The sequence below is a fragment of the Aplidium turbinatum genome, chromosome 8 (assembly GCF_918807975.1).
Source record: "Aplidium turbinatum chromosome 8, kaAplTurb1.1, whole genome shotgun sequence".
NCBI lineage: Eukaryota > Metazoa > Chordata > Ascidiacea > Aplousobranchia > Polyclinidae > Aplidium > Aplidium turbinatum.
The window spans coordinates 3,717,673-3,789,761 of record NC_137479.1 but is presented as its reverse complement, the minus strand read 5'-3'; the positions used below and the strand labels follow the sequence as shown (position 1 = coordinate 3,789,761).

At 38.0% G+C, this 72,089-nt stretch overlaps 3 protein-coding genes and 1 long non-coding RNA gene across 4 annotated transcripts; 3 read left to right on the top strand and 1 right to left on the bottom strand.

Moving 5' to 3' along the window:
• The first annotated feature begins 12,712 nt into the window (after window positions 1–12,712).
• Window positions 12,713–14,929, top strand: LOC145775181 (uncharacterized). The gene has a single exon (XM_082586416.1). It carries the CDS (start codon window positions 12,997–12,999, stop codon window positions 13,750–13,752), a length of 756 nt encoding a protein of 251 aa, XP_082442542.1. The 5' UTR covers window positions 12,713–12,996; the 3' UTR covers window positions 13,753–14,929.
• A 3-nt stretch (window positions 14,930–14,932) lies between these two features.
• LOC145775179 (cyclin-dependent kinase 7-like) lies at window positions 14,933–25,865 on the top strand. Its single transcript, XM_082586415.1, has 7 exons — window positions 14,933–15,158; window positions 15,327–15,506; window positions 15,670–15,788; window positions 16,163–16,349; window positions 16,614–16,763; window positions 20,049–20,199; window positions 24,483–25,865. The coding sequence occupies exons 1-7, from the start codon at window positions 14,940–14,942 to the stop codon at window positions 24,509–24,511; spliced, it is 1,035 nt and encodes a 344-aa protein (XP_082442541.1). The 5' UTR covers window positions 14,933–14,939; the 3' UTR covers window positions 24,512–25,865.
• A 7,184-nt stretch (window positions 25,866–33,049) lies between these two features.
• On the bottom strand, window positions 33,050–63,130 carry LOC145775300 (protein strawberry notch homolog 1-like). Its single transcript, XM_082586566.1, has 29 exons — window positions 62,943–63,130; window positions 62,503–62,752; window positions 56,467–57,203; window positions 55,834–55,867; window positions 54,904–54,962; window positions 53,002–53,104; window positions 52,280–52,489; window positions 52,030–52,114; window positions 50,707–50,797; window positions 49,768–49,929; window positions 49,419–49,531; window positions 47,775–47,889; window positions 46,856–47,023; window positions 46,150–46,284; window positions 45,714–45,859; window positions 44,578–44,728; window positions 43,864–44,053; window positions 43,518–43,673; window positions 43,043–43,203; window positions 42,299–42,409; window positions 41,980–42,136; window positions 40,574–40,686; window positions 40,007–40,178; window positions 39,823–39,897; window positions 38,883–39,029; window positions 38,338–38,519; window positions 37,986–38,212; window positions 37,554–37,744; window positions 33,050–36,940 (listed from the first exon to the last, which is right to left on the bottom strand). The coding sequence occupies exons 1-29, from the start codon at window positions 63,117–63,119 to the stop codon at window positions 36,714–36,716; spliced, it is 4,845 nt and encodes a 1,614-aa protein (XP_082442692.1). The 5' UTR covers window positions 63,120–63,130; the 3' UTR covers window positions 33,050–36,713.
• Window positions 63,131–68,844: 5,714 nt separating this feature from the next.
• LOC145776306 (uncharacterized) lies at window positions 68,845–70,415 on the top strand. Its single transcript, XR_014290200.1, has 3 exons — window positions 68,845–68,982; window positions 69,628–69,749; window positions 70,194–70,415. It is a non-coding gene; the product is annotated as an uncharacterized LOC145776306 (long non-coding RNA).
• The last annotated feature ends 1,674 nt before the right edge of the window (window positions 70,416–72,089 follow it).

Below are 72,089 nucleotides of genomic sequence, written 5' to 3'. Positions count from 1 at the left end.
TAATTTTTCATGTGCATGTTTTCAGAGCTAAACTTTCAGAATTTAAATTTGTTGAAACTATTTTTTTATTTCCAGTTTGCAAGTTATGGAACATATCAGTTTGTAGTTTGTTAAATATTTTAGTTGTTGGTTTTTGCAATGAAAACTTTGTGATTTGTTAAAATTATTGTTCAGTATGTAAACGAAAATTTAAGTTGTGATTTAAAATAATATTTCGTGTGTATGGTATTAGAATATTTTTTTTAGTTTTCAATTTGTCAAAACTACTTTTTTAGTTTGTACTGTAAAACAAAACTTAACTATTCTTTTTATTTAAAATAATTTTTCGTGTGTATTTTCTTTGAGCAAAACTTTCATCATGTTTCCTTATTTCACATTTATTAACTTTACAAAATTAAATGTGAATAATTATATATAATGTAAACTTGATATTTGATTTAACTTATAAATTAATTAAGATAATAATAACTCAAATTGATAGTTTTCTTGTACATAGTTTTGTTTGAAGCAAAAAAAAATATGATAATGTTTAGTTTACAATAACTTATTACTAGTTATTGCGAATTAATGTGAGTTACTCTTAGATTGATATTTTGTTTTCTTATTTCTAAAAAATAATACATCGGCTTATCTATTTTTATATGTTACACAATTCAGTTTGTAAAGTTTTTAGAGTAAAAAAAAATCAAGATAAAGTATTCCAGCAACCATATCGGGGTGCTTGAACGCATAAGATGTGGCTACTCAAAGCGCACTTATAATTTGCAAACTCTTCAAACACTTTCGATGTGTCACATTAAACTTTTAAATGGCAACACCATGTACTTAAGGTTTCACCTCCATTCTGTTCTGAAGTTTTTATTATTGAGCTGTTGGTTCTCTGATCGATCCCATGCTTCCATTTGTAAGAAGTATTAGTTGTCTTGTTAATACTGGGGTCACAAGTTTTTTTTTTCACATTTTCAACCCTCCTGTTAGTTTTGTTAAAAACAAGCATGGTTTACTTTGTAAATGCTAAAACTTTTATGCTGGTAGTTTTATCAAGCATATTAGGATATATTACAATTCATCTGGAAAGATAATGATTACCTAAAACTTGCTGTTTTAAAGTAACAACAAAATATTCTATCTGACTCTTCCTTGTTTCTTCTCCATCTAAATTTGTTGTCTTATTATAAATCTCATGTACAAAATCGTGCCCAATGGACATCTATCAATGTCATCATACTTCTTCCACTAGATTTGTTCTATTGGCATATATTATCGTACTTGTGATTGATGTTACACTAACGACAATTTATCAATCACCAAGCCAAGGTAGTCAACAAAACAACATGTTTAAAAAAACATATTATAACTAGGTAATCCTACAAAATTATACCTATTTATGTTATTAACACATATATATAAAATATATTATAAATATTTAAATAGAATATAGTATTATATATTATATCTATTTATATGAACTTTAAGAATATATACTATAAATATTATAGTTTTTGTAAACATGTTGTTTTGTTGTTGTTGTTGTTAAAAAAACATATTATAACTAGGTAATCCTACAAAATTATACCTATTTATGTTATTAACACATATATGTTGTTGTTGTTAAAAAAACATATTATAACTAGGTAATCCTACAAAATTATACCTATTTATGTTATTAACACATATATATAAAATATATTATAAATATTTAAATAGAATATAGTATTATATATTATATCTATTTATATGAACTTTAAGAATATATACTATAAATATTATAGTTTTTGTAAACATGTTGTTTTGTTGTTGTTGTTGTTAAAAAAACATATTATAACTAGGTAATCCTACAAAATTATACCTATTTATGTTATTAACACATATATGTTGTTGTTGTTAAAAAAACATATTATAACTAGGTAATCCTACAAAATTATACCTATTTATGTTATTAACACATATATATAAAATATATTATAAATATTTAAATAGAATATAGTATTATATATTATATCTATTTATATGAACTTTAAGAATATATACTATAAATATTATAGTTTTTGTAAACATGTTGTTTTGTTGACTACCTTGGCTTGGTGATTGATAAATTGTCGTTAGTGTAACATCAATCACAAGTACGATAATATATGCCAATAGAACAAATCTAGTGGAAGAAGTATGATGACATTGATAGATGTCCATTGGGCACGATTTTGTACATGAGATTTATAATAAGACAACAAATTTAGATGGAGAAGAAACAAGGAAGAGTCAGATAGAATATTTTGTTGTTACTTTAAAACAGCAAGTTTTAGGTAATCATTATCTTTCCAGATGAATTGTAATATATCCTAATATGCTTGATAAAACTACCAGCATAAAAGTTTTAGCATTTACAAAGTAAACCATGCTTGTTTTTAACAAAACTAACAGGAGGGTTGAAAATGTGAAAAAAAAAACTTGTGACCCCAGTATTAACAAGACAACTAATACTTCTTACAAATGGAAGCATGGGATCGATCAGAGAACCAACAGCTCAATAATAAAAACTTCAGAACAGAATGGAGGTGAAACCTTAAGTACATGGTGTTGCCATTTAAAAGTTTAATGTGACACATCGAAAGTGTTTGAAGAGTTTGCAAATTATAAGTGCGCTTTGAGTAACCACATCTTATGCGTTCAAGCACCCCGATATGGTTGCTGGAATACTTTATCTTGATTTTTTTTTACTCTAAAAACTTTACAAACTGAATTGTGTAACATATAAAAATAGATAAGCCGATGTATTATTTTTTAGAAATAAGAAAACAAAATATCAATCTAAGAGTAACTCACATTAATTCGCAATAACTAGTAATAAGTTATTGTAAACTAAACATTATCATATTTTTTTTTGCTTCAAACAAAACTATGTACAAGAAAACTATCAATTTGAGTTATTATTATCTTAATTAATTTATAAGTTAAATCAAATATCAAGTTTACATTATATATAATTATTCACATTTAATTTTGTAAAGTTAATAAATGTGAAATAAGGAAACATGATGAAAGTTTTGCTCAAAGAAAATACACACGAAAAATTATTTTAAATAAAAAGAATAGTTAAGTTTTGTTTTACAGTACAAACTAAAAAAGTAGTTTTGACAAATTGAAAACTAAAAAAAATATTCTAATACCATACACACGAAATATTATTTTAAATCACAACTTAAATTTTCGTTTACATACTGAACAATAATTTTAACAAATCACAAAGTTTTCATTGCAAAAACCAACAACTAAAATATTTAACAAACTACAAACTGATATGTTCCATAACTTGCAAACTGGAAATAAAAAAATAGTTTCAACAAATTTAAATTCTGAAAGTTTAGCTCTGAAAACATGCACATGAAAAATTATTTCAAGTCACAAACTTAAATTTTCTTTTACGAACTAAAAATATTTTCAGCAAATTACAATTTTATTTTTACAAGCTTAAGAAACTACAACAAAATATCGCAAGTTTCTGTTGCATAATTTCTAACGTTAAAATCTGTGTTTGGAGATTTGTTTGTGTGTTTTTATCATCAGGTGTCATTACGTGTTGCAAAATTTGTGCTCGCATTCTGCTAGAATTTGTATTTTTTCATGCTTGTCTTAAGTTTAGGTAACAATAGTGATGTAGTTTTGCGTTAGGTTTGTTGATTTTTTTTTCTAATTATCAGAATGTAGAAACAAAATTTACACATATCATCAAACTAAAAAAGGATTGGCGTATTTTTATGCGAAACGTATCGTCTGTTCTGATGATGTCACTACTTTGCCATTATCAATATAATTTGTGTATGTGTCTATGTGCTTTACGACTTATTTTTGTTGTGTTTTTTATTGGAAATCTTGTTGTTTAATAAAACTTATGTGCTGACTGACAAAAGAAACAAGACAGCACAGTTTCAATCATATTTTATTGACAAATGGTGCAAAACAATCACAGAACCGAATCTAATTTAATACGTTTTTGAGGTCGAAAAGCGCTGGGTGTTTGATCCTTTAGGACTTTTAAATATTTGAGGATTTCTTGTAATTGGTGTTGATCTTCTGGAGTTGGCAAGGGACACACTTCATGATAAACCTTCACATTCACTTTCCCATCGATAATATACGAGAGATAGGCAGCTGGCGCGTAAACTTTCCCATTGGTAAAATTCAAATCAATTTGTTGAGGTAGGAGCTCCTCTTTCACACGCTGGATATGCTGACTATGAGAACAATAATTAAATCTTCTTCTTTGCTCCAGTATAAAATTGGTAAGATATTTTTCGTGGAGGGAAAAGCAAAAAACGGTTGTTTCACAATTAGCTTTTTCGCGACTTTGCAAAGTTGTTCAGGATGAAACGCTTTTCTTCCGACGCAAACAGATAATGAAGCTCGTCTTAAGTGAAGATTAAATTCAATTTCATGCTTCACATTGAAAGTACTGGCGATGTCAACAACTTTTGCTGAAGCACGTTTAAGTTTTGATTCATTAGCTAAGCCTTGTTCAGCCTCATACAATGGTTTATATTCATACGGTTGTGGCGCATAGATTGGTGAGATTTGTTTCTCCATGTTTTCCAAACTATCACATAAAAAAAACATTCATTCCACCCTTTTTATACTTTATATATATGTTATGAGCATTTTTTAATTATTTCATAATAAGGTGCCTTTTCATCAATATCCTATCGTGTGAATTATGAAGCGAACCCGGTTACACAATTATGTCGCTTCACTTAATTCGGCCTTTGTACTTTGCGATTTACCTTTCTCACATAAAATCAAATGTGCTTCACCACTTAGGATTAATACATTTACAAGTCCATTCATATTCATAAATATATAAAATCATAAGCGTGCTTTAAGTTGCTGGAAATACCTCATCTTGATTTTCTATGCTAAAACGTTACAAACTGAATTGTGTAACATATAAAAATTAAACAAATAAATAAATAAGCAGATGTATTATCCTTGAAAGAAATAAAAGAACTATTTCAACAAACTGCAAACTGAAAGTTTTTACTCTAAAATTATTTTAAGAAATTGAAAATGTTAGTTCTGTTACTTGCAAAAATGAAAATAAATAATTTTAATAAATCACAAAGCTTTCCTTGTAAAAACCAACAACTAAAAAATTTTTTTTAACAAACTATAAACTTTTAAGTTGTATGATTGACAAATCAAAACAAAAATTAACTGACTACCTGCAAACTTTTAAGTTCCATAACTTACAAACTGAAAATAAAAAAAAAAGTTTCAACAAATTGTAATCTGAAAGTTTATCTCTGAAAACATACACATGAAAAATTATTTTAAGCCACAAACTTAAATTTTCTTTTACAAACTTAAAAAATATTTTCAACAAATTACAATTTTATTTTTACAAGCTTAAGAAAATACAACAAAATATCACAAGTTTCTTTTGCATAATTTGTAACGTTAAAATTTGTGTTCGAAGATTTGTTTGTGTGTTTTTATCATCAGGTGTCATTACGTGTTGCAAAATTTGTGCTCGCATTCTGTTAGAGCTTTGTATTTTTTCATGCTTGTCTTAAGTTTAGGTAACAATTTGTGATGTTGATTTTTTTTCTAGTCGTCAGATTGCAGAAGTATATGTTGCAACAATTTGTTCTATAGCTGTTCATTTGGGCGTTCTTATTGCATAAAAGGAATGTTGATTGTTTAGTTGGAATTAGCATCATCTAAAATAAAAATTTATTCCTACAAAAAAAAACAATAACAAATTTAGAGTAACGTTGTTTTGAAAAAGCTATTATTCTTATAAGCTTTAAGTGACATCATACCAACAACTTTAATTTCCAGGTTAGCTAGATTTTTTAAACGTTACTATATAAAGGTTTAGCTGAAACCACTGTTTTAGCGAAACGTAGACCTAAAGAAATAAAGGTTTAACGAAACCAACATAAAGCGAAACGAAGATTAACCGAAATGGAGATGCAAAAATGCATTATTTATTAGGCTTTTGGACCAGTCATAGATTATAATACATATAACTAACTAATAAGCGACTAAGCACCCCTTTGACTAATTACTTTACATTAAACTAAAAGCAAACCACTGAATAAAAGAATTAAAGTATAACGAAATTAACTAACCCATACAAGCCAAAAAATAGTGAAACCTCATTGATTTACCAAAATAACACATTCAGCATGAACAAAACCCAGCATTTGGAAAGCTCTGGAATCAAACCAATAGACCTATCCATCAGAATCAACAGTGAAAACTCTATTCCTGCAAGCAAACAACTTTACGAAAAAACATGGCTACAACCAAACCGATAAAAAGTTAACAAAACTTTTATGAAATCATCTTAATTAAATCCTACATATTAACCGATCTATAATTTTTAGGTCCATACGCATACAGACAGTTTGCTAACTTCAACGCGATCGGCCCGCACTACGTGTTGTACGGGAAGAAGAACAAATATGCGTTGATATATCATCAACATCAACCGGTCATGCCACTGCTGGCAGATGGCCTCCACATATGTTTCCACACCATTCTGTCTTTTGCTGTTCTCATCCAGGTGATGCCAATCTTTTCTTCTATGGCATCTCGCCATCTTCTTTTTGGTCTCCCTCTAGTTCTTCTTGCATATCTTCGTGTCCATTCTGTGGTTGCCACTTTAGGTTTGTTGTTGTTTCTATAACATCTTTAATACAAGTTTTGTTTGTGATGACTTCATTTCTAATCTTGTCTTTCCTATTTATGTTTAATATTATTCTTTCCATGTTCCTTTGCGCCGCGGCCAGATTTCTTGTTTGTTGTTTTGTGAATGACTATGTTTCTGCTCCGTCTGTTAATGTTGGCAATATAACTGTGTTCATGATTTTGTTATATTTTGCGTTGGTATTTCAAATCGTGATGTTCTATATGCCTAGAACCAAAAGATCTACAATTTAAATCAACAACACTACATTAGTTATTTTGTGAGATTGCTATTTTTATGTTGGTTGAGCAAGAAACATTATACAAATAACGTTAATAAACCTTTATGATCTTCAAGTATATGCTTTAGGTGTGTTTAGGCATTGTATTGTAATAACAATTATGGCAGTACTTCGAAGCGAAGATAAAAAATAGTTAAAATCACATCATTTACAAGCTCTTAATGTAATGTATGTAGTGTAATTGTAATGAAAGAAATTAAAGCAAGGTAATTATGAAAGCCTACGAAATTAAAACGATTTCGCAATTAATACATTCAATGCGCAGCATCATGAAACAAAAGCAATGACACAAAACAATCCTGTAACGTTAAATAACCGCAAACATACTGTAGGTTGTTTCCCTGGTAAAGCGTTTAAAAAAATGATGTAATGAAGGTTTGCAAAAAAAATGGTTACAATCAGGTTTAGCAATGTAATTCTGTGTAGGTTATGTAAGTGAATCTTATGTAGCCTATGCATTATTTTAGGCTCGTGTTAAGACATTTTTGTTTTATAATTTAGAAAATTAGTGAGGAGCTAACCGTCACCATTTAGCGTCACTACATTTGATATAGCGTCACCACTTAGCGTTACCACTTTTTGATGCTTGGATGACGTATGTCTGTTGATTGCATCTTATGTTTTTGCTAGGAAAGATTCATTTTTCAATTCATTATTTCATAATGCCTTTTTATCAGTATCCTAGCGTGAGAATTATGAAGCTGGTTACACAATTATATCGCTTCACATAATTCGGACTTTGTACTTTGCGATTTACCTTTCTCACATAAAATCAAATGTGCGTCACTACTTTGGGTTATTGCATTTACAAGACCATTCATATTCATAACTATATAAATGTGGTATAAAATCAAATGTGGTATAAAATCAAATGTGGTATAAAATCAAATGTGCTTGTGGCAGGTTAACACCGAGGGTTAACACATTTACAAGTCGAAACTAACATTTACTTACTACTCTGGTGCCAGAGTTCCTGTGCGTAATGTTAAGATTGGAAATGTTAAAGCAGCCTTTAACCGCGTTACTGCTGCTCGTGTTTTGAATCCAATGACTGGCAAATCGAAGTTGGTGTATTGTCAGCATGATCCTGGTTCGCAGTTGACGTTTGTTTCGAGTGATTTGGTGTGTGAACTTGATCTTAAACCGTACGATAAAGCGTCGTTTAAAATGGATACCCTGGCTGGTCAGAAAGCTACTTGTGCTGACCTTGTCAAACTCAACATCCAGTCGTTAGAGACAGATGAACTGTTTTGTGATATAACCTCGGTGGTTAACCCAGCTTGGGCTGATGATGTTAAAACTTTACCGCATAAACAAGATTTAAATGGTTTCCGTCATTTTCATGACGTGAATATGTTTCATTTGAATGATTGTAGGCTAGTACTGTAGATGTACTGATTGGCAACGACAACGCTTATTTGATGTGTGCAAAAAAAGAGCGTGTTGGTGAAAATCGTAGTGAACCACATGCTTTGCTCACTCCTCTCGGCTGGTTGGCTTGTGGTGGTAAGTCACCCTTAGATGAAAGCGTTGCTAAAGTGTGCAGAGTGCAGACGTCTTCAGAGTCGGATGTCATCTCTGGCTTTCAGCGTAAAATTGAGTCTCGTGATATGGAAATAGCAGACCTGAATAAAGTCATTCAGGATTTGACGTTGCAAAATGAAACCTGTGAATTGTCTCGCAATGATAATTTGGCTAGAGAACTTGTCGAACCGAATATTGAGTTGAAAGATGGTCAATTTGAGATACCTGTTCCGTTGAAGGAAGATATTGATCTACCTAACAATTTTGTGTTGGCGTCAGATAGAGCTGCTGCTTTAAGAAAGAAAGCTTTAAAACAACCTGAACTTCGTGATTTCCTTACTGACACCATGAAGGATCTTAAATCAAATGGCTATATTGAGCGTACTGGTGAAGCAGGAAATGTCAAGGGATTTGAATGGTATTTACCATACTTTGTTACGTCACAATTAAAAAAGCAAACTTGGGAAGTGGAGTGCTAACAGGGAGGCAATGGTTAAACAATTTAAAATTGCATTTTTTCACATTTTGGACTCTTCAAGTCGTAAGCCCAATTTTATTGAACTGCTTACGTACACAGGCAGTGCCGTTCGGATCGTGAACGAACGCCCTTTGGTACCTTTGAGTGACGACCCTAGGGATTTTACTGTCATCACCCCTGCCTCACTTTTGACCCCATACTTAGACCCATACTGTGCTGTTGGGCAACCACATGATCGTGACCAACTAAGAAGGGATTATCGGTTCAATTTGTCACTTTCTCATCAGTTTTGGAGTAAATGGATCGATTTTTACTTGCCAGGTCTTCAGGGCCGGAAAAAATCGCTAAAAATGGCCGAGAATTTGGAGCCTGGTCAACTGGTAGTGGTAGGTTCTCTCCAGGACATTGGTAAACGTGGGAAGTATCAACTTGGGAGGGTGCATGAGGTAGTTCCACAAATTAGGAAAGGGAAGCCTGTGGTTCGTAGAGCTAAAGTTGCCGTCTGCAACTATGATGAGAGTACGGGGAAAGTGAAAGTAGACTGTGTGTTGAGGGATATTTCGTGCCTCGCCCCCGTAAAGAACACCTAAGTGTTAGGGTTTGAGCCTGGTTTTGTCTGCGGTGGCCGACACTTGTCTGAGCCCAGAACAGTCGGTTATTATCGCAACCATTGTATATAGCGTCATTTTTGCGTGTACCTACTACCTATGGTACCAATTTCATGTATCGTCGTGTTTATTCTTATTGCTGTTCATTCTTTGCATGCCCTTTGTATTTGCGTATTAACTTAAACGTAAGTGATTCAAACAATTTGTGTATCATGTGTTTTTATTCATTGGCTCACAATTGTCGTCAATTCTTTTTTAGTTATGCCATGTCAGACTGTCATAACTAGGGGCCGCTATGTTCCAGACGGTTGTTCGCCTGGTCAAACGTCATGTAGAAACCGTTCAGGTCTACTGAATATTACGTCATGGAAATTCCTAAAACATGAGCCAAAATTTCACCATCGTCCGTAAGACTCGTGTCAAACCTGTTTAAACCTGTTTCAGTTGAAACTTGTTTGGACATGAAATGCTGCGTCGCGCTACTGCTGGCGTGCCTTTGAGTTATCACAAATTTTTCTGATTCATTCTCGAAGTTGTTAGTTGGAAGTCGGTCGCACATTTAACTGGTTTATTTGGTGCTTGCTAGCTGGACAAATTCTCCGTCTTTTATCCAAGTAATCTATATCGTAGTGACAGTTTTTAGAGGTGCAAGGCGTTGCATTTCGATTTCGATAGCCGCGGGCTAATTTTACAGGAATACACTTTAAGAATAGACGTTTCAAGAAGTGTTTCTTTCTCGGTCGATACATACAGACGAACGGATTCGGGAATCTTATGTTACAATTTTCCCACGAAGAGATTATGGTTTACCGCTGTGACCAAAGGTATCACTATTCTAAGCGTGCTGTGATGGTTTAGCATAGCCTAAACCTTTTAGTGAGGTCCACTGCACCAACATCGCTCTTTTTAGGGGCACAGAGCTCTTGAAATAAAGTATCTTCAACCTCCGTGATGACATTCATTAATTTTTCGCTTTCTCTCTCTGATCCCTCGTGCTCGATACTGATCCCTCGTGCTCTTTGTTTCAAAGTTTTAAAAATCCACATTTTCAACTGCTTAAAATTTTTATTTTTTGTTCTGAAAACACCAGGAATGGCATTTTAGAGCATATAAAAGTGCAAAATTTTCTGGGGGGGCATGCCCCCAGACCCCCCTAGGAGGCTCGCGCCTTCGGCGCTCGTCCGTTCCTGCCACTTTATGACGTCATATTTAACATCACCATTTACAGCACCCCCACGGCCAAAAGTCACGAGCCGCCACTGGTGCATAGCCTTTTACTTCGCAACAGCTTTTGAGCCCTTCAAGCTAAAATGTATAATTACGGGCCTGCATTAGGCTATACTGCTCGATTTATGGACCTCAAAATGAAAATGCCAATCTCACAGCGCTTGAACACAGTCCAATGGCTGCAATGCCTCGATGAAATAACGTGACTGCTACCACCTCATATGCAAAAAGCCCACAGCGCCATACGAGTTCTAAAATATGCCGTCAACTTAAATTATCACGTGCTCGTTCAAGCCATCTCTGGTTAGTGGTTATAGCCCACTGGGAGTTATGTTAATTTTGACGTCACATAGGCTACAGCTATCAAAGAAACTTTGTCACATGATTGGTTGTTTGAATCTCAATCCTCGAACTGAAAAGGCCTCAAACTTAATCTGAGCCGTTTCGCCTACTCACGAAAGCTTTGAACCATTGACGCAGGCCCGAACTAGATTGTCAGAGTGAAGTTTCCGATCGTTGTTGTTTGTAAACTAGTTCATCCACCAGGAGGTGTCGACTGCCGATAATCGAAGAACTTGAAATGCGTTGCTCGATCAGTAAAAACCTCTTATTGGTGCTATCATTTTTACGTTTGTTAATCAGGACACTTCATTTTTACGTTTGTTAATTCAACCGAACACCGGTGGAGCAAGAGGATCGGGTTTTTAAATGAATGCTTGAATGTGCGCTAGGGTGGGTCAAAAAAAACTTTTTCTTCCAAAACATGGCGGCAACCCCTTCAAATTATGAGGTTGGTCCTAGAAACTCCCAAAAAAAAAATTTGAGCAGGTTTGTTCAAGTAGGCTATTCGCCAAGCAATGGCCCTTTGAAATTTTCAATATAGGCCATATTGGAAAACGTATGGTAAAAAAAAATTTTTTTGGGGGGGTTTTAAGTGATTTTTTTATCTCTATGCCATTGCTAACATCTAAAATAATCATTTCTGACTGAAATCCCCACATATCTGGTTTCGATCGATGTTTAAAAGATACAAGAAAAGTTTAATTTGATCAAGAATAGTAGCAATATTATGCTTATTTTTGTAAGGGCAATCTTAGTTGAAAGCCTGAACACCGCGTCAAGGTGTCGCCCATCATCCAGGTTTCTCTTATTTGCTATTAGATCAGGCAAACGAAACTGAACTAAACTCCCAATCTGATTTAGCTATCTGACTCCATTAACTATTTCCACACAATTGTTATTCGAATTATAATTTTTAGTTATCAGAAGGTGTTCATATAATATTGTAGGTTTATAACACAAATTGAATTTAAACATTACAGAGGTAGTGAAACTACAGGACAGTGAAACATTATCACGAATTATTACATTTTAACTAAACAATCAATTTAATGTTTTCTGAACTGAGCTCAGCTTGAGCTGGTCTGATTGAGCTTTCGCCAAATGCGAACAAATCATTTTATTATCAGTTCCCTTTTTCTTATTTACTTTGGGAGCAGATTGCATGGAAAATTACGGAAACATTAGGAAATAAGTTTAGGTTAAAGCATGGTTAAAGGAGTTCACTTTAGTAAAAGAAAGGGAAACTTGTATGACGAAATAATGGATCGCTACAACTTGACAAGGGCTTGCATCGATCTTGAAATTTTATTGTGCATAAAGTTAGATGCTCAATCAACTGAGAGGACGTGGCAGACGAGCTGTTGGAGGGAATGGGAATAGTACAGCTAGCAGATTTTAGCGGTTGTATAGTCGTTTACGTCAACAGTCAACACTTGGCCATACCATTTTCCAGTTCGTGTGGAAATGAACGACAGGGTTTGTTTATGGCGTGAAGTTCATTTAGTTTTAATTTGGCAACTCTTCTTTTGTAATGTGAGTAACTTGCCAGAGCGTGACCGAACCGAATTGGCATAATTTACAAAACAAATGTACAATTTCTCTTGATTTTACAAGTTCTTTTAGCTCGTTCTGAGCAGTTTTACAATTTCGATAAGTTTTTCAGAGACCTTGGACTCATTTTTATTGGCTCATGAAATGAAATATTGGAGAAAATCTGGTGAAGTGATAGACTCAAAAGTGGTGTCAATAACTTTAGACTGGAAATATTTACGTTTGCGTATACCTACTCAAAGTCCACCTTAACATATAGTCCATCCAATCATTACAACTAATGGATAGTAGGTTTCATTTATCTGGAGAAGATGATGATTTTAAGCATCGTAGTTGTGACATATTTGAACAACTTGATAGCATCAAAGATAGTTTGAATCAGAATACATCCCCAGTTCAACCAACCGCGAAGAAAAGAAGCTTTAAACTTTCTTCAAGATCCACAGATGAAAGCTCAAATAGTAAACAGTCTCAACAGAGTGCTAAACCTGGTTATGTGAGTGAGCCACAAAAGTGGAAAAGGTATAACCTGGAAGAAACAAATGTGATTAGTGATCGTCAAAACACACAAGCTGCTTTTGCTTTTCTTCATGATATTGCAAAACGAGCAAAAGTAAATAAAGAGATTGATTCAATCAATCTGTCAGAGGAAGCAATTAAAATTGAAGATAATTCTTGTGAGCCCATGGAGATTAAACATCAATCACCGTTAAGTAATACCTGTGCTAAAGTTAGCTTTAAAAAACCTTCCGTTCATGCCACACATAAGCATGACAATAAGATATCAAAGATCCAATCTTCAAGTTCAAAATCTTGTTCCGATGAGAAATCTTCTTGTGATAAAGTGGAGTTAGACCATTTGGAAGAAAATTTATCATCAACAGAATACCAAGCAGAAATTGCTGCTAAATTTGATCAATCGATTAATTCTAAGTCAATTGATTGCATTGAGGACAATAAGCAGAAAGAGGCCTTTAAATCAAGATCAAAGACTCAAAAATCTCGCCACAATGTACGAAAACGAAATCTTGAATAATGAATTATATTCTGTTGTTGCTTTTAAATTTTAAATCTGTTAATTTAAATAAAAAACAATAACATTACACTCCATCCAAGGTAACTTAATAGCATCATGCTGTGTTCACTTAAATTACAGTTAATATATTTGACCAGAAATTATCACAATATATGCATTTCATGTCTCTGATTTTGTTTTGTCTTAAGATAGTTTACAAATTGGATTGTGTGTGATATTTTTTACGTAGTTGCTATTGTTGTTATGATGTAGAAATGCTTGCGAAAGAATTTTAAACAATTATTAATAAGCACAATAGCACATATGAAGTAAATTTGAAGGTCAGCATCTTTTGGAAGCAATGGAATTGCTAATTTGTGCATACAATTATATATATGTCTTGTGATAGTTACAACTTACAATTAATAAAAAAAATCTACAAATAATTAGTTTTTCCTGCTGTAAAGTTCAATTTGCTATATTGATGCTTATTTTGTCCATATTTGTCTTTTACAGTGATAATGTAATATAAGTATAAGTGCAAAATTTATGCTTTTCTTGAACTCCATAGAAAATTGAATGCGATGATTGAAAATGGCACAGTTGTTTCTTTGCAATTTGTTAAGGTTTTAAAGTTCTAAGTGGCTATTTTTACACGCTTGTTGCCATGGTTACAATCAGGTGTTGTTGCCAGAGTTAGGATTAAAGTTAGGAAGGGTTAGAGTTAGGAATACGATTAAGATTTTGATCTTTGCCCTGGACAAAAGAAAAATTCCAAAATTTATACAAGTTTTTGTTTTCAACAGCTTTAAACTTTTCTCAAATTAGAGCAGAATTCCTTATCTGGCAACAAGTGCTTGCTGTGTCACTTTAAGACGAAAGTGGCGGTACCAAGCTACTTTCATTGATTGGCGGTGTAGCGTCATGTCGTGACGCAGTCATGTGGTGGTGTAGCGTATCCTTTGAAGTAGCTGATGCCCAGTGCCCACCTCTGAGTATATCAGGTTACTTTATTGCTGCACCTTTTTATAATATCTAAAAAACTTCACTGTTCATTTGACATAAAACGAACACTGATAACTTGGAAAACTACATACAATAGGCAGTCATATTATTATAAGAATGTGACTTGAGTTACACATTGTCATGGCAACACCTTGTTAATGTTTCAATACTTTGCTTTTATTGATTGCTTTAGGTTTTAAAAAATGTCTAGCAAATCATCTAGGTATGAAAAAATAGAGTTTCTTGGAGAAGGTCAATTTGCAACTGTTTACAAAGCAAAGGATACTCATGATGACAACCGCATTGTTGCTGTAAAGAAAATTAAGCTTGGAAACAGAGCAGAAGCAAAAGATGGAATTAATAGAACTGCACTTCGTGAGATAAAATTACTACAAGAATTGCATCATGAAAATATAATTGGGGTAAGACTTGGTGAGGCAAGGTGATTTAAAAATGCAAATTATTACTATCTAGTAAGTTAACTATACTGTCTTCATCTTCATTGCTATAAATATATAGAAATGAAGTGACCTACACAGTGTATTAAAGGATATATATTTCACTGTTTTTACAAGTTTGTTATTTTTCAGCTGCTTGATGTGTTTGGCCAGAAATCTAACATCAGCTTGGTCTTTGATTTTATGGAAACTGATCTGGAAGTTATCATCAAAGACAACACCATCGTACTCACTCAGTCGCACATCAAAGCATACATGATTATGACATTGAAAGGCTTGGAGTATTTGCATTCTTTATGGGTCTTACACAGAGCGAGTTTTTTTGTTTATTTATTTTTTATATTTATCCTGATTTAGGTAAAGTCTATTTATTTAAATAAAACGCATTCACACTTCACAGTTAAAAGTTGACTTTGCTACGTAACGATTCACATAGAATGTTCATTGTTCATTTAACAAATCGAATTTTCAACAGGATTTAAAACCAAATAATTTGCTCATTGACCATAATGGAGTTTTAAAGATAGGAGACTTTGGCCTGGCAAAGTCATTTGGGAGTCCAAGTCGTGAATTTACCCACCAGGTCGTCACCAGGTAAACAGAAATTTCCAGCCTGTGTTATCAAATCAGTATAAATGTATGTTAATGTGGTACAAAAGGTTTTGTTGAACTTTTCTCTTGCACTTTACTATGGCGAGGAGAAAGTTTTTCATAGCTTGAAGCAATTCTTGTCGTCTGACTTTCTGTAAGGGCTTGTCAAAATATAGCAAACCTAAATGTGGTAAGGTATTTATAGATTGAAGGAAAAAAGAGACTTAATTTCAGCTTATTAACGCAGAGATATTTCTGGTTAGCATGGACTAATGACCAATACAAAGGTAGTAGGTGCATCACTTTGAATCAGTAAATTTCAAAATTTAGTGATTTGGCATAGCAGCAATTGCTTGACGTTGTTTCTATCTCATTAGATGGTACAGATCACCTGAGCTTCTGTACGGAGCAAGGCTGTACGGTGTCGGCGTCGATATGTGGGCAGTAGGCTGCATTCTTGCTGAATTGTTGCTACGCGTCCCCTTTTTGCCAGGGGACTCTGACCTCGACCAATTGAGTAAAATATTTGAGACCCTGGGAACACCCAGTGAAGCTGAGTGGCCGGTTAGTGTTAACTTTATGGACGATTGAAACTCGGCTTGAAGAGAAACAATAATGGAGTTTAATTTAAAATGGAGGAGAAATAAATAATATATATTATTGCACTTTCGTAATAGTACACGACTTTGTGGTGTTGCCACTTGTCTTGTGTCAGATGAGCGTTTTTAACTCATGAGTAGTTATAACGTATCTTTAATCATTTGATCATTTTCTAAGAGCAACTTATCTCAATTATTCTCGACATTAAACAAGGACGTATGATTTCAGGGGATGACGTCATTGCCAGATTACATCAACTTTAAAGAGTTTCCCGGCTTGCCATTGAACGAGTGTTTCAGTGCTGCCTCTGACGATCTTCTCCGGGTCATTTCTGGTCTTCTCCGCTACAACCCCGTCACAAGGCTCAACTCTACAAAGGTTGCCGATATATTTTGCTAATTCTAGATTTACATTACAGGCCTCGAAATTCGTTTTTGTTGACGGCGGACATACGTGTCCGGTCTGAGCAGCTATCTCGGCGGACAAATTAAGTTTCACGGCGGACACACCAGTTTTGACGTCGATCGTCATGCTTAATCACTTTAACTTGATATTTCTTCGCCATTTGAGAACTATAACTATACGGTTTAGAAGACTTTAAATTTCAGTGGTCACTCTGAAAGGCTTTCATCAGACCAACGACGTGCGCTTGAAGAGTAAAAGCGCCGTGTAGCTGCTTAATACGCAGCATAACTGGTTAACTTCCACCGAACGTGGTCGTGTGGCTTCTTGCGTCACAATCTGGGTTTCTTTTTTTCGGTTGTTTATCGGTGATTGACCAATTTTTTAGCAAAACGTCCGAAAAAAATATAGTCAATTCGGTTAAAATGTCCGAAAAAATATGTAGTCAATTCGGTCAAAATGTCCGAAAAAAATATAACTTAGTCAATTCGGTCAAAAAGTCCGAAAAAATATATAGTCAATGTCTGCGGCCGGGTGTTACAAGGTTGAGTTTCGCTGATGAACATTGAAGAAACGTTTGTCTGCTTTAACTTTTCTCAGATAAAACACGACAACGTTTCTCAGCGAAACTTAATGTTGTAGCTAGTCAGAAAGTGCAAATTTTGGGTTGTATCACTCAGCTACTTGAAAGGAAATATTTTCATCAGAAAAAATGACCGAAATAAATAAAAAATGACCGAATTTTTTCAAGTCATTTCGGACAAATAACCGAAAAGTCTCAGCGAAAGAAAACCCAGATCACAATGCTCTGGGCACAAGTTGGAAAACTTCCACACTAACTCTACTATTTTCTGCTATGCAAAGCATCACTAATCACTAGGCTTTTTTAAGGTTTATTTTTGCGTGTCATGTGAGCGAAAGTGAATTTTCCCTGGGCTTTTTCTTACTGTAAAACCAAAACTTAACAACTGTTGCTGTATCTTGCTGTAATAGCCCACTCGCATTTCTAATTTTGTAACCAACCTTTCTTTATCAATATTACTCGGAGATCAAAGCCAGACATTTTGACATAAGACATGAACTAAGTTGCGCGTGATTAGTGTAGAAGTACCCGTAGGCCTACTCCCATCGATTCTTTGCGAAGAATTCACGTAATGTTACGATGATTCAATGTCATCAATCGTTGAAACAACGTAAAAATCAAAAGTTTTCTGACTTGAATGAAAGCTAAGGGATTATAAGGGATACAGTATTCACATTTTCTAGATGCGCGGGAAATTGTATTCTCTCAACAATTGTTCGTGCTATGCAATGACGATTTGTATTAGTTCCTGTGTTATTTTTCGGCGGACAAATATGACCGATCTAGATGGTACTTCCCGCGGACATCACATGCTGTGACGGCGGACATGTCCGCAGTGTCCGCCGTGAATTTCGAGGCCTGTCATTATATATTATTGCATCACAGACAGTGCTATTGACTGATGATAATTAATAGCACTGAAGATGAAGAGTGTTTAGTGTTAAGTTTTCGAAACGTTTGCTGAACATGAGTTTAGTATCTACATTTTCGCATCATTATTTTTTTTATTGAATCGAACAGGCATTCCAATCATTTCGCTTCTAAATTTTAGTTAGTCATGTCAGGGAGAAAGTAACGATTGATGGTTGTCAGTTTGGTTGGTCCCTGGCAGGGAAACAACTGATAATGCAATTTTTGTTGTTGAACAACTACAAGAATAATACTTGTAAGTACACAAACATCAGTATATGGCGTTTAAAAATCTCGAAAAGGTTTTCGATCGTATTCCCTCTAAAGTGATCTGGTGGGCTGTAAGCTTCACGTAGAAGAAGGAATTGTGCGACTGATACGACATGTACGCCAATGCCAGGAGCTATGTTGGTGTTGGTAAGTGGTAACCGCTATAGCAAAGAATTTAATGTAAAAGTAAGAGTACACCTAGGTTTAACGTTTAGCCTTCTGCTGTTCATCGTCATTCCGAAGGGTTTGCCACGAGAGCTCCGCACCGGTTTTTGGGAGGATCTGTGTGCAGACGATTTCATCCTATCCTTGTAGCCGACGACCTGTAGAAATGTGTAGAGAGGCTCCTGACTTGGAAATAAGCGTTGGAAACGAAAGGCTTGAAAGTGAACAAGGTCCTGATCTGCTTTACAAGCCTAGAACTACAAGATTTAGGAAAATTTCCTTCTTCTGTTTTTCGCACAGGTGTAGGTCGCAACAGCATTCACTGCAACGGATTCCAGCAATGGGTACATATATGAGATGCAGTCAGTTAGATCATATGACTAAAGACACTGACTTTAGATGCTCACGATGTCTAAGAACAGCCCGCCCAATCAATGGAAGAACGCAAACAGATGTTCAAGTCGGTCACAAAAAACTGCATACGTTGTAAGCTAATTTCGTTATCTTGGAGACGTCCACACAGCAGCGTCGCGTGTAAAAGCGAATGGGAAATCATTCGGAGAACTCTTGCTGGTCTAAACATTACGCCGTTTTACAAGACGCATGGTACATATGTGCGAGTGCTATGGTCTACGCCAGCGAAGTCTGGGCTTTGAATAGATCAAATATTTGTCATCTACAGCGCAATGATAGAGCTATTACAAGACAAATTGTGATGTCAACTGAAATTGGTATACAATTCGAATTCCAGGACGATGTGAGTGTTTGTCGATGAAATTTAACTTGGAAAGTACGTACTGAAAAGTGGACGAGAGTGGACTTTCTTGAAATCCGACCCTTGTGACCGTGAGAAGTGGAGATCCAATATGAAATTTGTCATGCGTGTAGCTGACCAGTGAAATTCCCTGTAAAATCTGTACGTTAAAAACCAAACTCGACCATGATGATGTGGGGTAAACGGAAGGATACCCCGGATAGCTTTTTTAACGTATGAGGATGGGAATCGCACATCAATGGCCAAGATTCAGAGATCGATTTCTTATCTAACAAATTACTTGCGCAAGAATCGGCTTTGAGTTTTAAAAACTCATCCTGGTAGCTATCGGGGCTTTTTCGACTGACAATATGAACAGAATTTGTATTAAGCGCATAATTTCAGGAGAATATCGAATAAATTTTAGCATTAATGAAATATTTAATAGAAAAGAGACTTGAGTCCCCTCCCATGGTTGAATTTCTGTGAGATAATCTGTATTTTAAATTTATCCCAATTTTACATCCAGCTCACAACTAAGTTGTTTTTGGCTTACGCATTTTTATTGTTTTTTTTGCAGGTTTTAAAACTCCCTTTCTTCAGCAATGAACCCCCGCCCACCCTCCACTGCAACCTCCCCCTCCCCGCCTCATGCGCGGCCACTCTCGCCAAGAAAATGCAGCAAACCAAAGCCGGAACGAAGCGGAAGCGAGAAAAGGAATTCGACGCTGGTGAGCGCCGTCGTTGATTCATTGCTTCCAACTTATTGGTTCAATGGAATGAGCAAGTTCAGTTTTGTAGCCGTGGCCACGACCTTTTTCAAACATTTATCAAGCTTGTGCATCCCTGAACTTCTGAAAGTTACCCTGGTGAACATTTAAAAAAATTATTCAAGCATGTAAAATTGAGTCTTCTCATGTGAATACTTTGTCTACTCCCTTAAAACATTCCATGTAGACCTTGGTGGGGCTCTTCTACTTAACCGATAACTTAACCATTGTGATATCACAGATAACATTGTGATATCACAGATAACATTGTTTTAACATCAATAAATTTATCAATGTTCACGTCTGAACTGAAGCAATTGACTGTTTTCAAAAATAGCAGAAAAAACACAAAGCAGCAAGTTGAAATTATATTTCAGCTTAAACCAGAAATATTGTGACACTTTGAAAGAACCTTTAGAAAAAAGGAACATATAACAACTGGCATTCGATCATATCGGCCGATTTTGAAAAAAAAGTTTTGACGTTTTGCAATACTTACATTATACAGGCACTAGGATACGGAATGGCCCGTTTCGGCGAGTCCGATTCGGCGAGTCCGATTCGACTAGTCCGATTCGGCGAGTTCCCTATTCGGCGAGAGCCTTTTTCGGCGAGTGCTCTATTCGGCGAGTTTTTGAAATTTTTGAAAGGAAATTATCGGGTACCGTAGCCTAATTATAATTGCCGTTTTTACATCGTTTTAACGTCGCTAAACGTTGAAATCGTGCAGAAAGGAATAAAAATAAAATGTTTGAACTATTAAATTAAAATTCGTCATGTCAGTTTAGTTATTTTTATTTTTGACCATCATATAAAAAACAATACACGTCAACATAGCAAAGGTAGAAGCGACAAAACGCGAACGTTAAAACGTGCTTGAATTCGTCATGTCAGTTCAGTTGTTTTTATTTCTGATCATGATATCAAAAACAATTCACGTCAACATAGCAAAGGTGTAGAAAAAGGTAGAAGCGACAAAACGCGAACGTTAAAACGTGCTTGTGACAGAAGTAAGTTATTGAGTTGAAAGAAATTTGGCAAGGTTGCATCACCTTCAGAAAAATTTAAGATATGAAGGAAAAATAAAACAAAAAAAATTAAAAAAAAAAAAAATGTTTATGTCTATAAGTTAGTACTTTTGAATAGTTAAAATCATAGGCGCTTAACTATTTTTTTGGCCGTGGGGGCGAAAGCGTGTTTCATCAGCAACGTAAATTCAGCGAAATGTCACGCAGATGGATGACGTAATTATGTCGTCACACTAGGATTGCTTTTATTGCCACACTCGGAGTTATCGCTACGTTCGACCTGCCGTTAATTATTATAAACAAAGCTCGACCAAAACACATGCTATGCGTCTGCGTTGGCTAGCGGTTGATGGACTACGACTCTTTAAGCTAAGCACAACATAAAGTTTAACAACGAACAAGAGACGAAAAGGTTTACTAAAAGGTATACTGTAAATGGAATGAAAATACTAACTTGATCATATGCTTGAAAATATACCTGTTGAAAGCAAAATCATTCATGTTTACATCAATTCAACAGCACGTCACCTTTAATAAATTTAAAAGTTGCTGACATCCGTAAACAGCCCTTGAAAAATATTTACAGAGAGACGTTTGATTAAGTTTTCGACTTGACATTGCTCCCTTTTCGCTACAATATCGCAACTTATGGCTGACCAGCTTTCAAGTTCCAATTCGCTGTAATACGCCCGTTTTCGTGTTGCAGATAAAACAAAAGATGCGCATATTCCCCGCCTTTGATCTGGTTTGTATGGCAACGGTCGTGTGTGCGCCATGCAGTTTGCGCAAGTCCGTTGTTGTGTTGATTATGCCGCTTGTGCGACTGTGCGCAATGCGGTTTGTACCAGCCCTTGTTACGTTGGTTAGTGGTAACCTCGGGCCGAGACTTCAAGTTCATTTTCACAGCAACCGATTCACTGCCGCAACAATTCTCTGCAGAGGTTTCGACTTTCGAAAGCGACAGCGAGACTGTTTGCAAGCGTCTGCAGACGTTAAATCAACGTAAATATGACAGATTTTTTTGTCTGGGGTGGGATTGTAGCATCGCTACTCGTTCTAGTGATTATTTACTGCAAAGCTGTTGCGGTTTGCATTTAAAAATGTGTTCCTGCTGCCGATCGCTAGTTCATCTATTGTTTTATGTATCAATGCCGCATAAAAAGTTGCTCCCACGCGGAAATGTGCGTGGGGGCCTGGTCCCCACGGCTTAGGCGCCTATGGTTAAAATGATTAGTTTGGATCAACAAATGTGTGACCTACACTCCTACAGCTTAGATTGAAAGGAAATTATCGGGTAGGCTACCGTAGCCTAGTTATCCCGACCAGCAAAAATTTGTTCCAAGAACCCAGTTAGCCTAACAGTTCATTTTTACATTGTAGTAACAGAATGAAAAGGCTAACCAAGTGTGTGGCCTATCATTTTAACGTCGCTAAACGTTGAAATCGTGTAGAAAAGGGTGCTTTTGCTGACTAGGATACGTTGAAACTGAGAAACATCCAAGCACGTTTTAACGTTCGCGTTTTGTCGCTTCTACCTTTGCTATGTTGATGTGTATTGTTTTTCATATGATGGTCAGAAATAAAAACAACTGAACTGACATGACGAATTTTAATTTAATAGTTCAAACATTTTCTTTTTATTCCTTTCTGCACGATTTCAACGTTTAGCGACGTTAAAACGATGTAAAAACGGCAATTATAATTAGGCTACGGTACCCGATAATTTCCTTTCAAAAATTTCAAAAACTCGCCGAATAGGGCACTCGCCGAAAAGGGCTCTCGCCGAATAGGGAACTCGCCGAATCGGACTAGTCGAATCGGACTCGCCGAATCGGACTCGCCGAATAGTAGCAGACCCCTAGGATAATTGCCCGTCGGATAATTGCCCGTCGGAAAATTGCCCGCCGGAAAATTGCCCGTGTGGGAATATTGCCCGCCGGAAAATTGCCCGTGTGGGAATATTGCCGTCGAGAAAATTGCCACCCGGAAAATTGCCCGTCTTTGAGTAAAAAATAGCTGCGAAAAAAATCTAGCTGTGAGTCTGTATTGAACCATTGTTCCTTTGATAGTTTGATAGATAGTTAGCTGTCTGGCCCATGCGAGAAGAATTCAATTGGAAAGACGAAATACACTTCCCATGCGAAAAAAATACCGAGATTTAGATGTCCGGCTTAGAAATCTTGTTTCAAAATATGATAGTAATGATAAAATGTCATATTTAAGAAGTGTGGCCTATAATATGCATATGTATTTTGAATTTTAGAAGTAACCCCCATTGGGCTTCACCGACAGTCCGACATGCCTTTGTAAATCCCTGTGATTGATGTTGTTATTGTTAACAATGAAGTGAAAACTTGCTGATCTGCCATGCACAACGCACATGACACGAACTGTTATGTTGCCACCATTCTTAATTGTTTTACACTTTGTATATTATCATGTAATCGTCCGGGTGTTTTGATGTATGTATTTTCATTATTTGCCTTCTGTATGATCGCTTTGGTTAACACATGAGCAACAATAGTAATCATGTAAGTTTCTGATATCAATTAAACCTTCCCCATACTTGTCATTCCCGAATGAAAGTTGTTGCTACTTTCAATGTCTAAATGATAAATTTATGATGTGATGTGCCTTTATTACTGCGAATTCCCCAATGTACTGTACATTTTCAAGTTTGCTACAGATTAAAGTAGGCTACTTCATGAATTTCGCTTAATACATGACAAAGATCAGTGTCAAAACGTGATAATTAAATCTCGTCGCACCAATCTGGTTGCACGGGTGCTAAGTTTAGACTATTTGAGCAACAATGGTTCAATACAGACTCACAGCTGGGTGTTAAGTTTAAGCCATCAAAGGAACAATGGTTCAATACAGACTCACAGCTAGATTTTTTTCGCAGCTATTTCTTACTCAAAGACGGGCAATTTTCCGGGTGGCAAGTTTCCGACGGCAATATTCCCACACGGGCAATTTTCCGGCGGGCAATATTCCCACACGGGCAATTTTCCGGCGGGCAATTTTCCGACGGGCAATCTTCCTGTCACGCATTATACATAAAGCAAGGAACCTTTTATAATTTTACTTTATTTAGTTGTGTTGACCTTAATAGTTAATATGACCGACTGAGGATTGGCTGCTCTAAATAGTAGGACTGAAGTTCGATATTTTGCTGTTTCTTCCCCGCACTGGAACCATGCGTTTGTGTTTCAGGTGGACTTGTGAAACGTTTGGTGTTTTAAGACTCAAAAAGTTGGAGTCAGTGTCGTTGAAGGCTGAAGAGTGTGGGAAGTCACAACGAGCATTGTATGGTAAAGGTGGATACCTGGAACAGGGAAAATTGATTTACTTTTGGAACTATCTCAATGAAGAAGTGGTATCTAACCAACCTCTTATCATGGATATTGGTGGGAATGCTGTAATGAATTGCACTCATGGCGTAAATGACACTCCCTGCGATTGAAAGAGTTCACATTTTATGTTTGTTTGAGATTAATTTCCTTTAGATGTGCAGTAGTCTATTGGAATGTGACGGACCTTTCTGTTTTTCTTGTACAGTAGTAGGCTGTCATTCCAGCACGGGTTGTGATTACGGTAGCCACTTTAACAAGTCGAAATTCTGCCACTGAAATTGATTAGAATGAAACCGCCAACCAATCACAAGCTACGGTTTAAGTGACGTAAAAAATGGCGAAAAGAAGATGATAGAAAGCGAATTAAGTGATGGATTTTCTGTCAGCTGGTTGGCTTAGGGGTTAAGGTTAGGGCTAGAAAGTAGTCATTTCATTGACGCGGGTTCGATTCCCACTACTGCTATTGCTCTTTTTCTTCTGTAATTACCAAATAAAGTTCAAAACAAGCATTAACTCTCTGGATGAGTGCGAGAAGGATCACAATTGGACGGTAGTCTCTTATAACATGTTCTGATTGGTTGGCGGTTGCATTCTAATCAATTTCAGTGGCAGAATTTCGACTTGTTAATGTGGCTTCATGTGATTACATGTTTGTTTTTTTGTATCTGCCGAATCGAACAATAAGCGCTTATCACCCGCGATATCTCCATTGCATCTCTCCAGTGAAAACGTCCACGCGCCTTGAGCAGGGTTACCAGAAGCAGGCGTGGCATAACTAGAAGAACATGATCTCATTTCTAAAACTGAATTTATTACAAGCAAACAGACACATTGAAATAGCAAAGCTATCGCTCCAGCACCTTAGCGGATTGCTTGTTCCCTGATGAGAAGTCGGCTGCTATTGTTTCTCTTCATGCGATAGAACTGCTGGTCCTTACACGGCAGTGGATATCTTCACCCGCAATTGTATTGATAGTTATCAGGTGAAAGCTTTCACTGGCCAAGTTGTTGTGGCATGTTGATCCCAAGAAAGTGGGATCTGTAGCCACGTGAACTATTTACTCCACTTGCAAAACCAGCCACACCTCGCAGAATATTTTCTTTTTATGAAGTTCGTGTCTTTAGTTAACCACATGTTGCTGCTGTTATAAATTTCTTCACGTTTCCTTACCCGACATTTGCTATTTTTCGCTTCTTTGTCATTATATTGTATGATGGGACAATAAAACTTCTTTTCTCGAAATTGCACCACTACTTTTTGATTGTCGCAGCTAACAAAATCCACTCAACATCTAAAAACTTCCTTTGTTGGTTTCTTGATGCCCACACTAGGGTGGGTCAAAAAACTGTTTTTTCCAAAACATGGCGGAAACCCGTTCAGATTATGAGGTTGGTCCTAGAAACTCCCCCAAAAAAATTTGAGCAGGTTTGTTCAAGTATTCGCCAAGCAATGGCCCTTTGAAATTTTCAGTGGGAAATAGTTTGGGATATGGGAAAACGTGTGGTAAAAAAAAAATTTTTTTGGGTTTTTTTTTAAGTGATTTTTTTATCTCTATGCCATTGCTAACATCTAAAATAATCATTTCTGACTGAAATCACCACATATCTGGTATCGATCGATGTTTAAAAGATACAAGAAAAGTTTAATTTGATCAAAAATAGTAGCAATATTATGCTTATTTTTGTAAGGGCAATCTTAGTTGAAAGCCTGAACACCGCGTCAAGGTGTCGCCCATCATCCAGGTTTCTCTTATTTGCCGTTAGATCAGGCAAACGAAACTGAACTAAACTCCCAATACGTCAATAATTACATCTTGGAGGATGACAATGTGGCTTTTGAAATCTGGATCATCGCGCCTTGCCCTTTCTACGCACTTTCGTCTGCATCATGGGTTAAAATCCCTTTGTACTCTTCCATAATTCTCACTTCTCGGTCTGCCACGTCGTTTACAACTTGGCTTTGATACTCTTTATCACTTTTTCCAATCTTTTATAATTCTGAAACTCCGGCCAGCTTTCTACTGCATACTTCAAGAAACCAATGTCTATGTCTCCCATACTGAATTGCAGCCTATGAAACAATAAAGCAGATCTTGCACCAACAAATTCATGCAATTTTGTGTCAGCAGAGACCGAAGGAAGCACTGACTTTTGTGGAGCCAAATGAACACCATGATTTTTTTGGTAGTTGTGATACAGCTTCTAAGCATTAAGGAAGTATTTCTTTATCCTCTGTGGAAAGCTGATGTGAGCATAAACCGAATGTCACCAGCTCTCCTGTCAAATACCACATGTGGCCCGTGAAGGCTTGTACGGTGACATTTGCAATTCCTGAAAATTCAGTTACAAAGGTATACTCCATCATTTTCTAATAAAAAGGTAAATCATTGACAGCCGCTCAGAAGCAATGGGACACTGGAACCAATAAGGAGCATAAAAAATAGCAACAAATTTTCCGAATTGTTGAAGACCTTGCAAAATGTGTGGCTCCAAGTCTAGTTGGTTTCGCAACAACAGCATCTTCAGTGCGTAAATAGGTGTTGACATCCACACAACCAACAAAACAATCATGATGTTCATTTGGCTCCACAAAAGCCAGTGTTTCCTTCGGTCTCTGTAGACACAAAATTGCATGAATTTGTTGGTGCAAGATCTGCTTTATTGTTTCATAGGCTGTAATTCAGTATGGGAGACATTGGTTTCTTGAAGTATGCAGTAGAAAGATGGCCGGAGTTTCAGAATTGTAAAAGATTGGAAAAAGTGATAAAGAGTATCAAAGCCAAGTTGTAAACGATGTGGCACACCGAGAAGTTAGATAGAATATTTATCAGGTAGTCTGACAGCCTTAATATCAATTCGAATATAAACAAACATAAGACCTTAAATAAACGTTACCACAAAGTAACCAACTGACAGACGTTCTTCATGAATTGAAATTACAGATCTGATCTACATACTCAAAAACCGAAAAAAGAAACGCATAAGAATGAAACGGCAAGGCAGAGGAGAGGCAAAATCACATGACGCTTAATTGCGTAGGAAACAACACAAATCAATGTGAAGACAGTCAGCAGACAGGTGGCGCCTGCGGAGGTGAGGATTGCAAGATTTTATAAGCAAATTGCCTCGTGGATTTTAGTATCAAATTCGATGAAGCATTTACGCACAATTCTAAAAGACTCCAGGAATGGTTTATTGTTTGAACAAGTTGGACAATCGAGTATACGATCTAATTAATGGCGCTTTTTCTGTTGAGCAGTTAAATCCAAATGCTCCCACACTCTTGTTGCCAAATGTCGCATGCAGGGCCGTTGACAGGATTTCTAGGGCCCGGTACCAATTTATTTTTGGGCCCCCTTTATCGACAAAGTTATGAATATAAAGGTTGTGTACGAACTTTTACTGATGTCGTTTAAGCATGGTCATTTAACAAATTTTGCGCAATCTTAAAACTTCTTGAACCGCAAAACTTACTATCTCTATCTAGCGGTTGCTTTTTTAAACTTTTGTTTGTCACATAGGGCTAGAGTATTATTTCCCGATTCCATTGGTGTTTCACTAGACATTCTAGGCTCACCAGAAAAGAATTTACAGCAGGCAGTCAGAAAGTTTTCAATTTGATTTGGGAAAGGTGTTTGGGCCTATGTCAAACATTTGCTGATTGCTACAATCTGAAAAGCGGTTTTGGTCTAATTTTTAGTGCAGAAATAGGGATAGTCATCTTCTTACCTGTGCCATTTCAGTTTTTGAGTTTAAACAAATATTAGCCTGTTTATTTTAAAATTTGTGTTTCGGGTAATAACTTATTCGTGGTTAGGGAAATCATTGTACTAGACTAAATTCTTATTTTACTGTTGGGCCCGGTACCCAGAAGGGGGCCCGGTACTTTACCATCTTATGGCTGAAATGGCTGTTTTGACCTCTGATGGCAATTCCTTTAGATCTGATTATATTAAGATCTTGATAATGTTTGAAGTCGCAGGGAATTTTTTAAATCCGGGCCTCTTAAATATTCTGGGTCCGGGTCCAAAAGTACCACCTCAACCCCCTTGGTCGCATGGACATACCAATGTATGTAGCCTACCCTACAGTGTAAACTGTACAGTCCGACAAGTGAACTTGTACCCGCCATTTGAATACAGAAAGGAACTCTGAAACTTTCTCCTTTCTGTTCACAGCTCCTTACAATCAGTGTTATACGTTGACGCCGTCAACTTTTTGTTGACCCTGAGGCTAGCGCCAGTGGCGTAGCCAGAAAAAAAATTTGGGGGAGGGCCAAATATTTGATGAATTGAAGAGAGTAACAAAGTGTTTGATTTAAGCCATCGCCAGTTGATGTGCAGTGGCGTATCCTGGTGGGTTGAGCAAGGGAAACAATGAAAGTGGTGGGGGGTTAGAGCGTGCCGAAGGCACGCGTTTTCTAGGGGGGATCCGGGGGCATGCTCCCCCGGAAAATTTTTGAAAATTTACACTCAAATAATGGATTGTAGCGCTATCTGGAAACACTTAAGGTAATATTTGTATGACGTTTATTAGCAGATAAACAGCTATTAACTTATTAAAGGTAGCTCTTACACACGAACGGCAAAAACTGCGGCTAAAATTAGAGAACACCAAAAACTCAATAATCTACATAAAAACCCAACAGAGTAAACCATTCTAAAATTGCTTTCACAAATTAGTTCAAAGAAACGTAAATCGCGTAAATTTTGCGCAATTTACGATTTGCAAACTTTATTGGTGTCTATCTGTGTGTCTAAAACAAGTCCTGGGGGGTGTTAATAACCAGATGTCTTGGAAAACGTTATAAATTTCGACAAATTTTATTACATTTTCAACAAAGAGCTCAACTTCGGAATCCAAAGTTGGAAAATTTGGGGGGGGCCATGGCCCCTTTCGCCCCCCCCTGGCTACGCCTATGGCTAGCGCCGTCAATTTATTTTTTAGTTGACGGAAGTGATAGCGCCGTCAACTATTTTGTCGATTTTAAGCGTCACGCGCCATTTTTTGTTTTCATGGAAAATCTTGTTTCACAATGTATTCTGGCTAGCGCGACTCATCCGAATTACCCGCTTTCGCGTTGGTTAGAATGGCTACCTGGAATACAAACGGAAGTTCGCCAAATGGGGGTCACTCACATCGTGAGCAGTATCGAGAACGAGGGATCATAGAGAAAGCGAAAAATCAATGAATGTCATCGGGAAGGTTGAAGATACTTTACTTCAAGAGCTCTCATCATCGGCCATGCCTGAGTAAGGCGTCGGCTACCGTGAGTCTCCACAACGATCGATTGTCCATACTTCTAATTAGGTTTTCAAAATTTTGGTTTGTCCATGTTGAAAGATTTTTGAAGATTTCCAAACGTGGACGTCCCCGGTGCCTCTGACCAGGAAATCGCCCCATCATTGCCGAGTGTTCAATTCCGCGTTTGCGGTAGACATGCCCGATAAATGTCATTTGCCTTTTTTTGATAGTTGTGATGAGGACGCCAGGGGTGCACCCAGAGCGTCTCCACACTTCTTCGTTAATGATTTTATCCGTCCAGTTTATTCCCATCATTCTACGAATGAACCAAATTTCAGCACTGTTGATCTTCTTCTCTATCTTCGGGCATACAGTCCAGGATTCACAGCCATATAACAGAACTGACCAAATGTACACATGTAAAATTCTTATTCTATAGTGTTTAGAGAGATTGAATTAGATTTCAGTATTTTGTCCATTTTGATGAAAGCTTGTTTGGATTGTGCAATTCTTGATTTTACGTCGCTCCAGCATCGACCATTCGAAGTGACCATAGAACCCAGATAGTTGAAACTATTTACTTGTGAGACTGTTGTATTTTGTATTTTGATAGTGCATACTGGAGTTATTTCTTTTGATGAAATGGTCATGCAGAAGGTTTTTGTTGCATTCAAATTAAGTCCAAGGTTCTCGCTTTGCTTAATGACTATGTCGAGTAAATTTTGTAAGCTGGAGTTTGATGTGGCGATTAGTACTGTGTCGTCTGCGTATCTTATGTTGTTGAAGTGTTGTCCACCTACAGAGACGCCTTCTTCGTCATCTAGATGTCGTAAGATCATTTCGCCGTAGAGTGAGAAAAGATCAGGTGAAACTACGCACCCCTGTCTAACACCTCTCCGAATTTGTGTCCACTTGCTCAGCTCGCCATCTATCCGGACTGATGCTGATTTATCCCAGTAGAGATTTCTGAGAAGTCGAAGGTCTTTACCATCTGTGTCTAAGCTGTCAAGCATCTCCATAAGTGGCCCATGTCTAACGCGGTCGAAAGCTTTGCTGTAGTCCATAAAGCAGAGGTACATGTCTTCCCTGTGTTCTATCGACCTCTCAGCAAGTGTCCTCCTGACTAGGAATGTGGCGTTTCTAGTTCCTTTGTCTTTTACAAATCTGCATTGCACATCTGAGATTTCGGGATTGATGCACCTGCGTAGTCGATGGAGTAAAACGGTCAGAAAAATTTTGGTGACATGACTCATTAGACTGATTGTGCGGTGTAGTTCGCAATCAATCGCCCCAGGTTTCTTCGGTAATGTGATGACGATCGATTGTAACAGGTCCTCCGGAATTTTTCCGCTGTCATAAATCTCATTCGCGATTTCAGTCAACTTTTTTATTCCAAAATCGTCTAAAACCTTAAGGGTTTCTGTATGCACAGCGTCAGGGCCTGGAGCTTTTTTCAATTTGGCTTTCTTTATAGCGTGACGTATTTCACTTTCTAGAATCGGTGGTCCATCCATCTCTTTCGATATCGCAGGTTTGTTTCCACGAGCATCGTCGAACAAGTCTCTGATGTATTCAGCCCATCTCTCGAGGATTTCATCCTTCTCAAGCAAGATGTTACCGTTCTTAGCTTTGATGCAGCCTGTGCAGGAGTGCACAGAGTTCTTTTGCATCTTCTTCACTTGGATGTGAGCAATGGATGGTCTGCGCTCAATCTCGTCACACTGTTGGTTCCACCATCGTTCTTTCAGTTGTTTACATCGAGTTTTGATTTCCTTATTTAGTGAGTTGAAATTTTTCAGATCTTACTTCGATTCTCTTCTCTTATCCATGAGCTTTAGAACTTCGTCGGTCATCCATACTTGATTGGCAGCTTTTTCTTTGTGCGGTATAACTGCTTCGGCCGATTCTGTGATGGCGGTACGAAGAGCTGTCCATTTTGAAGACAAGTCGTCAGAGCTTTCTTTATTCATAGTTGAGTCACACAGGGCAGCGTACCTGTTCTTGACCTCTACGTTGCATTCGGATTGTAATTGCTTGGGAGTTTGCCAATAACTGCTCGTAGTCTAATTTTGTAGAGTTTTGTTGTTTATTTATTGAGTTCTTGCGTAGTTTTACACGGAGCGTTGCTACCACGGGGTTGTAGTCGCTGTTACAATCTGCGCCCGGGAGCGCTCGACAGTTCGAGATAGCGCTTCTGAAACGCTGAAACGCAAGAGCTCTATGCCCCTGAAAAGAGCGATGTTGGTGCAGTGGACCTCGTTAAAAGATATACGGTATTATTTTATGCTACACCATCACAGCACGCTTGGAACAGTGATACCTTTCCGAGTAAACGTTTTCAAGGCTTGTTTTTGAAATACAACACACCAATACCATCCAGCGCTGCTGTGGAACGCATGTTTTCGCTTGGAAAGGAGTAAAGGACATTATGCGTCCCAAACGCAGCAGATTGTCGGACAAACATTTTGAAATGCTTGCGTTTCTACAAGGCAATAACTAATACGGTAGGCTAAGCACTAAGCAGCCAATCACAATACCATCTCAAAACATAATATCTGTTCTTTACTTATAGCTATTGTTAGCCTAAACTTGGTTGAAATACTTCTGTTTTGTGATTTAGCTGATGGGGGGCCCGGGGCACTTTTAGATCGGGGGGGCCCGTGCAAAAAATGTTTTCGCGCCTTCGGCGCGAAAAGCCACCTCTACGTCTACAGTAGCATCAGTTCAGTACTGCACAGCGTTTTGCAGAAACTTTAAAGGCCAAAAGGAAAAAAATAACACAAAATCACATTTTTTCCACATAGGGGTCCCGGGGCAACTGCCCCCTCCTAAATCCGGGCCTGTTTGTGAGACCCCATGGCTAAAATAGCGCTAGAAATTAGCGCCGACGCAGTCAATTTCTTTGAGAGCTGACGCAGTACTTAACGCCGTGAATTTTTTAGGCAATTCGCGCTGACGCCGTCAATTTATTTCATTGACGCCTACAACACTTCTTACAATACAAAGCATCCACACGGTGACACCTTTCAAGGTGGAATTACGACCCAAGTCACTGAGTTTTTTTGTGTCCTCCTTGATGGAGGCTGCTTGAATAATATCATGACACCTTGGAGACGTCTTTACAAATGAAAAACGTCATAGTGAAAGGTGTACATTGTACAGCCTCACAGACAACGTGTACAAACGTATCAGGCGCTTGATCGAGTTATTTATTGCCATCAAGACAAAATCACAATGAGCAGCTTGTAATGTTGAAACGACGGAGATATACAATGCACCAACGAGCATGGTATATCTGTTGTTGGACCGGTCACCTTCGCATTACAACATACCATACGGTCTATCATATGCTCCCTACTAGTGTGGGAGGATATTGCTCAGGTGAAGAAAATGGCGTCATACGATGCATTGAGCATTCCCTGAGCAAATACAAATTTGATCAGAATAAATTCATTAAAAACATCCGCAGATGAATGTGGTCGTTCGGTGTCAAGGTAGCCACTTTAACAAGTCGAAATTCTGCCACTGAAAATGACTAGAATGAAACAGCCAACCAATCATAAGCTACGGTTTAAGTGACGTAAAAAATGGCGAAAAGAAGATGATAGAAAGCAAATTAAGTGATGGATTTTTTGTCAGCTGGTTGACTTAGGGGTTAGGGCTAGAAAGTAGTCATTTCATTGACGCGGGTTCGATTCCCACCACTGCTATTGTTCTTTTTCTTCTGTAATTACCAAATAAAGTTCAAAACAAGCATTAACTCTCTGGATGAGTGCTCGAAGGGTCACAATTGGACGGTAGCCTCTTATAACATGTTCTGATTGGTTGGCGGTTGCATTGTAGTCATTCGCAGTGGCAGAATTTCGACTTGTTAAAGTGGCTACCCGGTGTCAACAAGCAAGACGGTATTAAAAGACCAACCCCACCGGGTCAAAGTTAACTTTTTCATGTCCACGATATTGCAACAAACAAATGTGATCCCCTGAAATACACAGCCAGTGACATGAAGCTCAATCTTCTTTCTCAACAGGAGAATTGAATATTAGTATTGCAGCCTAGAAACCATAAAAACTTTCACACCACACAATTACGAATATTGATTCAGTTCAAGATGCAACTCAAGCGTTCCAGTCAGGGAAACACGTGTGGGCACCTTTATAAACAAACATCAAAAAATTATTAAACGAACCTTTTGCAAGCAGGCGGATACGAGTTTTGACAAATTGATGGTCTACCTTTAAATAGCAGATCCTGACATCAAGCAGTTTACTGGAAGCAATAACCCGGTGTCAGGTTGCTATGCCTCGACAAATCACCAGCCGACGCTTAAGCAGGCACACTGGCACAGTCTAAAGGCGGGTATTGAAATCACCTTGAAGTTGCAGCCGACCACCTTTGTTACGATAGCAACCGATCACTTTGATATTGTTTGGAAGTTCTTCATTAGGGTGTCCTACTTTTAGGCGACTTTTCAGGAAAATTGGGTTCGGGTCAAATTCTGACTGGATTTTCGTCACTGATTTCAAAAATGACGTTATTTTTTCATAATGACCGGAAGGGACGATTTCCTCTTTGTTGTCAATACAATATGAAACGCTGACTGCAACAGAAAAGGAGTTATTTTGAAAAAACATGTTTTTGCTCATTTTTGGACAAAAAAAGAGAAACACGGCAATTTTGCTTGGGTTTTGCTACAGTGATGCTTTTATTTCGATTGTTAAGCTGCGCCACATTGTTTAACAATTAAGTACAGTGGTAGCTAGTGGTACAGACTCTCGAATGGCTCTTCCATCATCATCATCGCTTTTGAAGCGTGGCAACTTACGTGATTTTTCTCCAAAGAAAGTAAGGTGGCTCCATGCATTCCATGTAAATGAGATTTACTTTACACACGCAAAAAATTTTTGGAAGGCAAAGTGAAATGCCCTAATGCTTACGAAGATGGTGGTTTGATGAACAGAATTAAGAAAATACCAAAACCTAAGCCCCAACATCTGAAAATCTGACAAGATTGTAAAGTTTCCATCAGAGCTATCTATAGCCGCAAATCATTTAAAAGCCACGATCGTATGGTTTTCTGAGAACAAGAAAGAAGCTAAAGATTCATCTTTTCGGAGCGACCATATGTGTCTTCTTGCTCTGGCAGCTCATTTATTGATGGATGTTCCAGGAAATTTGAAACCCCTACTTTTTTATCGTCAAGAAGGCGTGTCCCATGCGCGTTGGATAACAACACCGAGTGGTTACTTAAGAATGCTGATTTTTGGGTAGTGTTGAGCCTCAGGATATTCCTTAACTTCAACGTATGGTTTCTTTCATTGTTTGTGTTTATTTGCCAGCAACTTTGGTCATCCATCTTAAACCTTCCGCTGCTGAAGGTCCCTCAATTGTACTGTTTACAAGAGATTAATTACTTGCATATAAATCTGTTGATGAACCAGTATTCAACGCTGTTCTGAAGCATTTCGTTAAGCATGCATCCCAATGGTTGAGCTCTAAAAACGTTGCTTTAAGTTCCCACGCTAAAGCTCCGCCTTTTGCTGCTGATGCGGGAAGACAGAAAAGTTTTCTAAGAAACGTTGATGCAGACGCTTTTGAAGCGTGGCAACTTACGTGATTCTTCTCCGAAGAAAGTAAGGTGGCTCCATGCATAGCAAGTTTTTCTTCTCCATCAGTGTTTTGGCGTATGATCGACAACAACAATCGAGGAACAGAGCGCTTCATTGGCAGACTGAAAGGCGTTGTGAACGGCTTGATTCGAGATGATGACCAAGATGATTTGGCCAAAACAGACTTGCGCATTCGTGCTGCTTTGCACAGTATGGTGTGATAAATCATCCCATTGAGCTGTGTTGTGTTGTTGAATGGTGTTTTTTTTTTGATAGATTTAATACATCTAGAACTAAATGATCAAGGGTTTAAAGTTAGCTAGTATTAGTAATTGCAACATGCATGTAAAAATCAATGCTGAGGTAATCAATTGTAAATACAATATGCTAGACTACTACCACTGTACTTAATTATTATGACGCAGCACAGCAACTTAACAATCGAAATACAAGCGTCACTGTAGCAAAATTGCTGTGTTTCTCATTTTTTGTCCAAAAATGAGCAAAAACATGTTTTTCAAAATAACTCCTTTTCTGTTGCAGTTAGCGTTTCATATTGTATTGGCAACAAATAGGAAATCGTCCCTTCCGGTCATTTTGGCACAAGTTCCAACTCTCTAGCTCTTATCCTATTCGTGATAAGGTCAAAATAGCAAAAATCCGGTAGCTGCACATCAAGATGACGTCATAATGAAAAAATAACGTCATTTTTGAAATCAGTGACGAAAATCCAATCAGAATTTGACCCGAACCTAATTTTCCTGAAAAGTCGCCTAAAAGTGGGACCCCCTATTCTTCATACTCCACAAGTTAATCTGCCAAGATTAACCTTTCTAGGAAGATCCTCCATCTCAAGACACTAACAAAAATGGTCTTTTTGGGTGATTCCCCATTACGTGGCAGTTACGTCACATCAAACCGGCATCACGTGACATGAAAGCAAAAGAGGACACAGCAACGTGGAATGCATTTGATATGAGACCACACAAACGTTCAACGTATAAGCTATTGCTTGTCCACATCAGCACAGAGCGAAACACTATTGACAGAATTAGATTTTGAAACGAGGCGTTGATTGAAAAGCTTTCACTCTGGTGTACCACATGTTGTAACGCAGGAAACACTATGCCCAGGCAGTGAAAATCTCTGACGACGGGAAGCCTCCACCGCAAGTGGAGAACATAGACGCAACATAAATAGTGCCCAGTGACCCTGAACGGTCATGGGTCAAAGCGACGTCACGTGGTCCAAGAGAACTGACGTTTAGAAAAAAGAACACTAGAAAGCATTTCATCGGGTTCGATTTCTTCGACATCTTCGTAATCGTCTGAATCGTCACTCACGGCGTCATACGAATCCCTTGAAACTGACAATGACGTGGCATTTTGTGATTGATCGGATAGATCATTTTCGGATGACAGCGCGGCTATCAAGCTCGCTGTGCAAGTGGATGGGATGAGGAGACCTGATATAATACGTGCCTCGGTAAGTCAACCAACACCAGGCCGGACAAATGGACAAAAGTAAATGCTAAGCAACAATAAAATTCAAAAGCAAGTGTTGTGACCAAAGGGTTAAAGCTTCTACAAGTATGCGAAACTACAAGGAATAACCTATCAGAGGCTTTGTCAGTCCGAGGATAAAAATTCCAAACCAAACCAAGGGTTAGATTAGCAGCAACGCATTGCAAGAACTATAAAATAACAATATTCAGAGACAACAAAACTCCCAATAATCGGAAACGCCACTCGGTCAAACTCAGTAACAGAGCCTGCGTCAGTCGTTCAAAGCCTCTACTTGTATGCAAAACTGCCAGAGTTAAGCTCTCAATAAATCTTCTCAGTCCGAGGATAAAGATTCAATCAAGAAGTAGAGACGCCTAAAAAGAACAGGTGAAGAGTGAGGCAGACAAGGTCGAGATGAAGGAGAAAGATGCGATGGAGACATTGAGATGGAGAATGGAAGTGAAAACAATCGTAGCAAGAACTGGCCACCTCTACTAATGGGACAAAATAGAATTTGAACATCGAGTAATTTCTCCGCAACCAACGTCAATGAAAGTCGAGCGGTCAACTTACCGACCAACTTGCCGCCGTCAGAAGTCCTCAGTCGTACAATCTGCATCTTATACTTGTTACCGCCTTCTACCGACAGCACGTACTCCACAATTCTCCACACTCCAAGCACACTCCCGCTTAACACGTGGTAAGTACAACGACGTTTGCCCACATGACAGGAGGCTATTCCTCCACGATTACACACTCCCTGCCTAAAATATTCAAAATTAAGTTCAGAATTTCAAAAAATCCAACCAACGATCCTTTGTAATTAACTCCCTTCACGTAAGTTTTGACATTGAGGCCATGCACACAGCAGAATATGGTTTGGTTCTCATATCTCTGCCAGGGCAGTCGAGCATCATTTGTGCTTGGGAAATATTGATTATATTTACTAATATCTGTCTCGCTGTTCAGTAACACCTCAACCGGTTGGTCAGTACGGCTACCTACCAGAATTCATGAGTGCATTGTTCCAAGGATGCCAGGTGGTGCCGCGTCCACCATTGCTCTGCCTCCTCTTCGCTGCATCTTCGATACTTCTTTTTAATATCTTCAAGTGTCTCTCTGCGTGTTTGCTTTCCAGTGTTAGGTCTGTAGATGAGGAAGAGCGAAGGTGCTCTGTGGCGCCGAGATTTGTATTCGATTGCCAACATCACCATATGCTTGCCGTTCTTCTTCTGTGAAAACAAAATCAAAGATTAAAATCTATCAAAGCCTGATCATAACAACAGCTGCACTGACGTAAAGTGTGTGACGCGTCGCGTGAGGGTTGTGCGTCAACGTTGGCTTTTGTTTACTTCACCTGAAACGTGACGTAGAATCCGCTATTCTCTCCAACAGAGCTCTCCTTGCATATTTTCAGTCCCTCTTCCCACGAGGTTCCTCGTTCAACCCTCACAGTGTGAAGGGATGCGGTGCCGCCCGAAGCCACGGGGAAGTCCCTGCACTTCACCCTCTCCACATTGTTGCTTCCGGCGCCAACATCTGTTCAAAACAAAGCCATTGTGGCATACTTCGCTTTCCAATCATGCGATTCATATCATGAATCGCATGTTTTCAGATCACTGACAAAGGACAACTGGCAAACTATGTGTAACTAACTACAGTTAATGATTTATACTAAACTATGATGTATGAAAAATATTACAACAATGTGCCTGAAACAAATAGTCAAAATACTGACAGTCACATGCATTGCACGTTTAGAAACGCACTTCAATTATATTTTTTCCATTAATTCAGTAAAGCGGAACTTTTGGATATGAAACAATCTATTCTAGACGATGACGTCATTCCACCACAAGCGGCAGTGGTCAGCGACGTAAAGATCGAGTCGTGCAAGCCTACCTACGATCCCCTGATCGTACTGGCCCTGTCGCTTCGCCTCCATGATGATGGCCTGCATGGTGTCCGAGAAGAATTGGAAAAGCGCGTTCTGTCGATCGACCTCCATACCCAACATGCGGTTCATAAACTTGAATATGTTGTTGTAATCTGTAAAGATCTCAATTGTTTAATGATACTGGTTGGGTGTAGCATGCTGCAACAGTGTCTATCATCCGCCCCGATAGCTCAGTTGGTTAGCGCGTGACTTCGTAAACGAAGAAGCTTTAAGATCAAGCGGTGCTGGTTCAACTTTCGGGGTGTGCAATTGAGCAACGCATGTTAAGGACCGCTCTCCATTCAGCTGCATCTAATGGACGGAATAATTCCCCGGTAACAAGACTTCAACAATCGGAAACTTCATTCTTGTCAACCTCGGTGACCGGGGTGCGTCAAAAGCCTCCACAAGTATGCGAAACTGCCATGATTAAGCTCTCAAAAAAGCTTTCGCGGTCCGAGAATAAAGATTCAATCAATCAACCAATGAGTCACCTGCATAATCATAATACAATAAATGTAACGTATCATACGCAAGTCGAGTGGGAATTCTTCAAATCCCTCGGATTGGTCGAAGTCGTCTGACACCTCGGCCCTGGAGTCGCAAAGGGATAGACCTGAGCCAAAGCGTCAACGACATGGTTGCACACAGACAGCTCCTCTCTCATTCTCGGAGGTTTAGTCATGTTGCAGGCTTAAGCCATCTCAACACCAACAAATATTTTGATGTTCTGGCGCACAACAGCAGTTACCAACGATTGGTTTGGACTGGAAAAATTTCACTTAAACTTTCAACACCATGTGTGGTTGCGTGTAGGCCATTCAGATGCTGCTCATTTTCACTAAGAAAAAACGAATCATAAAATGCCTATAATATGCTAACTCATCTACAAATACGCTGACTCACCTTTATCGAGCTGGTACTGCGCTTGGTCAGCCTCTCGAGTTATGAGGCCAACTCCGAGTAAGCTTTGTCGGATATCTGCGTTGTGGTGAGGTGTTAGTGCATCAAGTTGCGTATTCGTTCTGTGACTTTGGTGGTGATAAAATATCGACACAAAACAACAATTTAGTGCATAACATTACCCCACCTTTGAAGAAATGTCCCTTGTAGGATGAGGGGGGCGATACCAACGGCGCATCGTACCCGGCTATGGCCTTCATCACCGAATCGAGGGCTTTCCGTCCGTACTTATTGTCGTAATTGTATTTGCTTAAGTCGCGCGTCTCTGTCGCTCTGCGGTCGCCGTGGGTCAGTGCCCCCTGAGTGAACACCACCACAAAGTATGAAGTTGTAGCAAGAATGTCGTGTTGAAGCAACACAGCAATCGGCAATCGAAAGGGCTCCGGTTCGACACCGCCCAAGAGCATGCGGCTGTGTCTTTAGCAAGACACTTAAAGGCATGCCTGAAGGTGGACACGAAGATTGGCTTCCTTGCCTTCCCGTCCACTTAATCTAAATCTTCAACCACTGGGTGTAAGCCTGGACACGACAAACAACAACACAGCGGATGCCGCAACAAGTGTGACACGTGTCTTTGTCAGAAGTCAATTGCAGCTGGCTTCATGGACCTTGCACACTTGCACAGTGAGGAAGTATGTTTTAGCATCAAAGCCTTACAACGAAATGCGGAAAATAATCCGAAATGAAATTTTACCAGACTTTCCAATCTTTTGGCGACAATGGAAGCGAATCTTTGCTCCCCAGCCAACTCAGTGATGAGAAAGACGTATTCTGGGGCATTGACCTGGTTTGACCTGTGGGTACGACCTGAAATAGAAGAACTGATCAAGTCTGTCCAGCATAATAGTGAGGTTAAAGAAACCACAAACACTTCATGGTTGTAACGTTTAACTCAACCAACAAATCAAGTTCGATTTAAAATAATCTTTTATGCTTCTTGTAAACGAAGTTGAAAAAAAGCAGAGTTGTATTAGCTATGAAAATGACGCTATGTGTACGCCATTACAGCAAGCCACCCCTTCTCGGTGGTCAGAACTGACTTTCTGAGCAATTGTTCCGGTTTATTGGTACGAATGGCTACTTGGCCACGATGTAGTGCAATTGGACAGATTTAGCTGCAACATAGTCATTCCATAGCTGCAAAGTCGGAAGGATTTTGGCGCGTCCGGAGTCAGAGTCGTTAGACATAAGGCCAACTTAAATTTGATAGAAAACGATAAGCAATGAATTTGTTTGGTTATAATATTTTTTCAAAATTTTGTTTCTTGTTCTCTGTATTGCGCTCTAAACCTTTATTAGAAAATAGAAGTGTTTGTTTTTGCCAGTTTTTGTGAAAGCCCCCGTTTCAATATCGATCACAATTTAAGTAAAATTAAATTTTAAAAATATGAAAAAGGACAAAAAGTTAAAAAAATCTGACACCATTGAAGCTGGAGTCGGCCAGTTATACATCGAGGAGTCGGAGTCGTATATTTTTCGCGGGACTCTACAACCCTGACTACAACACAACCGGTAGCCACTTTAACACAACAACTTTTGTAAGAGCCTGTAAAGCATGAACCAATCAGAAGCTACGTTGTATGTGACGTCATTACATAAATGGAAGTTAGAAGTAAAACAGAGAAAAAATGCAAAGAGTTATCATAACAAGTAAATTAATTGAACGTTCCGCCGTAGCCAGCGTGGCCTAGAAGGTTATGGCTAGGAAATACATTTCTATGGCGTGGGTTCGATTCCCATCACTGTCATAACTCTGTTTTCTTCTGTAAGTCCAAAGTAATTAACTAACGTAATTACTAAACAAAGTTCAAAGCACTGATCAATTCTCTGGCTGAGTGCGAGAAGGGGCACAATTGGACGGTAGCCACTCAAACATGTTCTGATTGGTTGACGATGTCATTGGGTCTTACTGAGAATTTGACATGATAAAGTGGCTACCAACACAACCACTGCACAGATTCAGAGTTTGCACATAAAGAAAATGACAAAAAATCAGTTACTTTGAAGGCGCAGTTGGTTCAATCCTTTTTTACATCGATTCAACGTCTGCAAACGTTAAATCAACGCAAAAAGTGGCTGATTGTCTGGTCGGTGTCTTACCAAACTGCTGGATGGCTCGGTCGGCGCTCCAAGGCAGCTCAAGCGTGACGTGTACTCGTCGTCGCTGGTTCCGCGCGCGCTTGTCCGCTTGCAACGATATCCCTGAGCTTGCCGCCTCGCTGATGATCGCCACGTTCTTCTCGCCATCCATGAAACGCTGTTACAGTGCAATCAATGGGGTGAGTAAGACGCAATGTGGTTAATTCCAAACAAGCATCGCTTCAGTTGCGACCACGCACCAACATCAACATAAGAGATCGGGGGGTTATTGATGACAAGTGGTTCCTGATGACGTAATGAAACGTAGCCAATGGCTTACTTGCTTTTCCTTGATGTTCAAAAGTTCGACCGGAACATCACTTTCTGCCCGGGACTGGTACTCGACGTTGCCGGCATCTGTAGCGATCACTCTCCCTTTCCGACCGGTCATCTGAGGGGGAGGGTGGAACAAATATAAAATGCTCTCGTTAACCTTACTAGTTCTATTGTATTGAAGCGATGTAAGCACATACTCACGCATACCACGCCCACTTGCTTGCCCGCTACCCTTAGCTTTCTTTTTAAGTTGACTGACATGTTAAAAGTTTATTCGCCAATGATGTTTATCAGAGACAGAAATATTGCAAAGTTGATCGTTGCCTTGACATCAAAGATCGTGCTTACGTTTTAATCAAGATATGTGGATGGTGAAGGAGCCGAGGGTAGCTTGATAAGGGAATCTCTTACAAGTCAGCAGTTGTGAACTGAGCACATGGCAGTTGAGCAAAGTCAAATGAGCTAGCAGCATTTCAGCAAGTGGCTGAATTTGGCAAATGATAAAACTGAGCAGTAACAGCTGAGCAAGCCGAAGCTTAGTACGACACAAGTAAGCAAACTCAGTTTAGCAAGCAATGACTAAGCAAAAAACATGTACGATGCTAAGAGAAAATCTCATTTGCTGACTTAGACAGTAGCTGAAATGCACTTGCTGAGTTGTCGCCTGCCGAGTGGTCCGACAACCTTGATAAGGTAGTAAACAACCGGATGAACTAATTTGTACCAAGCGACCTATGCGAGTGTTTACCTCGGCGACATTCTCTGGACCACCAAGAGCATCTATTAGTTCATCCAGCATGTTGTTAGGCAGTGAAGGCCCGAGGAGCTGGAGACGATTTAAAAGTTCACGTTTGAGTGCCTGTGCTCGCTCAACCGGACCCATACCTGGCAGTGATGACGTCAGAGTACCTGTGAAATAAATCACAATTAAAGATTGTCAGAAGGGCCAGCGGCATCGTTCCCTGTGTGAATGCATTCAAACCTCCCACGACTAAATACCTCCTCTCACCAAATAATATTCTGGTTTATGGTTGGTGCTACTGTTGCATGGCTTGCCAACGCCTGTGTTCGGTCGCTACCTGGATGCACACTGCACATTATGCATTAGCTACATAAATAATGGACAGCGGCGCAACAAGTTATTCGAGTTGACTGCATGAAATACGGTTTTGCCCTTGGCTGATATACTTGATGTAGATGCTCACATCCACAAGGCAACATACCAGAGAGAGCATCAATGCTAGTAAGCAGGTCGGCTTCCTCATCAACCTTCTTTAAGCTTTCGAGGGTAAGACCAGGATCATCGGAATCTTCTTCTTTGCTTGAAGATGACGATTTTTTCCGCAATTTCGTTTTCTTTTTGACAGGACTTTCGTTGTCTGAAACAACAGTGGAGAATTGTGTCGGAGGAAGGTCGTGACGCTCAAAGCAGAAATGATCGATTGTACACGAATAAGTCAGGCCGAGAAAAGCTTCTAAAACAGATCAAGCTATTCTATGCACTCCTCTTGAAATGTTTCATTGGAGAATCTACAAAAATAAAGCGAAATATCTACAAATATTTTCTACCTTCGCTATCAGAAGCATCTCCAAATATTTTCCCAATATCCTCATCAGTACAAGTTGAGTCAAGCGATGCAAGAGATAAATTATCATCATCTGATGATAGATCTTCCTCATCAGCAGATTCGCTAGTAGAGGTTGCCCCATCTCCACTTGATTCTGATCCCTTCCTAAGTCTCTTGGAAGGAGGAATACTCTGATGAGGATGAAAACTTCATTATCTTGCTGTGTGGTCAAAATTGAACGTTATTAGTTAGTACGAAGTTAAACAAAGGAAGTTTAATTTTTTCTGCAAAAAGTTAACCCAAGTAGCAATGCATCGCCAGTAGATCGAAGCACGGTGGTGTCTTGACAAGAGCCTTAATGGCAGGCTAAAAAGTGGACGCAAATCTACAAACTCATCCAACCGCCTTTCTCTGATAGAAGGAGGACCAACCTCTTCAATTGATTCCAACAGAGGAAAACTTTTATGTTAAAACGTGGTTTATGAGAATTTTTATAAATATTAAGTTATCACTTCCGTGAAACTTAAAGTTTGTGATAAGTTGGCTGTTTGCATGAATGGGTCACGGCTGATTGGTTGTTAAGTAGGCCTCACTTCATTTGTGTCTCATACAATCTACATTTATGAAACTTTCTATTCAATGCATCAATGGTTTTCTCAAGTAAATTTAAAGTAGCTGTGAACTCAAAACACAACAAAAATTGCCAAGAACATACTTTTCCATTGACAGGCAACTTTCTCTTCTGCGATGTCTCTCTCTCCTGCTCGGTGCTGGATTGCTTGTAGAAGTCTTTACCAAATAAGGCAGTCACTCTCTTCCGATCGGGAGCAGGGAAATGGCGATCGATAAGATTCTCCAACACCGCCCTGGTTTCAACATAATCCTAATTGAACCGGTCTGCGCGTCATTCCTTCAGAGTGCACAGGAATATTGCAAATACAACAGCCTGCCGCCATCTTGCGCGTATACCTATAATCCTATATCGTTCTTTTAGCGCAGCGCATGATGGCAGAAGTTCAAAGTGATCAGTAGATCGCAGGGTAATGTGAGACATTGAATGAAACTTAACCAACGAAAGGGTACAAACATTGCTCTAAACAAACAGAAGCTGTCGTGGGCTTTCAATACTGTTTTCATACAGATAATTATATTTTAATCATTAAACTTTGTTTGATAGCCATATGATGTAACTAGGTTTTAACTTAGTTCACCACTCCTCTGAATAATCTCTATTATAATTCCTTCTCTATTACGTTAAACACTAGATACAGCCGTGAGATTTTAGAGAACTTTCGTCTCCATACAAATCAATGTGTTTAAAACGTGCACGGACATTTTGCCGAAAGACATTTTGCCGATGGACAAATTGCCGAAAGGACTAAGGTTGTGAACGATAGACTAAAACACACTGTGGAGAATATCGATACATATAACACAAAAAGGAGTTTCGGCAAAATGTCCATTCAGCAAAATGTCTTTCGGAAAAATGTCTTTCGGCAAAATGTCCGGGTACCGTTTAAAAATACTGAAACGCTGTTTGACAGCGTGTAAGCACCGAATAAAACCGTCTGAAAATCGGCGGCACCGAATCGGGAAATCCTGCAAACAAGGTATGCGAGTTTGTAGACATAACCTTTCAGCATTACATCAATACCGTACACTACATTTAGCTTTCTTGCATTCCCGGTTTACACGGCCCTGAATCCGTCGCGGTTCAAAGCGAGAAAGCTCTCGAGGAGAAAATTCTCACGAGACTCGCGAATTTGAGCCGGTCGCCGCAGTAGAAAGTCCGAACCAGCTTTCTATCCCAGGTCGAAGTCGGTAGAATAAACATGAGGTTGCATCACTCACTTTGCTGTGGAAACAAAATCATCCAACTCTCCTCCGGCTTTTTCAAGCTGATCGATAGTGCTCGCCTCCCCGGTGGACTGCATCCCGATCACCACGCACTTCCCATGTTTGACAGCCTCTCGCACCAAAGACACAGTGTGCTTCACCTTGGAAGGAGTGAGATCAGTGAAAGACCGACCAAGCAAGCTGGACTGAGCACATTAATGTCAAGCCAACCAAGCCTTTGGGTCGATGTATAAAGTTTGTAATAAGTTTGTAAATATAAAGTTTGTAATAATATAAAGTTTGTAATAGTTTGTAATAATATTTCAAGAGTTTAAAATACTCTAAACTCAACGAAAATTGAAAACACTTTTAACGGAGAAAGAACCCAGCAATGTTTAGCAAATCACTTTACACCTCCGATGAAAATTGTGTCATTTCCTAACCAACTAACCTTTGCTGAGATGCAGAGATACTTGAAGAATCGTTGATGAGCCGACCAAAACATCGCCCACATTGATTTCTTCATGTGGTATTCCGCCTCCATCATGGATGCTGCCGTTTGGAATGCCTCTCGAGCAATCATCCACTGAAATCATTAACACGTTCAATGACGTCACCTTGCCTACAAAAAACTTACAAGGAGGGATGAAATGGTATGCCACAAGATGCCACGATAGATGACAGTTACAAAGTAGTAAATAGATCAAATATAGTTATTACTTTCTAAAACCTCTACAAGCTGTTTCACCCTAAAAGGGGCATCATCAGAAGGTCCTTATTTAAATAGAATATATTAGTAAATAGAGAGTTCTATTTGAATAAGGACCTTCTGATGTCCCTCGTTTAAGGTGAAACAGGCTGTAAACAGGCTGTTAAGGTGAAACAGGCTTTTAAAAGTAATAACTATATTTGATGTAATTTGCTCTGCTTGGCATTTTTGCTTGGCATTGAGCACTTTTTGTTGTATTAATAGTATTTATTGCTTAGCAGAAAATAGATATGTTTATTTCAAAAACAAATTAATTAGGAGAGACGTGTAATTGTTTTAATCGCTGGTCTCAAAATAACCGCCACTATGCTCAGTATGCCATCCACCATCACTACTGGCGACACGTTCAGCCATTCAACATTCGCCTTCAACAATTTCCAACACCTACCAACTTGACGGCTTTGTTATACATGGTGACAAAGGAGGGGTCAAGGGCAACTTCATTAATTTTAAAGGAGACGCCATAAAAGCTGAGCTGCCTGGCAATGTAGCTTCCCCGCAGCTTCATATCCATCGCCACCAGCTCCATTGCCCCGACACCGCGCCGCTCCACCGCCTGTACAAAAACCACGTTAATAGTTATGTTGGCTGCACATGGGTAAGAATCTCTTAACCAAGACACCTTCATGACATATATCAGGAAGTTCAAGTTGCTTAAAAGAACTTCCTTTTATGATCACACAAAAAGAAGAGAATAAATAAAATTTAGAATTAAGCTTTTGTGATGTTGTGCCTGTATTTTTGAACCGTTTTCTGTTTTCTTGAACAAGTGACAAAGTTTCTTGCCACTGCCTCTGTAGGTTCTAGATTTACACGAGAAATGGAAACTTTGCAGTCTCCCATAAAGGGAACTGACAGCTTTTTATGCAGTTGGGCCTTTTTTCCAACTCTGGGTTTACAACGCTTTTTAGTATCATTGCACATTTGCAGAGGGCTTGCCGGTTTCCCATCAAAGAGCTTTGAGTAATGTCCGTGAAAAGGTGCTTTTGATGCTGCGGTATAACAGGACAGACTGTACTGGAAGAGTTGTACCACTAAGTTTGGTGGACATTGCTTCAGAGTAGATAGGTTTGATGACGTACTATCTCCTAACGAAGAATTGCAGCTTTCAAACTGAATTAATTTTTGATTTCTACTAGGCATAAATAAGTTGCTATGAGAGAGACACAATCGAACTTCTTCCAAAACAGCGTCAATAATTTTTTACTTAACTTTTCATTTTAAATAGCAGAGTGATCGGCGCAAGCATAAGAAACAAAATTGATACGAAAGCATGCCATGAATGTACAATTGTACATAGCATTTACCTGGATAAAGTCCATGAAGTCATGAAATGGAGTACCCGGCCCCCAAAGACCCAGTCTGGACATGTACGCCATGTTACGCGGCTCCGATGCCCCAGTAGCGCTGGCATATACAACTCTAGAATATAAAATCATACTTACATTAACATTTCGTTCTCGGAGTCCCTAGGAAGTTTACTACAAATTGATAGGGGGGCAAACTTTTTAGCCGACTGATTGCTTGCATTCAAAATGCTGATGTTTGTTTATCAGCATTGATGTTTTTTTGCGTCTATAATATATGCCATTGTATATCGCCAAGCTTTATAATGTAGGCTCAGGCCACGAAATTCACGGCGAACATCGGACATGTCCGTCGTCACAGCATGTGATGTCCGCGGGAAGTACCATCTAGACCGGTCATATTTGTCCGCCTAGAAATAACACAGGAACTAGCGATACAAATCGTCATTGCATAGCACGAACAATTGTTGCGATAATATAATTTCCAGCGCATTCTAGCGCGCATCTAGAAAATGTGAATACTGTGTCCCTTAGCTTCCATTCAAGGAGGAAAACTTTCGATTTTTACATTGCTTCAACGATTGATGACTTTGAATCAGCGTAACAAAGGTGAATTCTTCGCTAAGAATCGATAAGAGTACAGGTACTTCTACAATCTATACCAGGGCTACTCAACTGGCGGACCGCGGTCCGAACCCGGACCTTCCGGGTGTTGAAGGTGGACCTCGGGCTTCTGGAAGAATAACCTCATTGCCACATTTTAGAGCCTCTTTAAACAGATTCCCATTAAGGAAAAGCAATTTTTTGTGACTATCCAAGGAGCTGGGGGCTTTGCCCCCAGACCACCTAACACTTTGCCGTCTTCTCTGATGTGCAATCCACACAGCCACACCACAAAAAACTCAATACATTTTTTCCTTTTTTATTTCTTTGTTTGTGTCAAACAAAACTCCAAGTCGTGTTACATACTACCTGAAAAGTGTTTCGATGCTCGTAGGCTACTGGTTGTTTAATTTTCGGGTTGCATAGCCTATGAAATATTCACCGGACCGCAAAAATATTCAACTTGTCAAAATGGACCTTTGCTAACATTAGTTGAGTAGCCCTGGTCTACACTAATCACGCGCAATTTAGTTCAAGTTTTACGTCACAATGTCTGGCTTTGATCTCCGAGTAATATTGATACGGCAAGGTTGGTTACTAAATAAGATTATGCGAGTAGGCTATTACAGCAAGATGCAACAAAATTTGTTAAGTTTTGGTATTACAGTAATAAAGAAAAGACCCAAGGAAAATTCACTTTCGCTCACATGACACGCAAAAATAAACTTAAAGAAAAAAGCCTGTGAAACTTTATCAGCTACCGCAGCCTACTTCTGTTTCTTTTGTTTTCTCAGGAGCAGCGCTCTTGTTGCAACAAGTAGATCTTTTAATTGAGATCGATCCGCAATGAAGGTCAAACTAACGCAAATCTGAACTTAGAAACATTTGATTTAGGATTTTTTAAATAATTTGCGGGGGGGCAGCCACCCCGAGCTAAATTCACGGGGGGGGGGGGGCGCTGCCCCCCTCCGCCCCCCTGGAGTCGCCGCCTATGCTGCATGTGACTATGTGTTGTAAACTGTTGGGACAAAATTACACTACCTGGCATTGGGGAGTTGTTTCTGAAGCTCAACCACCGTTATTCCAGTCTTGGTGGATTTCCCAGCACCGGATGGTACAAGGTTCTTCGCCTTGTGGCACTCATCAAAAATAATCTGGAAATTATCAACGGTTCAGATATTTAATGCAAATGGCACAGTGCAAACTTTATGACTATTTATTAACTAAATAAACTATGGATAAACAAACATGTTCCACCGTCATGATTCGGTGCTTTCAACATGGAGCAACTCACAAAGTGGAAGTCTTGGTTCCAAAAACTCCCTTTCATGACGGAGGTAAAACTTCGACATACTTTTTAGCGACAAAGCATGACAATCTACCCACTCACCACTCCATCAAAATCCTCCCCGCACCAATGAAGAATTTGTTTTAACCGAGTGTGGTACTTAGCTTGGGAATGGCTCTCTCCTATCAACGAAGAATACGTGGAAAATATAACCCCCTTCTTCACTGCACCGTTGTTTCGAGCGGTAATCTTTCCGTATTTGAACTGTAAAAAATAAATTTTTGCAATCAAAAAATACTAAAACATGACGTATTCTTTGCGTTTCCACATTGAAAGCGAGATGTCTTATTTTCATACACTATCGCGGGCTGCATCGTAGTATGTTAATGAAGTGTGCAGGTTCATTATCATTAACTCATAATATATTGAACTGTGAATGACCAAGAACTCCAGTATCCGACGTGTTGATTCACTGTTCAAATTAAGATTTTGTTGGTAGTTTGAGCTTGTAAAAGTTGGTTGCAACAGGTAGTTTGCTACTAACTTCTTCATCAGACTATTGACACTATTTTTCAAGGCAAGCTACAACAGCACATGGTTTATAAAAAAGTTGCTCGAGCCATGGCAGAACACCTCATGGTTTCAAGCGCATGTTTATTGTTTACAGTTGCCTTGCATAACTTAACATGCGCGTAAGACATATTGCGGTCAAGTAGGAACACATTGCCCGTGGATTCGTATCCCGAAAGTACTCGGTCATCTGCAGTGCCACTCGCACATAAAATAGCTACCCATATGCAGCGCTTAATTTTAGGTAACAGTTCATTTATATTTATGTTTTAACTGCAGCTGCTTTGGGTTATTTCCAAAATACATGCGTTTAAATCAAAAGATTTGATAAAGGTAAAAAAGTTGAAAGCCATTACTTTAGAAAAAAGTAAAAGCAAATCATCCCAATCAACATCCAAACGAGAGACCACATATCTAGTTATTCTTCACCCAAAATAGCATATAATAATTCAAGACAGATGAATGCCCTACCTTGTTTAGAGGATAAACCTTTATATGCTTCGCTCCAATATCGCGTAAGTCTCGTTCCGCGTCGTATCGCAAATCGTTGGAGACGCTAAACCTTCAAGATTAATGGAGAATTGTTAGCCTGAAACAGATCGTTCTATATACACCTGTCAAATGGCAAGAATTGTCATTTATTGTTGGTTGTGAGTGGACTGGAGCCTACACTCCTTTAGAAAGTTTGTACTTTGATAAGCTTTCAGATGTGAAGCTTTCTGAAGTACATTAGTATGAACATACAAATTGAAAACAGTCCACCTTGAAATTCTTATTTCACAATAGAATTACGTAACAATGTAGCAATTATTGTAAGCGCACAAAAAACAAGTGAAATAGCACAGAATCTTCAGCCTTAACAGATCCGCGATATGCCAATTATGAAATGCTCCACAAGAGATTTATAGAAGCACGGAATATCCAATTTTCTTTCACAAAAAGGAATAACTAGTGTTGCCAGAAAGAAGGAATAAAAGGAGCCACCAGATGAATTACAAACCTTTCGGCGAAATTATTATTAGAGTAGCCTAAAACTTGTCGGAAAAAAAGATTTCAAAATAATGCAAAACCATCATAGTGCTTGCAAATTTAACCTACACAAAGAACTTATAACCGGAAAAGAAATTACAGGTGTTAGCATTTGAAACACGAATCTATATATACATTCCTGAACTGCAATTTTAATTTTATTCAATGTTCCTGTTGTCAAATGCATAGTGAAATATTTTCTAAACCATAAATATTAAAAAACCTCATTGCAAGATAACACAATCAGAGATTAATAAATTTTGCGCAACTTTAAATTTTGGGCTAGTTTTAAACAAACAAAATTTTGGCGACCCATAATTCTATGAAACATTGTGTTCCATTAACAACTCGAATGCGCGAAGGCTGCTACATTTAAGTATATAACAACAATACAGTTACTTTGATCAATCTGCTTGCATTATTATTTAATAAACGAATACATGACTGCAAATGGAACAATTCATAAATATACTGCAATGACTGACAATAATTCCGAATATCAATCTTGTTCAACTGAATCAAGCGAACACAAGTGAAACATCGCAGCTCACCGATGTCTGTTGCCAAAATTGTTCAAGAAAAACAAGTAGTTAGTCTGAATTAGAACCACAAAGCAGAGCCCATTAAGTCAACGAAAGTTCGTAAATAATTTTGCGAGGCGAACTATTACTTCAACATTGCATGATGTATTCAAAAAATGACGTCATAATTGCTAGACCAAGACATCGAAACACTTTCATTTTGGAAATATATATAGTTAGTTACCAAAGCGCCCGCTTCCTCCCGACCAGGTAGTTTTCATAGATGATTCCAGCAACTGATCTGCCTTTACCCACTCCTGCTCCATCACCTGTGACGGAGGAACGCGGTATGGTTGGTTTGTTTATATTTCAAGTTTGTGTTTACAAAAGCTTTTAGAATAATGAAGTTGATTGTTATGATTGCAAAGCTGTTGACTGTTTAAATTGCAAAGCTGAACTTAACTCAATTGATACAGCAGTGTTATAAAATATACCTATCAGATATCCGGCCCTTTCGCCACTGCGAAGAAACGTGTTGTGCTTTTGCGAGGCGTACGTGACGCACTCGAGCTGAAGAGCCGACAACCGGCAAAAGTCAATCGCCTCCTTAGGAATGGAGAGACGGTAGTGGACATCGGGAGGGATGATACTGGCAAGAGAGCTTGTCTCCACAACACTATCAGGATGAGGAAGCCCTATTTGCACTGGTGAAGAATAAAAAAATTGTTCAACAAAACCCCTTAGATGTTGGCTATACCGTTTCCTGCTACTTAATGGTTCACATTTCCAAGCTACTTATTGCTGCATGTAAAGATGACATCAAGCATCTTAGATATGTTAAGTCAGGGTGGGTGCGGTTGAGATTTGTACCTTTATAAGAAATTTGCCGAGTAGAGAATTTCCTTAGGTAGAGAAATTTATTGGATATTTCGGTATACCAGATTCCCAGTCCACATAGAAACGTTGCTCACATTCAGACGTCTCACGAATGGAGGCAACAAAAATGAAAACTTGTTTTTTAGCTGTTGGCTTTGAAATCAAATCTCAAAATATGCTGAACTTGCAAAATGTTTAGAATCCACAAAATGGGATACAGCAAAATATTGCAATGAGTGTGATGATATATAAATGTTAACAATCAATACTCCTGTTGTTAATACCGCAGTGTGCCTACGAGTATCGGATACATTAAATTGAAAAAAAGTAACATGTTTACATTTGCTAGGCATATATTCAGCATATGTTTGGGCATTCTGCATGCCCGATTCCTCTTCCTTCTCATCTTCAGCCACTAATTCCTCCCCCGGATGCTTGGCCATCTGAAAGTGAACAAAAATCATGAAAGTTTCAATGGGCTACGAAGGAATGACACCAACACTGTAGCTTGCACACTCAACCTATGACATGTTTTAGCTGCAATTCCAGTTTCGCTGGCATGTTATGGGTATGTTTTATGTCTACGACATTGAGTGGCAGTCATGTAAGCGCCAGGCAGTTTAGATGATTGCCTCACTGGGGCGCCGAGCAGTTTAGGCCCTATTTTGAGACAAATCTTTTTATTGTTTGCAGGTGGTTGCCAAAGGGTGATATATTTTCACACGTAACGATCGCACGTAGCCGCTAGGTCTGATACTGCAATATCATGCAGCAGTATCGCAACATGTTCATCCAAAATTGCAATGAAATCTCGTGTGGGCAGGATATCTCTCTTTTAGAACACAGGGGAGCATTTCATGAAATGGATAACAGTAATACACTGTACTAGAAAGAAATAGGGAGGGTGTCATTTTGACTATTGACATATTTTGAAAACTAAAATTGTATCAATTGAAAACTGTTTTCCATAGAATAGCTTCTTTTGTGACTTTTAATCCATTACTAAGCTTGATTCAGTTCGAAAACCATTCTTTAGTGGATTACAAAAAGTGCCCAAACTTGCATTGTTTGCCTTAAACGACGGGAGGTGTCTTCAAGACACTCTGTTGTACAATGGACTTACAGGTCCCTACACAGCTACAAATGCTTTTATAAAGGTAATATGTATAATAAGCCAACATGTAAAGCTAAAAAATCAGCAACCCCTCAAACCATGTAGCTCCACACACAGTGAAAAGTACATGAGTTTACAGCACTTTTTTTATTTTAAGAAAAGGAAATGCCTCAAAAGGCATCACTAAGTGTAGAAGGAGGCCAACTGCAGGCATTTCCTTTTCTTAAAATAAAAAAGTGCTGTAAAGTCATGTACTTTTCACTGTGTGTGGAGCTACATGGCCTGAGACTAAAAGGTTGCTTACTTTTTAATTTTCATCCATTGACTTACACCAGTTAGCTTGTACCCTTGAAAACCGTTCCCTTGCATCTTAGACCAATCTGACAGATGCTGAATGCTGATGTGTGCATCACCTCTTTTTTCTTACAAATTTTATACAAACTGTTTGCATCACGCTTTTACGCATAGGCAAAAATTGCAATGACAACTTCTTCATATTTTACTACACTTGTTCTGAAAGGTTTGACTTCTGTGTATTGCCAAAACTCAAAACAAAATCGACTTTAACATCCATTGCACATCTGTCATTTTACGTAAATCACAATTTCAGTCTTTCTAGTGTCAAAGCAGCTCTCGCATTAACTGCAATGTGTTTACTTTTTTGATTGCAACTTGTGTAAGCAGACATTTTATGTAAAGAAACTCAAAACATTTTCGTATTGGACGACTTGAACTTTTTGTATTGTTTAATACAAAATGTTCTTGTGACAAGCAATATTTAACCTATCAAGACGAAAAACATAGAACTGTGACAACAGTTTTGAAGATGAACGATGTTACTAGGTTGTCAAATGTGATTGTGGGTCAGTCATATCTGATCGCGCTTAAATGTTGTGTGTCAATCAGGAATATGCAGACAATTGCGGCAATAAAGAATACCACTGAATGACTGCAGATGGCCATTGTAGAAATTGCAACAATTGAAACTTGGATGTCACATTTCAACTCAAGAGACTGTTTAATGAAACTCCTGGAAAACTTTGCTGCGTAATTTAAAAATTATTTATATTGCCATCACATAGGCTCTAAATATAATATGTAAGGACACTGCACAAGTATTCTACTTACCGAAGGCAGGGATAAAGTTCTTGGGAGAGCACCACTTCCAAATAAAATGCTTTTTTCTGATAAAAAATAGAAACTTTAAATTAATACATCAATTTATTAGAAAATAGTGTTTTTAAATGAAACATCTAGTCAACTGCCCAACAGAAAATGCATCAAACCGTATGTACCGTACCACACATGCAGTTTACCTGTAGTTGGCCTGTCATTGACTTGGGTTAAATCAATGGTAGGAATGGAACTCGTAGTACGTTTCAGGTGCTGAATAAAACAATAACACACAAAAATAACTGTATGGCAAAAAATTTACTTTCACTATTTCAGAGAACAGAAATTTCACCCATATTGACCAACAACTAGAGAGAAAAGGTCAAGGATGTGTCTTAAGTCATTTTAAAAGACATTGTATTAAGTTTACACATCAGATTATTGCATCTGGTGGCTCAAGCTTTTAGGTGTGTGTGGATTGTGGATTCAAGTTTATGACTTTGGGTAAATCTTATATTTTGTGTCATTGTAGTAATGCGCAAACACACATGTTGTCTGTAACATTGGTATTAAATGTAAGTTTAAGTAAACCAAAAAAACAACAAAAACAATACATCGGGCTGATAAACATTGCCAAATTTGCCAAAAGTATACTCTTAAAAGGACCCCAAGAATTGAAATTTAAAGCACCTTCTTTAAGAATGCTTGGTTACCTTTAAGAGTGCTTCAGTTGGAACAATAACTATATAATATGAAGTAGATATTGCCAAGGAATGAACATCCAGCCTCTGGCCAAAATATTGCCTCTGGTGCATCACTTATTGCCCCATCATGAATTGTGAATTTATACAGAAGTGGAAGGCCATGATGATGAGTTCTGCCATGGCATAGAAACAGTGACAGACTTCTGTTATCTGGGTGATCGGATAAATGGAAGTGGTGGATGTGAAGCAGCGGTGACAACAAGGGCAAGATTGGGCTGGGCAAAGTTCAGGGAATGTGGGGAAATGTTGTATGGCAGAAAATTCTCACTAAGGATGAAAGGGAAAGTATATCGGAGCTGTGTGCGGCCTGCAATGCTATATGGTAGCGAGACATGGATATTGAGAGAGAGTGAACTGGCAATCCTGAGAAGAACGGAAAGGTCAATGGTGAGAGCAATGTGTGGGGTGAAAACGAGAAGGGAAAAAAGGACTGAAGAATTGTTGGATATGCTAGAGATGAGAGAGACCATAGACCAACTGGCAAGGGCAAATGGAGTAAGATGGTATGGACATGTGATAAGGAGGGAGGAAGGAAGTTTTCTTAGAAAGGCACTAGATCTAAAGGTGGATGGGAAGAGGAAACGCGGTCGTCCAAGAAGAACGTGGAAACAACAAGTGAAGGATGAATTTAAAAAAGTCGGACTGAAGGAGGAAGATGCAAGGGACAGGGTGAAATGGAGAAAAGGGATTAAAACAATTGCTGCGCGGAAACAATCGGCCACCCCCACTAGTGGGGAACAAACCGACGATGGATTATGATGATGATGATACAAGTATGAAACCACTATATTTATTTATGCACCAATATACTTACATCATACAATGGTGAGCTCCCATTGATAGCATCAATCTTTTTGCGATAAAACCTAGATGAAGGCGCTTGCGAGGAAATGGAATGGTTATCCGACTTTAACAAATTGCTGACTTGTTTATTGGTATCACTAACCACCACAGAGTATGGCGATGCAGGTGGTGTTTCAAAATCAGAATCCACAGCCTTTTCAGCACTTTCCACAAACATACTTCCCAAGTTCAAGCAAGGTGGGTTGCAATCTTGAGTACTACTCTTGGTTAAAGTTAATTTCATTCCAGAACTGCTAACAGGATTGGGCTTGGAAATAGGTTGGACTGAACTTTGCTGATCCAGAACATGACTGGTTGCAATCGTCTCCAGTGAAAAAGATTTGGATTTGACTAAGTGGGGAACATTATGGGACGTTGAGCGAACTACTGACCCAACAGGAATTGTTCTAATCGTTGTTACTGTTGCTTTATGGTTTTTAACAACTTGTGCTTTTTGAACAGGAATCAGTATTGTTTTACCATTAACAACAGTTTTTTTAAATGTTATATCAGAAGCAGATGAAGTCTTTTTAGCGGCATTTACACAGCCTTTCGTAACATCGTGTGTGGAACTTTGTAAACCATCAACAGATACAGGTTTAGTGAGAGCACTAATCACACTGCCTCCCACTTGAGTGTTGCTTGTTAGTTTAAAATCTGATTGTATAATGTTGGCTTTCCCAAGCTTGTCGATCTTTACTATTGAACCTATAACATAAAATCGTCATATTTTCTGAAAGCACATCAAATTAAAGAACACAATACATGAACAATGAACATAATGAAAACAATTTCTCAATTTAAAGCAAGCAGCGACAGCATAATACCTAACCTACTAATATACCATGACTTCCATGAAATGAAGATGTTTTGTTCATTTCATGCTCATTAGCCTATATTATAAAACAAAAGCCAATACTGCAGACAATAAAAATGTTTATAAAAAAAAAAACTTTTTTCCTTATCTTGTCAGGTATTTTATGGATTTATAATGCATTAGAAAGAACAGCAATTGTATAGCAACAGGAGTGGCCAGCATATCTGACTTATCATCACTGAGACACAACCAGTCGATTGAATTTTGTGTTAACTTTTGACTTGACAAGATTCATAAAAAGTGTGTTTTTCAGTGAACATTTCTGGGACAAAAATTATTGAGCAACTCAAGACAATTCACTTGGTTAGATAAATTCAATAAGGTTTTGGAAAGTATAAAAACAGAATATATGTGAAACATGCCTATTAAAGCACATTATGATGTAATAAGTACAAGCATCTACGTGTAAAAATCAAAGAACACCAGGCTAAAAAACCGGTACCTCAGCAGAGAAGTAACAGTAACTTTCCAGATTGATTGCTTCTCACGTTAAAAAAATACGCTAATATTCTTACAAGGGTTATTACATAAATTCACTGCAGCCTAGCCTAATCTATACTTGGATCAAAATCCAAAATCTCAAACTAAGTCCTATCTAATGTTAAGTAAAACCATCGGTTAAGCATATCTCGGTTAAAAAAATAATTCGAATAATAGTATTAGAATTTGCTTCTGGTTAGCATACTTCTTTCATTTCACCGTATAATTTTACTGAAAAGCGTATGTCTCTCTTTTAGTTCACAAAATTGTTTGCAATGTTCATTGTTCAAAGGTGAGACTGAGACACATACATGCAATCAAAACAAAGACAAGTGTCTTTAAACCCATGCCATAATCTTATGTGCAAGACATGGCACTGCAAACGGGTCTGCTACTATTTGGCTAGTTCCCTATTTGGCTACAGTCCATTTCGGCTAGTCCGATTCAACTAGTGCCCTATTCGGCTAGTCTCACGAAGCATTGGAAACAACATTTTTATTAATTTCTGTAGGCTAGTATTAGCGCTTGCTGTTTGATGTTAATTTGCATTGTGACATCATCTTGACACATTATTTTGCAACACACAATCCAGTCTCTGAATATTATAAACACTTGCAGTAGGCCACTAGGTCAGCCAGTGCTGAGATCTTAAGAGCCAAGAGTACTTTTCGAGTACATAGCTTTGACTCTTACTGCTAAGTAGCTGGTTTGGTAGGTAGGCCTACTTCAGCCCTACAATTACATGCATTAGACATTTGTAGTGATTTTCAAGCGAAACAGAAGTGTTTTGTTACCGTAGTTGTTCGACTATGTTATTGTTCAAAATACATGTAAAAACTTACACGCGAATTATTAATTATGGAGATTAGCATAAATTTAATGCTCTAAAACAAAGTCATATATTATCATATATTTCAAAAAATAAAGTCATATTTTTCTTTTTTTTTTAGGTAAAAAAATGGCCCTAGTAAGTAGTAATAAGTAATAACACAACGTCACTATCAAAGCAGTTATAATTACTAAGGTAGGCCAGTCCGCGGCGCATTCCCAGGTCCAGCGTCAATGCAGGTAAACAATGGTTGCGATTATTACAATTCAAGTACTTGACATTTCTTGGCACAACATTTTCTCAAATGATCAAATTCAAAATATAGTCATCATAACACACATTATTACCTAATTTGTTGCCGCACAAGTGTGGATGCGAGCCTTGCATTTCTCATCACATCGAGAACAACGCCAGTATTTCTTAAGCCTGTCTGCACAATATTGACTACGATATTGAGCTAGTTGAAACATGTAGCTATCATGTAAAAAAACCTCTACATTAGAAATGATCTCTCTGTTATCATTTTTAATGTAAAAATTCCTTTTGTGGTCCCTTTGTCTGGAACAAATATAAACTGTGCTGTTGAAATTTCCGGTTTTAGTTTTGGTCTCAATCTCATCATCATGATTCAGAGTAAGATTTTGTTAGATGATTCACAAGGCTAATTGTTCTGTAGAGTGAGCATTCTGTTGCTACGGTTTTCTTTGGTAAAGTTATGAATATGGAACGTACCATATCACTAGGGATGTTTTCGGTGTCATAAATATGATTTAAGATCTCAGTGGTTAGGTCTATACCCCATTCATCTAAAGCTTTGATAATTTCAACTATAAAATAAACGATATTGTGGAATAAAATACAAAATTCTCTAAATAAACAGAAGGCGTCGTTCGATTTAGAATTTTGTAATAGTTGAGGATTCTAACATTTCAATTTAATAGATCAAACATTTTTCGCTAAATTTCATTTCAATTTATTTTTCTTTGTCGGAATGCAAAAGAAACAATATTGTGGAATGAAATACAAAACACAATTCAAAACTGTAGCCAAATAGGGAACTAGTCGAATGAGACTAGCCGAATCGGACTAGCCGAAACGGGCCATTTCGACTGCAAACATACAATTTTCACACAGCTGGGCTTTGTTAAAGCAAATGAGTAGACAAAAGGAATAATCACACTTACCAGTAAATATTACAATAAAATGTGAAAGAGATTGATGAACTATATACCTCCTTTGCTTGCTTTAATGTTGATAATTCCTCGTTTTTTTCTATATATGGTGTTTGTATTTCCGTTTTAGTGTGATTATTTGTTTTTTGTTTGTTCAAAGTGTGGTTATATATTTGTTTTTGTTTGTTCTTTTTTATTATTGTTTTATTACTGTATTACCTGCAACAGGCTAGGGTGGCAGCTGACATAGATGACCTTACAGGTTTTTCGTTGCCATCATGTTGTGCTGATAGACACTCAATTTGTATGTACTTCTTATTTATTTATTTATCACCAACAAAACAATGAACTAAACTCTGAACAATAAAGAAGTTATAAATACTTTTGATGTCATCTGTCAGCAACTGACCTTCCTAGGAACAAGCATTGGACAAATTTTTTTGGCTTGAGGGAAGTGTTGGAAAGCATGTCCAAAAGTTTATAATAATAATAATAATGGTGTTGCAAGCACAGCAGTGCTTTTTCACCTTCATAACTTACGTAGCAATATTAAATAAATAAATAAAAAAACGAAATAGAATACCAACAAGGAAGTCATAAACAAGAGACAAAACACCAAGAAAAACGAGTCAATACTACCTAGAGCATACATATCTTATTAAAGGCACAGCATAACACTAAAATCAAACAAAAAACAACTGGGGCTGGAGACACCTTATAAGATAGAATATAACTGTCAGTAGAGATAGGTATACAATACATCATACAATAGTGGGCTACATACGTTATATACTGTACAAGTTACAAGATGTACTGAATGTTAACATTAGTGGAGGCGGCCAGTACTTGCAAAATATGACTACCCAAGTGGGTCAAATTTAACTTCTCTATTTCGCCAGTGGTGATCCAGTCTTGCTTTGAAGCTGTTTAAACTAGGTGCTGTGACAATTTTCTCGGGTAACTTATTCCATTCATTAACGATCCGATTCGGAAAAAAATTTCTCCGCTTTGTTGTTTTGAAGGTACTGACTTTTAATTTAAGTTTGTGACCTCGAGTGTTGTGGACACCTTCATGTAAGGAAAAAATTTCTTTTTCATTAACATCATAAAAATTTTGAAGATACTTGAAAGTTTGAATCATGTCATTTTGGAGTCTTCTAAATGTTAGTGTTGGTAGGTCTAGTTTTTTTAGTCTTTCTTCGTAAGGTAGGTCATGGACACAGGGGACAAGTTTTGTTGCTCGGCGCTGCACACTTTCTAAAGATACAATGTTGTATTTGAGGTATGGGTGCCAAATGGTGTTGTTGTATTCTAGTTTGGGTCGTATTAATGTTTTGAACAGGATAAGAAACATCTTTATATCGAGAAATGTAAATGATCTCTTGATTAATCCAACAAGCCTGTTTGCACCAGATACCACCGTTTGAATGTGGGTGTTGAAGGTTAAATTGTTGTCAAAAATCACTCCAAGGTCTTTTTCATTCTCAATGCATTTGAGGATTGTAGATGTTCCACTGGTATTTGTAAATTTGTAATCAAAGCTGGGTGTGTGCTTCCCAATAGACATTGTGGTGCACTTTTTTGGGTGAAATTTCAATTTCCATTTCTTTCCCCATGCAACAAGTTTATCTAAATCGCATTGCAAGGACAGGCAGTCATATATGGACTTAACATTTTTATATCAGAAAATTAAATTTAAATCAGAAAACTTTGGAATTTTTTTTTGATTGACCGTACTGAATAAAATTACTGTTATGAAATGATCGTGCAGTTTTGTTAAGTTGAAGAACATTGCAAACTAACTATTTTATGAGACAATTTAAAAGATTTGAAAAAGAAAACCTTTGCGATTTCAAAACAAACAAGTGAGCAGCTTTTTTCTTCCACACCTTTATTTTCGTAGGCCACGTTCAAATGCATAACTACACAGCAGCTGTGGAGAGTGGAGCTAAAAATAACACGCTTGAAACAAAAACGCCAGCGGTCAAACTTCGTGTTGTGATATCAAAGAGATTGGTAACTTGGTAAGATAAAAAGAAGTCCGATCGCCACCTTTTGCAGAAAAATGCGATGATCATACATGCTCTGGGATGATAACCTTCAATACGGTATTATATATGTTGTGTACATATAGCAGAACTAATAAACTACTTTAAGTTTAATCAAAATCATAAACAGTTGGTAGGATTGTATTATATATATGTATCAGTTGTGATGTACATTGCAGCCTATAGTTAGCACATGCACATTTCCAGCAATAAAGCTCATTTACAAAAACCTTTTTTTGAGCAAATTGGTTAAGTAAATGTCTGAGAAATAAAAATACAATTAACCAATTTCGTCTGTACTCTGTAGTACTAGATTAACTGAAACATGACTATACTGCTTAGTGCTGAGATGATGGTAAATATGCGATAAATGTAAATCCATTTACAGCAAAACTGTCAAAGGAAAAGGTGGCTCAGTGACTTCATTACCGAACCGATTGTTAGTAAATGATAAAATTTCTAGTCGACTATAATCGATGAGAAATAGGCTACCTCTGGAGTCTGGTATAGGAAGTGAGTGCACAGTTGTGAATTATTAAAAAATGCACTAAGTACAACTACAAGCTATTAACTACACTGAAGTATATGAATGTAACCATACCAGCTTTCAGTGTTGGAAGTTTAAGAACTTTTACTCCTGAGATTACTTTGCAACCAGGTGGGGGTTTGGCTAATCGAATAGGTTTCACAGTTTGAAGGGGCACCTTCGGTGTGGCTGTGATAACAGGAGCTTCAGGTTTGCTTGCAACTGCGTTTGAAACAACTGTCACGAGCCTGGCTGGAGTAACCAATGGAGTACATGTCACTGGTGTGGATGTATCAAGAAAATTTCCTAATGATTCGCTTTCAATCTGTGAGGATAAACAAAAGTGTCCACTATGAAAAAAAATCTGAAATATAACTTGACAAATTAAAAAAACACTTGGACAAACCTACATAACACAAACTTTTCATCAAACAACAAATGTGGATGGACTAGTGTACTTAACAGATAACAACAAATGGTTTGTTAATCACGTTACAAGCACAATTAATACTCACATTGTCAGATTTAACTGTTAATGCTTCAAGTAATGGATCCTCTGGGTGACCAGACACCATCCCACTTCCAATAGTTATCCCATGACTGTGGGAAGATAATATATCACCATCCATAAGACCACTTTGATTTAAAGCAGCAGAAAGTAAATCCAATGAACCTCCACTTGCATTTTCCATTGTTCAATGCAGATTACATCAAATCACAACAGCAAAAAAATAGTGAATGCACTTCTCACTGCAAATGTACAATTAGAAATATAAATAGCCATGATAATACGGTAACTAACTTTGAATTGAATTAACGTAAAAAAGATAATATACGGTATTGCCTACAAATTTTGGGGGTATCTCAAAATTTCTAGTCTATTTGTCATAAATAAGTAGAACCAGATAATTCCTGATAAAGAATATGGCAACATTACTGTCTGGCATTACTGAACTATGAGAAAATTGAAGAACAGCATGTTTAGTACGGTCGGTAGGCTATATGCCATGTGTATGATATAAGTTCAGTTTATTTTTTGTTTTGTTGGTGAAAAAGAAAGACACAAAAAGCAAAAACACAATAAATACAATTAATTCCCACAACAAGGATGGCAGCAAAAGACCAAAAGGTCACCAAAGTCAGCTGCCACCCAAACATTTAAACAAAAGACCCAAAATTAAGAACATTAACACATATAAAATATATAGCACAATACCAGCACTTTACATAATACATTAACAACGGAATAACACAGGGCAACATAAAAAAATAGCACAATACCAGCACTTTACATAATACATTAACAACGGAATAACACAGGGCAACATAAAAAAAACTGTGTAGAAAAATAAGCGGATGATACGTTTCAGGTTAATAAGAAAAGTTTATAAGAAAAGATATCAATGGCATTCACTTAGCCTAGGGATTAAAAAGAGAAAAACTCTGTTACACTTTCATGAAGTTAGTTTTTCGCCGTAATATCACCAATCACCATACATTTTAAATTTATTCTATCTTGAAGATAATGCTAGGCTATAAGATGAAACTTCTGTCTTTCCCAATTTTTTTTTCTAGACTTGCATAGGCTACAATTGTATCAGTGAGGTCATGTAATTTCTATGTAAAAGTAAAAAGTCTGCGGCTACGGTAACTCGTTTATCAGTACCAACTTTCAACGTGAGTAGCGACATGCAGGTAAAAGTAAATCTTTCTCACCTAATCTTTGAACTCACATTCAACCTTTCACACCTCCGAACACTACCACCCACAACGTCAAACTAAAACTTAGTTTTGTACTTTTGTGAGACTGGCCTTTTACACCACGCCGACTTGACATCACAATTGAACCTTTCTTTTTGTATGTATGATGAAAATTTTCCACTCAACCAAAACAAGTCACGTGGTTTTAAACAGTTTAATCATCTGCTCGGGGATCACCAATCAATCAATCAGAAGAAGAAGTTCTTTTATTTTGCATCATCAGCACATGCGAAAAAACAATACAAGATTACAATGTGAGCTAGGTTGTTTGCTGATGACGATGGGAGTGACAGAAGGACCGAACTGGTCATCGAGTCTGCCACACCCGAGTGGTGTCATGGCTTATTTAAAATGGAACGGTGTCGAAGTTGAACGCAAATATTGATTGATTGATATATTGATTGATTTGATTGATAGATATATATTATATACAACATAAAAAAACAATACACATACGAAATTTAGCAGTGCGATATACAAAAAAAAAAACAAAAAAAACAGAACTACTAGAAATGATGCAAAATACAAAATGGCATTGTTCCCGACAATTTTCACCAAATCAAACGTCATATAAAAACCGTTCAAGTCTACTGAATATTACGTCATGGAAATTCCTAAAGCATGTGCCAAAATTGCACCATCGTTCATAAGACCTGTTTGGACCTGTTTGGGCCTGTTTAAACAAGAAATATTACATCAGCTTAAACACCTGTTGGAATGACTTCATAATTGTCTTTCATTTATTGCGTCACAGTTACTTTCTACGTGAATTTGAGATATTGATATCTATTCTGGTCATTCGTAAAATGATTGTTTGAAAGTTGGCCGCACATTTAACTGTTGGCTTAGTGCTTGCTAGCTGGACAAAAGTTCCGTCTTTTATCCAAGTAATCTGTTGTGTAGTGACAGTTTAAGTGGTGTACGCGTTGCACCCCCTCGTTTTTGGTAGCCGTGGGCTAATTTTTACAGAAATACACTGTTTGAAAAGAAGTTCAAGTGTGTGTTTCTTCGGTCATTATATGCAGACGAAAGGATCCGGGAACTTTAAGTTACAATTTTCCCACGAAGAAATTATGGTTTACCGCTGTGACCATAAAAAAATAAAAGACGATTCTCTGGCTAGTGTTTGTACGGAAGCACAGGCAGCATAAAAAAATAAAAGACCAAGTTGTTGGTTGGTAGGCTACAAAAGCAAAGAAATAATAAAAGAAGATCTTGTTGGTTGGTAGTCTAAACCTGCACAGCAAACAATGTCGGCTGATCGTTGGCCAACGGTCGCGAACGTCGCGGTCGGCTTTTCGCCGCAAAACAACCATTTGCCAACTAACATTATTTCTTTAACTGGACAAAGAATCAGTAAAAAAGGGTACAACATGTTATAATTTGGTGATATAAACCACATAAAACATTTTTTTTACCAAATATATATTGTGTAAAACTTGGTTGTGGACACAATGCTAAGACAATGGTGGGCCAACGTCGCATTTGTCGTCGTGGGCATTCAGTTGAAAACCAACCTCCAGCCACCGATTGTTTATTTTGATATTCCGGGTGACATAATCTTACATAATGAAAAGTACCCATTACAATTCTGTGAATTGAAGCTTTTATAAATTTTTATTTCAACAAACGTCAATATCATAAATAGGTTGTTAACACAACGTTGAACCAACGAAGAACCAACGTCACGTACGTCACCGTGGGCATTCGGTTGTCAGCCAACCTTTTGAGAATAAATCTCAATTTTGGTGTTTCTGGCAAACGAATTAAGAGATATGGCAAGTATGTATTATAATTCTGTGAAATGAAGAATTTTTAAAGTTCATTTCAACAAAAATTTAATATGACTAATATAGTTGTTGACGCGACGTTGTGCCAATGGTGGACCCCACAACGCGTTCGTCGCCGTGGGCATTCGGTTGTGAACCAACCTTTCTACAACAAATATCATTTTTCGTATTCACAACAAAATAATTCGAAGCATTGGCCAATATATGTTACAATTTGACGAAATTAAAGTGAACAAAGGTTTATTCTAACAAAAACGCTATGTAAAAAATATTTTGTTGAAGCGACGTTGAGCCAATGGTGGGCCCCACAGCGCGTTCGTCGCCGTGGGCATTCGGTTGTGAATCAACCTTTCTACAACAAATATCATTTTTCGTATTCACAACAAAATAATTCGAAGTATTGGCCAGTATATGCTACAATTTGACAAAATTAAAGTGAACAAAGGTTTATTCTAACAAAAACGCTATGTAAAAAATAGTTTGTTGACGCGACGTTGAGCCAATGGTGGGCCCCACGGCGCGTTCGTCGCCGTGGGCATTCGGTTGTGAATCAACCTTTCTACAACAAATATCATTTTTCGTATTCACAACAAAATAATTCGAATTATTGGCCAGTATATGCTACAATTTGACGAAATTAAAGTGAACAAAGGTTTATTCTAACAAAAACGCTATGTAAAAAATAGTTTGTTGACGCGACGTTGAGCCAATGGTGGGCCCCACGGCGCGTTCGTCGCCGTGGGCATTCGGTTGTGAACCAACCTTTCTACAACAAATATCATTTTTCGTATTCACAACAAAATAATTCGAAGTATTGGCCAGTATATGTTACAATTTGACGAAATTAAAGTGAACAAAGGTTTATTCTAACAAAAACGCTATATAAAAAATATTTTGTTGAAGTGACGTTGAGCCAATGGTGGGCCCCACAGCGCGTTCGTCGCCGTGGGCATTCGGTTGTGAATCAACCTTTCTACAACAAATATCATTTTTCGTATTCACAACAAAATAATTCGAAGTATTGGCCAGTATATGCTACAATTTGACAAAATTAAAGTGAACAAAGGTTTATTCTAACAAAAACGCTATGTAAAAAATAGTTTGTTGACGCGACGTTGAGCCAATGGTGGGCCCCACAGCGCGTTCGTCGCCGTGGGCATTCGGTTGTGAATCAACCTTTCTACAACAAATATCATTTTTCGTATTCACAACAAAATAATTCGAAGTATTGGCCAGTATATGCTACAATTTGACGAAATTAAAGTGAACAAAGGTTTATTCTAACAAAAACGCTATGTAAAAAATAGTTTGTTGACGCGACGTTGAGCCAATGGTGGCCCCACGGCGCGTTCGTCGCCGTGGGCATTCGGTTGTGAACCAACCTTTCTACAACAAATATCATTTTTCGTATTCACAACAAAATAATTCGAAGTATTGGCCAGTATATGTTACAATTTGACGAAATTAAAGTGAACAAAGGTTTATTCTAACAAAAACGCTATATAAAAAATAGTTTGTTGAAGTGACGTTGAGCCAATGGTGGGCCCCACAGCGCGTTCGTCGCCGTGGGCATTCGGTTGTGAATCAACCTTTCTACGACAAATATCATTTTTCGTATTCACAACAAAATAATTCGAAGCATTGGCCAGTATATGCTACAATTTGACGAAATTAAAGTGAACAAAGGTTTATTCTAACAAAAACGCTATATAAAAATAGTTTGTTGACGCGGCGTTGAGCCAATGGTGGGCCCCACAGCGCGTTCGTCGCCGTGGGCATTCGGTTGTGAGCAAACCTTTTGCCAAAAAATCTTAATTTTATTTTATTTATTTATTTGCAATCAGACTCAAAGTCCATAGAATTCAAAATGCTTAGCCTACGCAATTGAATCAAATAGTTTTCAATTAGAGAAAACACAAGTCTCACGAAACAAAGTGTTACAATCACTCATACAAATAGCCTATATTAAAATGTTGCATGACCAAATGCTGCATAAATTTGATTAAAGAAATTCATCTTTTGATAAACGTTTTTACAGCTTTTCAATAGTTTATAAGTCAGTAAATCGGTTGGATATCGGAAATTTTTGAAAATGAAATATAAGCCGTCGCCAAAAATTCATATAAAAATAATATTTTGTTGAAAATACAACCAAGAAAACTCAAAATGCAAAAATTTTGTCTTGTTTGAGGATAAGGATTTTCGTTAGCCTACATCTGCCGTATTTAACGTTTGACTAGAATTAACTACATCAAAATAAAATAATTTAATTTGGACCAAAAAAATGATTTCATCATGTTTTTACAGTAACCGCAAATATCCCCCATAAAGTAGCCTACAAATGATCATATGAATGTTTGTGGTGGGCAAAACTATTTCTCAACCATTCAGACTTTCGAGTGTTCAATACAAATTACTTCCTTTAGCCACAAAACTTGTTGTTCTCATCTCGTTTGCTTCGAATTTTCGAAGTATTTCGTTTCGACCTAAAAGTTTCTATTGAAAAGCAAAGTCCAATTTTTTCACATTCATCCAATGTTTGAAGATGTTGAATCAATGTAAAATGCCTGATTTTGTTCGCCAGTGATTTAACCCAAATAGAATTGTGGTTTAATTAAATCCAAAATTTGATTGAATTGAATTAAGTTTAACTACTAGATTCACCCGGACAACAGAGCAGAAATTGATTTTCATTGGTTCAACGTTCACAGATGTTGATACAAAAGCACGCTTTGCTGGCTGGCAATAAACAGCTCTTTGTTAATTAGGTCATGCATTGGTGTTAATTAGGTCATCCTCTTCTTTTTTCATTTTTTTCCCATGCTGCCCTGCTTTCAAATTTATTCACAGTAAGTTGTGACGGCTTGAGGGCTTGTACGAATTACAAAGATAATATTGCGGTGCTTTGGTATGTCAGCAAGGTCCAACCAATGAAATTGCGAAAGATTTTAAGCCTACAAGCTCCAGCCTCGAATACTATCATTAGTCGCCTGGAAAAGCATTGGTGAGTGTATACTAGGTACTGCATATCGCTGTTTTTATTGTTGTTAGCATTTTTGATAAAGCATGAGATGGTTCAATTAGTTCAATGTAGTAGCCTACTATAATTAATTATAATGCAATACCGATACATAATTATTCATAAATTTAGATTTTAGGACACACCTGGGTGTGTACTGTGCAGTGCATTGATTTTTGTGTTAGTTTCGATAATACTAAATAGCTTATCTCCTGTTTTTTCGATGAAGTCAACTTTTTGTAGCAAGCTTGCGCGGTGCGTTTTTTGTAAGGATTCTGAAAGTAACGAAAAGGTTCCAGATGCTTGTTTAATAGATCAATGAAAAGTCAATTCAATACCATTACTTATTTTAAGTCAGTTTGTTTTAAATGGACACTGGTAAGCAAAATGTTTCCTCCTACATTGATAAAAAAAGCTCACCCTCAATAATTTGTTTATTTTTATGTCGCCAGTTTTGTGGCTCAGACTACTGTCTTGTATCGCAATTTTGCAATTTTGGTACGATCGAATTGATTAAAAGCAATTAGTTTTAACATAAAATCTAAAAAAACACTAAATTATTGGGTCAAGTTTTTGTTAGGTCATTAAGGTCATTTTCACATTTTAAAGTAAATTGTTTTGAATATTCAGGTCGATGAAAACTTGCTCTATTTGTGAGGAATAGGCTGATGATGATGGATGATGGTGATGACGGATGATGATGAGGCTACATCAGATTTCGATAATCCTTTTTCACTACAAGCACAAGCATGGTCAGCTTAAGCATTTACCCCTTTACCTTATGTTTCTTTTTCAACAAACTCTCAGTTTTTAATGAATAATAACTACAGACAAAGCTTCTGTAGTTAATTTAATGCAAGGTTGCATGAAAAAGGTGTTTATTACCGTGACGAAAAATCATAATTTTGTATTTGTAATAGAAGTAATTCGCAAAATCTTTGAAGAAATGATTTCAAAGTTTATTTGTAGCAGGATAATTCTCATTTTCTTTTCCAGACTGTTGTAATCAATGTAATTCTGAGTTTATCCATGGGAGATACTTTCAGAACTTTTTCAGTGTGATTAGTTCATTGCTTTATGGGAAAAAGTTGCTTGTTAGAGTTAGTTACGTGGCTTCAGCAACCAACCTTTTCCACTAGACATATTGGTTTGGACCAGCTATTGGCAATTTATCCCAATGACATTATTATTTTTAGATGGAGTACGAAGAACCCATAACTTGTCCACAGCAACAAATTCAAATATCCATGCCGCTATTTCAGACTGGCTGAAATACGCAAGAGATGAGGACTGAGAAGTTTGAGAAGAGGAAGACAGGAAATTTGATTTAATTTGCCTCATGCCCTTTTCTAGACCGCTGTTATATTTAGCATGTTCTTTGTTTTTGCTGTGATGGTTAGAAATAAAAACAAACTTAACTGCCATCTGTCCTACTCTTTGCTTGTATGAGTGCCTTTTCTAGCAATGTTGTACCGAGTGGAATGCTAGTATGGTAAGTGATAAGGTTTACTGCGAATTGAGGCCTCGATCCCACGTCTTCGTGGTCATCATTTTCAGCACAGATTAACTCGAAAAAAGTGAGTTAACAACACGCCACCATGTGGTCAAAGTTAAGAAACGTTTTCGGTTTGGTGAGGTCGTAATGTCTAACCCTTGTCAGAGCAAAACGTGAGCGTTTGGTCGTAGATTAGCAAATGATGGCCAACGCTAGGCCCACGAGTAACCAAATCGTTTTCGCCAGAGGGGATGATAGTAAATTGCGTCTTCCACGTTGACCCAACGAAAGCGTTTGGTCGTAGGTTGGCCAACAGTGCACTAACGTTGGTTCTACGATTAAACAACTCTTTTTTACCACAGTGAGGATAGTTGTAGGCTAAATTGCGTCGTGGATCCCACGTCGAACCAACGAAAGCGTTTGGTCGTCAGGTTGGCCAACAGTGCACCAAAGTTGGGTCTACGATTAGCCAAGCATTTTTTTTTGCCACAGTGAGGATAGTTGGAAATTGCGTCATGGATTCCACGTCGAACCGACGAAAGCGTTTGATCGTAGGTGGCAAATGGTCGGGAAAGGGTTGGCCAACAGTGCATCAACGTTGGGTCTACGATTAGCCAAGCCTTTTTTCGCCACAGTGAGGATAGTTGTAAATTGCGTCGTGGATTCCACGTCGAACCGACGAAAGCGTTTGGTCGTCAGGTTGGTCGCAGGTGGCAAATGGTCGGGAAAGGGTTGGCCAACAGTGCATCAACGTTGGGTCTACGATTAGCCAAGCCTTTTTTCGCCACAGTGAGGACAGTTGTAAATTGCGTCGTGGATCCCACGTCGAACCAACGAAAGCGTTTGGTCGCAGGTTGGTCGCAGGTGGCAAATGGTCGGGAAAGGGTTGGCCAACAGTGTGCCACCGGGGGATCGACGTTTAACCAACCGATTTTTGTGACTGACGATTCGCCCAAGGTGGCCCGCTGGCCAAATTTGTTACGCGCCAACGTCGGAAACCAACGGAGGGCCCACGGGACGTTTCCGATGGTCTAACGTTGGACCAACGACACGTTGTTGTGCGGGAAGAAGCAAAGAAAATTAAAGACATTTCTTCTCGGTAGGCAACTGAAGAACTTTAAGCTAAAAAGTAAAGACATTTCTTCTCAGTTTGGTACAGAAGAAAAAATAACTTTGACATTCATTGGCAAGAAAGAAGATTAAAGGCAATCCATCTGTGCTTGAAGATTCAAGTGGAAGAATCCAAGCAAGTTTTGTGGACGTTTGGACTTCACATACTCGTACAGCTACGGTATCGTGCATTTAAATTCTTTTTTGTATTTTTACGGTCTTTGCAGTTAAGTTTTTTATAACTACTGTAATTTTGTGTGTTTGTGTAACTTAATTTTTTAATTGTTAAATTTAGCCCTAACATTTAATATGTCTACACTCGGTGGCGACAGGGACTCGACCGCCGTCGACTCGACTGAGTTTAAGCCTGATGATGTTCTTTGCGGTCGGGCAGGCCATTCTGGGGAGGGACCCATTAACGATGAGGCTAAGTCAGTTCGAGAGGCCCGGCATCTTAGACGGGATATTTTGACTCAAATTGGGAAAC

What these genes read in the sequence shown, in the direction of transcription:
- LOC145775181 (XM_082586416.1), top strand. Translation starts at nt 12,997, where the DNA reads ATGGATAGTAGGTTTCATTTATCTGGAGAAGATGATGATTTTAAGCAT.
- LOC145775179 (XM_082586415.1), top strand. Translation starts at nt 14,940, where the DNA reads ATGTCTAGCAAATCATCTAGGTATGAAAAAATAGAGTTTCTTGGAGAA. An exon ending in ACCCACCAGGTCGTCACCAG is followed by an intron (nt 15,789 to 16,162) that starts GTAAACAGAAAT and finishes CTATCTCATTAG; the next exon opens with ATGGTACAGATCACCTGAGC. An exon ending in AGAAAAGGAATTCGACGCTG is followed by an intron (nt 20,200 to 24,482) that starts GTGAGCGCCGTC and finishes TTTGTGTTTCAG; the next exon opens with GTGGACTTGTGAAACGTTTG.
- LOC145775300 (XM_082586566.1), bottom strand. Translation starts at nt 63,119, where the DNA reads ATGGAAAATGCAAGTGGAGGTTCATTGGATTTACTTTCTGCTGCTTTA. An exon ending in GGGAGGAAGCGGGCGCTTTG is followed by an intron (nt 50,798 to 52,029) that starts GTAACTAACTAT and finishes TTAATCTTGAAG; the next exon opens with GTTTAGCGTCTCCAACGATT. An exon ending in ATCTCTGCATCTCAGCAAAG is followed by an intron (nt 45,860 to 46,149) that starts GTTAGTTGGTTA and finishes ACTCCTTCCAAG; the next exon opens with GTGAAGCACACTGTGTCTTT.